At 35.8% G+C, this 72,089-nt stretch overlaps 3 protein-coding genes, 1 long non-coding RNA gene and 1 pseudogene across 4 annotated transcripts; 3 read left to right on the top strand and 2 right to left on the bottom strand.

Moving 5' to 3' along the window:
* LOC120173342 overlaps positions 1-341 on the top strand; it is a 591-nt pseudogene extending 250 nt beyond the window's left edge.
* Positions 342-3,330: 2,989 nt separating this feature from the next.
* Positions 3,331-6,439, bottom strand: LOC120173343. Its single transcript, XM_039180537.1, has 3 exons — positions 5,787-6,439; positions 4,276-5,198; positions 3,331-4,169 (listed from the first exon to the last, which is right to left on the bottom strand). The coding sequence occupies exons 2-3, from the start codon at positions 4,403-4,405 to the stop codon at positions 3,331-3,333; spliced, it is 969 nt and encodes a 322-aa protein (XP_039036468.1). The 5' UTR covers positions 4,406-5,198; positions 5,787-6,439.
* A 4,352-nt stretch (positions 6,440-10,791) lies between these two features.
* LOC120173400 (FCS-Like Zinc finger 5-like) lies at positions 10,792-11,760 on the top strand. The gene is made up of 2 exons (XM_039180584.1): positions 10,792-11,306; positions 11,384-11,760. Exons 1-2 carry the CDS (start codon positions 10,969-10,971, stop codon positions 11,499-11,501), a joined length of 456 nt encoding a protein of 151 aa, XP_039036515.1. The 5' UTR covers positions 10,792-10,968; the 3' UTR covers positions 11,502-11,760.
* Positions 11,761-29,591: 17,831 nt separating this feature from the next.
* LOC120173344 (chaperone protein DnaJ-like) lies at positions 29,592-32,704 on the top strand. Its single transcript, XM_039180538.1, has 3 exons — positions 29,592-30,034; positions 32,356-32,460; positions 32,521-32,704. Exons 1-3 carry the CDS (start codon positions 29,592-29,594, stop codon positions 32,702-32,704), a joined length of 732 nt encoding a protein of 243 aa, XP_039036469.1.
* A 3,452-nt stretch (positions 32,705-36,156) lies between these two features.
* Positions 36,157-37,148, bottom strand: LOC120173369. The gene is made up of 3 exons (XR_005521050.1): positions 36,975-37,148; positions 36,344-36,398; positions 36,157-36,243 (listed from the first exon to the last, which is right to left on the bottom strand). It is a non-coding gene; the product is annotated as an uncharacterized LOC120173369 (long non-coding RNA).
* Between the last annotated feature and the right edge of the window lie 34,941 nt (positions 37,149-72,089).

Raw genomic sequence — 72,089 nt, forward strand, 5'->3', positions numbered from 1 at the left:
TTCACTGCTCTTCAAATGTACCCGACACCACTGAAAATGACACCCCCCATCGAAACAAGTAAGCTTTTTTTCCATCCATTTTAGACCCAAGTTTAACTTTTTCAAAATCATTATGTTATAGTGAAATCTGGGTTTGTTCATTTATTTCTTGATTGTTTCAGGGTACCCAGCTTTTCCTGCTGTGATGGACATCGGTATGGTAAGAGAGAGATTACCCCACTGGTTTAACTATACTCTCCAGTTTTGATTTCTTATTTTTTTTAGCTTTCTTTTGCTTGCTTCTCTAATTGTATTTAGTGGATTTACTTTGCTTGTAGGTTTCCATTTTTACTGGTGGATAGAGTGATAGAATAAAATCCGGGGGTGTCGGCTGTTGGTATAAAGAATGCGAGTATAAATGATAACTTTTTCCCTGGACACTTCCCTGAGAGGCCTATAATGCCTGGTGTTCTCGTGGTTGAGGTAATTAATCTTCCTTTCACTTTTCCCCCCTGAATGACTGTAGATTTAACCGCTTTGTTTATCATTTAACTCTTGTTGGGTTCAGTTTTATGAATGCTTTATAGCATGCATAGTTTCCTTGTCGAATAGGATTATATCAGGATGTATGCAATTGTGTAGTTATTTGATAACTTTTCAGTTAGGAATCTACTTAAAAGGAGGTGTAAGACTGGTCTTGCTTTATGGCTATACTTGTATGTAACAGAAACCTATGTTATATGGACTCCTGGTGCGTGTCGGATAAGGTATGTGTCCAGCATGGATATATGATCAGTTTTTCTAAGTTCTTCCATATATTGAGGGATTGTATCTTCATACACGTCCAGATATTCATCAGACATGGGCTTTAGATGCGAGTAATTCAAGAAAAATAAAGAGTTGGAGTAACATAGACAGAAACCCCACATAGCATAGCCGAAGTCTTATTTGCTGAAATGCACTTGCAGTAATATGGGGAAAGAAATAAGAAAATAAATGGCAGTCTAAACTGGAGATTGAATTAGTTTTTTTAATGTCACGCCTTATTATTCAATCACATAAATTAAATACGCATTGCATAGGTAAAACACGATTGCACAAGTTTCTATTTATGCCATTTGGAGGAAATTGATAGAAGTAACAACGAAAAAAAGTTGGGCATATCATAGGTGTTTCTGCGCGTAGTGCCTATGGAGCTTGCATCCAATGGTTCTTCAGTTTATATTTTACCTGATTAAATAATCCGTATTGAACTGTGGCTAAGAAAAAAACTTGGGGAACCAAAGGCCATGAATGCTACCATGTAAGGACACGTCATGGTGGAACAAGCAAGTAAAGACCGTTATTAAGAACAAACAAATTTGCTATAGATTACTGGTGATACGAAGAATTTTGAGAAATACAAGCTGGCAAAGAACGGACAAGACATTTCTAAGGAGGCCATTTGCTATATACTACCAGTGATACAAGGAGTTTTGAGAAATATAAGCTAGAAAAGAACGATCAAAACATTTGTAAGGAGGCTATGCACAATAGACTACTGGTGATATAAGGAGTTTTGAGAAACATAATCTAGCTAAGAATTGCCAGGACATTTGTAAGGAGGCTTGAGTGAGCCTATAAAACAATTATGATATATTGGACTCAAAAGATGGAGAGAATGATATCTATAGCCTTGTTTGTATAAGGGAGAAGAGGGCTAAATAGTTGGGAATTGTTATATGCATTAAAGATAACAGTTATATGGTCCTGTTGAAGGATGAGGAGATTAAAGATAGATTGATGTAATAATTTGATAAGCTGTTCAATGGTAGTTACTCTCAAGATGCAGGTTATTAGACTTTTCCATCAGAGGACCTAAGTTATGATTTTATGCATCTGACAAGGCCTTGCATAAAATGAAGACTAGAAAGACGGTAGTCCCAAATGCAACTCCTATCATGTGTTATTGACTCGATGAGTTTGTTGGATGTTTGGAAAACTTGTAATAGCATATCAAATGAGTAGAAGAAGATTATCTTGGCACCTTCAATTTTAAAAGACTAAAACCTATGAATCATACTATGAAACCTTTGGGCAAACTTATTGAGCAATGTTTATGAAAGCAGAATAAGAATGCTAATAATTAGTTTGCTCTCATGCTAAGACAACCCACTGTGGGTACTAATAATCTCTTGCAGCAACTTTTTGAGAAGTTTGGGGGTGTCATAGTGAGATTTGCACAAGATTTTTATTGATTTACTGTAAACTTTTGACAGAGTACCTAAAGATGTTCTTTGGTAAAGGGGACGGTTGTTTCTTCCAAATATGTTGGTGTAATACAAGATATACATGAGAGAGTAGTTAGAAATGTAAGGACTTGTAGTGTATTGAAGCATGAGTTTTGATGCAATAAGGGTGCACCAAGACCCAGATTTCTTTCCAGCTCTCTTTACCCCTGTAATGGTTAAGATAACTAAAGACATTCAAGATGAAATACCTTGGTGTGTGCTATTTGCAGATGAAAATGTATTGGTTAGTTGAGACTAAAGAATGATTAATACCAAGTTACAGACGTGGAGGCAAACATTAGAAACTCAGCGGTTTAGATTGAGCAGATTGAAGACTTAGTATATGGAATATACATTTAGTAAAAGAACGAATAATGATCAAAACGTTTCAATGGCTAGTGATCCCATCAGCTAGTATTTTCTGTATCTATCTTATTCTGCATCATTCCTTCTTTATTATGATTTATGTGTATAGCAGATGCTTTAGTTGCCATCCTTCAAACCTTCTGTTATCGCTCTTCTATTTTATTTTTCAACACTACCCTGCTATGTTACTCTGCATAAAATTGAAAGTTTTGTTCTGAGTATTTGTACAAGATGTTGTCATATATATGTGGCTACTTTGGCTACTGTAACCTACTCAGCTCATTAATCTCGTGTATACCTAACTAGTACATCAATACTTAAATTTATCTGTTTCATCCATTTAAATTGGTTTCAGAATGCCCCCTCTCCCCTTGATTGCTTTTCTATACATGCTTACATTTGTAGGGATTGATATGTCATCTGCCCTGTATTTAACATACTCAATGAAACATGGCTCTTGTAGCTTCCATGTATCATTTTGGTTTAGAGCAATCTTTGCGTAAAAGTCATACCCCATGTTGCCGTATTTTTTTTTCTTATTCTAAAATAGATTGTCTGCTGGCAGTTTTGTGTGTTATTTTTTGGCTAGACATCACTTGTTTTTTCTGTTATTTAAACTTCTTGACTATTTAATTGGACAAACAGGTCAAACATCATTCATATAAACTAATCCGCTGTTAAAACATAAGTCAAACATCATTCATATAATCTAATATTATAACTTACTATAACATTTAAATTTAATACCTGGAGATTTTGTCTTCCTCATCCTAATGGCCATTGCTATGCCAAAAAGACCACGAGCATTTTTATATATCTCTAGTTCGTCAAGGATCTTGTCTTGCATTTGAAGATTCGAAGTTAACCTTCCAATGCAATCGATTAACCCCGTCATAACTTCTTCATTTGATGTCTTGAGATTATCATAATAAAGACCCGGATTTAAAAAATAACCATCAGCATGCAAAGGCCGGTGAAGTTGGCAATCCCATCTTCTATCGATAAACTCAAAAGCTTCTTTGTAGTGCTCATCATTCATTCCAAAACTCTTCGAAATAGCCTCCTTAGCTCTATCCATAGCTTCATAAATGTATCCCATAGGAGGTTTGTTCTCTCCATCAACCATTCGAAGAACCTTAACAAGTGGCCCCGATAACTTTAGAGCATACACCACATTCCTCCAAAAAAAAACTTGTAAAACATAGGATGCCAATTTCTTTCCAGATGTTTCCTTTGACGACTTCGATTCAATCCATTCTTGAGAAGCAACCATCTTTCTCAAATTGTTTCTTTGCTCGTGGAATTGTGCAAGAGTGATGAAAGATGTTGCAAATCTCGTTATTGTCGACCTATGTAAATTCCTTTGATTTGTGAACTTCCTCATCATGTTCACACGGGAAATGTGGCCATATATATAGCCATTCATAAATATGCACTTCTTTAGTGCATTCCTCACTTTAGAAAGCTTTCCAATATCCTCCAACATGAGATCGATACAATGTGTCACACAAGGAGTCCAATAAAGATTCGGTCTCTTTGCTTCTAGCATTTTTCCTACAAGTAACAAAATAACAAATTGCTTAAAAATCCAATATTCAAGTAACTTGAATAATAAAAAAATAAAGAAAAGAAAATAATTAAATGAACTTATTTTTCGTACCGCCTTTAACGTAGTTAGATGCATTGTCCGTCACCACTTGGACTACATTTTCCTCCCCCACTTCCTCAACCATCTTATCAAGCATATGAAACAACAAATTTGCATCTTTGACAATTTCTGAGGCGTCCATGAATTTAATGAATACAAGTTGACAAGAAAATTCACAATATCCTTTTGGACAACAGAATCACACCATCCATCTGACATAATTGAGCAACCCTTTTGTGGCCACTCTTTTTTGTGATTCTCTAATGCCTTTTAAGTGTCATCTACTTCATTCTTCAAGAGAGGAACTCTAATCTCGTGCATGCTTGTAGGTTTCAAACCGAGACCATATTGCCCGATAGCTTTACACATTTCTTTGAAGCTAGATTGATTTGCCGCATTGAATGCTAATCCGGAATCGTAAAAAAATCTTGCAATTGCCCTACAAGATTTCTCCCTTAATTCTTTCTGACAAGCTGCATGCACACCTCCCTCTTTGCTTGGATTAACTTTGGGAGTGACAAATAAGTCCATTGGACCCTTGACTCTTGGTTTTTTGGGTAAGGGTCTTTCACGCTTCTGACTTGAGTTACCCCCACTTGAGTCTAATACATCAAGTTCTTCCTCATCATCATACTCATCAATGCCATGAGTCAACTCTTAGTGTAACATTAAATTTGCAACCTTTACTTCCTGTTTCTTAACCATGAAGATCTTCACTTCCTCCCTTACATGCTCACGACAATTAGGACATTTGGTCGCATTCCTAAATCCTCCAACCAAGTGTTGTTTTAGCCGAAATACTCCTCCTTTAAAATCATTTTTACAAAAATTGCATTCCCAATTGTTCTTTTTCGTCGGCTCTGGCGTTCCATATTTTCTTCCCGGATCTATGATGATCTGGTTGAAGCTTCCGACTCCATAATTTAATTTCTAACCTGAAATTCATATATGAAACATTTTATTAGAAATCAAACCAAACATTCTATTAAAAATCAAAATTCAAATCAAACTAACTGTTACTGGTTAACAACTAACAAGCATTTGAATTTTGAATTTTTAAGTTTTAACAAGCTGCCGACTCCATAATTTACTTTTTTTTATAACGTTTATTTTTCATAAAAGATATTATAACATTGCTAAAACAATGTCCTCAAAGGGAATACTTTCCCCAAATATAAGTGTGAATCTGCTGCACCGCCCATGCAGCTTATTTAAAACCCATTCCATAGCTGTTTAAGAACAAATACACATGGTCTATAGCAACCCCACAAATCAATTCATGATTTTGACTCAAAAACCTTTAAGGCTTTTTATCAAACAAGTAATTTACAATTTCAACCATTCATGCTCAGCTCTGTATATAGATACGAAAGAAGAAAAAAGCAACCCATGTTTTTCATCCTCTATTAAGTGCAAACTTACAATTTAATCAAAAAAAAGTAACGAGTCGGTGGTGGTGAAGAAAGAGGAGAAGGGGTGAGACGGTGGTGATAAAGCCAAGGAGCGGAGGAGAAGGGGATTACCTGGTCGGCGCCCGGCGGTGGTGACTACTGTGACTGCCGGCGAAGAAGAGGCGAAGAAGAAATCGTGCGTGCGTCGTGCGATGGAGAGAATAACTTAGGGATTTTGGATTTGGGAACAGGTAGGTTTTTTTTAGTTTTAAAATTATAATTATTTATTAATAATAAAGGGTGAAAACATATACCATAAGCGCATAGGCGTTGCGCCTGGCGCCCGACTCGGAGGCGCGTGCCTTTCGTCGCCTATCGTATGTGAGCTCGCACAGACCCAGGCGGGTGCAATTTTCGGCGCAAAGGTGCGCCTTTTAAAACCAGGCACTGATCAATGCATCTTTAATGTTAGTAGAAACTAAGAGAAGTATTTACTTGGTCCAGGCAATGGCACAAGAAGTGGGAGGTTCTCAAGAACATTTCTATTTTGCTGGAATTGACAGAGTGAGGTTTAGGAAACCTGTCGTTCCAGGAGATACTTTGGTTATGAAGATACACTTGCCAAACTCCATAAGCGGTTCGGAATAGCAAAATTGGAAGGGAAAGCATAAGTTGGAGGTCACTTGGCATGTGAGGGTGAGTTCCTGAAGGCTACTGGTAGTAATTGATAAGACTTGATATTTATCCATATGTTTCCTTCAATTTCCCGTAAATTAATGAAACATGGTCTGCTCGAGGCTTTTATTCTATATCAAAGGAGTTTGTTAATTATCAAAATTTATATCCTATGCTCTGTTCGTTGAAATTCAATTAAGTTAGAGCAGCAGTTCCTCCTCATGAATGAGATCTTCAGTAGAAAACAAATGTACTCATAAAATCTCCTAACCAGCTTTAACTGATTGAATAGCCTTCCAGGTTTGCACTCACAAGAATATCTCAACAGATGAGCATTTTCAATATTTGAGTGCAGACCTTGGGAACAAAGAGAGTTGTATGAATGCGGGTTCAGCCTAATTAGTTAATGCAACCATCCTTAAGATGTAACATCCAATAAGTCTATAGTTTTTACCAGAATATCTGCAACCATTTATTTTGTACCGAAAAAAGAGCAAGATGTATTGAAGTTGAAAGGAAGGACTATTGATGTCTGAGTGTTGTTTTCTGGCTCCCAATGATGTGGCTGATGAGTGCCATTTACCTTTAGTTTTCTGCACACAATCTGTAGTGGGACTCGATGGTAGGAAGGACTGTGTCCTTTATGCAAGCCATGGAGGCCCATTGCTCTTTCTTTTGCTTTTAAGTTGGTAGGGAGCATCAATTGTTCCACCTCTCTTATTTAATGGAATCTCTTGTCCTACAGCCATACAGTTGTTTGCATGTGTGGGTGAGCCCATCTTTGCAGACGCAACTGCTAAAACAATTGCTCACTACTGCTGATATTTGTGTAGGCAAAACCCCATAATCTTTTTTATTTAAAGGGAGATGCTGGTTATAGTATCTGCAATGAATTTAGTTGCCTAAAGCTCCATATAACTTTTTTTTAATAATATGTGGTGATTATAAGATAATATCTGTTCAGAATCTTTCTTAGCTATTGACAACACACCCCTTCAGACATAGCTGCTCGAACCCGGGATCTTTAGGGAGAACAATATTATTTTTTTATTAGATTATGATTTATGCTGCCTGTTAAAGCAAATTCAGCTGAGCATGATATTCATAGGTTCATCTCGAGTCTTCAATAGCATACTAATTTTTACTGGAAAATTGTCTTGTGATGTCATATTAGAAAGTTTTTAACCTCAGTTACATATCATTTTCCGTCATTGTTTATAGTCATAGAATGAGTTTCACACTCAAACAAAGGAAAATGACATGCAATATTGAACCAAAACACACACAGACAAAGAAATTGACAGGCAATGTGCCATTACAAACAACCATGAAACAAAGATGGGACAATACAAATAAAAAATTTCTCCATCATGTTGTTGCTTTGTCATCTCAATTTTTCACTTTCATGCTGAATTATTGGACTCCCCCCCACCCCACCCCAACCCAACCTGCTTGGTAACAAGTATCTGCTCAACTATGTAGCTTTCCAGTTTTCAGTTCAACTCGAGAGGCTGCAATATATAAACCAATTAATTAATCAAATTATATGATTGAACTTATTTTATTAACAAATTATATCACTTACCGGTAATTACATTATATAATTTGATTGTAGAAGTTGCCTAACATGCATATATGACTTATTTTACGAACATAATGAACTTTGGGATGTCATGCTTGTCACAGGATGGTGAATCAAACTTTTGTTTCGAAATTGGATATGCAAGAGACCTAATTTTCTAATATCAGTTCATTAATATAGTTTGATAAAGTCAAAGTCTTATCATGATGTATATGAAACTGACTTTTAATGTAAATTGTAAGAGTTAATAATTATATAGTTATGATCACTTATTTGAATACATAATTTTTTTAGTATAATGTATATTTAGACATATTTCTTTCAACCCATAAGTTGATGAGGTTGAACGTTCAAGTATATTCAATTTATATCTTTTATATAATATATCGACGATGATATCAATCAAATTAAAATTGGTATTAAAAATGGAACTTTTATAAACAAATTGAATTATTTTGAGAAATATATTAATAATATTTTTCTCTTAAATGTTATTTTAGAAAATGAAAAATGACAAGTGTGATGGAGATTAGATGAAGCAACACTTGGTGACGTTTCATTGGAGCAATAATTGTTGGTAGGACCATTTCATATGACGACAGTATAGTGTTGTCATATTCCAATTGGTTGTTACGGATTTAATGACTTTTTTATACTTTATTCATTTTTTATATTATTATATGTTAGGCTTTTGTCATAAGAAAACTAGGGACGACCCTTTTGGAGGACCCCAATAATTGGCACATAATAACTGCTAATATTAACATATTTTGAAAGGTAAAAATATATTAATATATATATTATATATTTGGTATAGTCATGAATCATCGCTTACACAGAGGAAATAACAGGTGACCACCTTATTCTCTTTCATTTATGATTGTTGAAGTTTCTATATTTTTTAATTGAAATGCTGAATCCATTATAAGTTTGGATTGGGGAATAGATAACATAAGACTTGAATTATGTTTTCCGTGTTAATGTCCAATGATTTTATGGGTAATGTACACAAATGGTCTCTCGATTATAATGTATTACTTTATTAAGTCATTCGATTATTATAAGTTACAAAATTGTCATCTAACTATAGAGTATTATTTTTGTTGAGTCCCTCGACTATTAAAACTTACAAAATGGTCCTCTAACTATGTAGTATTGTTTTGTTGAGTCCCCCGACTATTAAAAGTTACAAAATGGTCACTCGACTATTCATTATGTTCCAAACTCTTATTTTTCTGTTTAAAAATTGACGGCATTCTAAACTGAATGTTAACTTGTTGATTGTGATATGATAAAATATGATCCATAACCTCACACGACTATCATATCTCAGTCACCATATTAACGTCTAGCTTAGGCAACAACCAATTTTTTAACGGAAAAGAACGTGTTTGGCACATAATAGATGGTCGGATGACTATTTTGTAACTTTTAATAGTCGAGGGACTTAATAAAGCAATATCCTATAGTCAGAGGACCATTTGTGTGATTTACCCTAATTTTATTCTTTCAACTATGATAATATTTGAAAAAAACATGATAGCTAATAAATTTAAATTTAGCAATTTAATATATTTATTACAAGCTCTTCTTGTACTTTAAAAGCAAGATTTATTTTTTAAATTTGATGACTTGAGAGATTGAAGAATGATTAGGTCCTAACGGAGGGGAGTTAAGGAGTCATTCACTTGTTGCATGCATGTTTCAATTTAGATGACAGCTAACTTTAATGACATCTTAAACAAAAAGGAATGGTTAAATTTTTTGACTTGTCTTTTAGCATTATTTTTTACGAAATAATTTTCCTATTGTTCAATTGCTTGATTTGTTCTTGCACTAAATAAATCATCAACGGGAGAAGATTCGAATAATTATACCGCAAGAAATCTCTAAATTCACTCTCTTATTTACTTGTGCATTTTAACCTTTGTTATTAGATCAATATTATTGTTTATTTTAGGTCGAGTCTTACAATCCATTAATGATCTAATTAATTAATATGTTGAATTATTAATTAGTTCATATATATAATATGATTTTTTTATAAATTAAATCTTGGAAAATTTTATGTCGAAACTATTCAATAACGATGGTACACTTTTGCAGTTATTTAAAAAAAAAAACCTCTTATTTAACGGAGTTGATTCGAGTAAAGCTCTTAAGACAAAGGAATTTAAAGTGGTATTTTTATTTAACAAAACAGATAGCATCCAAGTAATCTCACTTGGATCCACCAAATGTACTAAAAACAGGTGGTTGGTCCGTCTCTAGGCTTATATTTAAGACGATCATATATTATTATGTAATAATTTTACTTATATTTAAGAATGGAAAATTGAAAGCTGACAATCTGATCCCATGAGTCCCCACTGATCATTTGTAAGAATGAGACCGCCACAATTCTGGAACTTCTCCAACTGGCAAACTATGTAGTTCCATTCCCTATTAAATTCATATTTTCCTTTTTTAAGATAATATATATTATTGAAATAATAATGTATAGTTAGTTGAATAATTAATTTTTTTTTCATCTTTAGAGGTCGTGGAATAAATTTGATCAAAGATAGCGTAGAAGATGAAGGTGAAAAGAGGAGTCGAAGGAGAGAGGTTTGGATATTTTTTTTTTTAATTTTAATTAAAACAAATTTTAGGTTTATTAGTTTGGAGTGCGACTTAAGGGTATAAATGAGATATATTATTTGAGTTATTGATTATCATAATTCATGATTTAGATGGATCATAAATTTAATCTATCTTTTCAATTTTAATATATATATAATTTTAAAATTTGTATAAACTAGTACTCGTTGTAGCAATAAGATGAAAACACTGTAGAATGACTATTTGAAATACTGGAATGGTTAGTTTAAGTGAGGTGGACATCATTGAAACCCGTGCCCGTAACGAACGGCCCAGATTCTCTCTCCACTCTCTTTATCATCTTCTCTATCGTCTCTCCCTCCCATTTCCAGTTCCATTTCTCTCTCACTCTCTTCTGTGAATAAACCAGTGGAGAGAAAAGAGAGAATAAAAAAACACCCACATAAACAAAAGAGCATGCTGCTAGGTAAACGCATACGCCATCCTATCAAAAGGACGGCAAGCATGACGGGGATCACGGTGGATGTCGTCTCCAACGTCGACGACGGTGTTATTGTCCAAGAACCTAACATATCCGATGATCCTCAAAACCACCCTTTCCATGAACTCCCTAACGCCAACTCCGGTTACGATCAGCGTTTACTATACATGGTGTCGCCCAGAAACCCCGGCGGCAGTGGTAGAAGATCAGCTTTTACTAGTAACCATGATCTCGACGGCATCACTCCTTTTTTACGCTCCTGTTGCCTCTGTAAACGCCGCTTAGCTCCTGGCCGTGACATATATATGTATAGGTAATTCCCTCTCTCTCTCTCTTTCTTCCAAGGAAACCTTTGTTTAAGTCCAGTTTGAATTTTTATAACAATTGCAGGGGGGATACAGCGTTTTGTAGTCTAGAGTGCAGAGAACAGCAGATGAAGCAAGACGAAAGAAAGCAAAAAGATCCCAAAGTAGCCTGCCCATCCCAGAATAATAAACGGGGAAACTAGATCCTCTTTCGTCATCGACTAATCTGCTCCCCTCCAGTATCGAACCCCTTCATGTTTCACAGTACTATTAAAAGATTGATGACGACGACGATGATGAAAACAATATCATGGGTGTGCTGTATAATATTTTATGAAATTGAAAACAAGTATTAATGGGTGCTGTTTTACGAGTATGTGGATGCTGACGCAAATGGGCAAATCTTGTAGCTTGATATCAGCATTTACGATTCCATATTTCAAAATTCTCTCCAAGCCTTTTCGTTTTTCCTTCTTTTATGGCCTTTTTTTCTTTTAATGGCAAACTAAATTGTTCATAATATGAAGGAATTGATTATAGTAATTTAATTAGTTAATATTATAAAATAAATATATTTTTTATAAATATTATAATATAAAGTTGATCACATGCTAGAGTATATATACAAATTTGTTGCAAACCTATAACAGTGATATTTATAACAATTTGTCATTTAAAAATATCGTAGTAAACCCGATTATGGAGTGTTTTGGGTTTGCTGAATCAATAATTTCAATTAATTAGATGAGAATTAAACTTATTTTAGTATAAAAGAGGATTTTTTAAACTTCAGCTCATAGTAGGAGATTAAAGAGTAATTATCCTATTTTATGAGAACAAAGCGAAACCAATGTTAATAATTTTTCTCTCTAGAACCCGATCTCAATGGTAAAAATAAGTTGATGAATCCTCCAAAACTAAGGGAAAGGAAAAAGTTGTTGAATTATAGATAACAAGGTTTTTCTTACTTAAAATAGAGGTATCACTTCTAATCTTAAAGTGTTTCATGGATAAGTGTAATGTGATCACTTGGTGACTTAATATGGTGTTTATGTGTTATGATAGTTTAGCATACTTTATGTTGCTCCTTTAATGATTTGTTTTCTGTATTTAAATCTTATTGAAGATGCTAACATGCTCATTTGATGTGTATGCTCACTTTGAAGGGTTTTGGGTCAATATTAGGGTCATTTTAGAGTGATATTGAACTTAAATGATTTTATGAGGAGTTTTGAAAACTCGGTCCTTAATAACACAACATCAACTTTTATTGAGATTGGTGATAATGTATATGTTGGAAGCTCCATGAGACCAACTCGGTCACCATAGAGGACGTAGGATATATCAATAACACAACATCAACTTTTTTTTTTATGTTGGTTAGCGTTTTATCTTATAAATTCATAGTGCTTAATAATACTTAAATGGTAGAGTTGATCATATATCATTCAGGCGGTAAAACCGGTCATCTATCAATCAGGCGGTATAATCGACCATATATTATTTAGGCGACAGAGCCAACCATATACAAACACAAGTGCACTAAAAATTTATCATTAGATTATTGACACATCAACATCTTAGCCATTTAGTATTACAAATATCTAGATTATTTTATCAATATTTTCATACATCTATTTTTTCTATATTAATCTAGAATGTTCTCAAAATATATCTCTTATTATATATTTATCTATAAATTGCATTGGATTTCAACAATATATGATAACGAGTTTAAAAGATTTTGATTACTAATGAAATGAGCATTTAATGGCAATGCTTGTTAGTGTGCCTTAGTGGCAATGCTTGATGAGTTTTAGTGGTAATATGGTATGGATCAATTAACTTACCGGATATTAAACTACCATGGTAGGAATATTATATTGTCTTAGTGGCATTCGTAATATATGCAGTTTCTTGGTTTGAGTTCATAATCATATTTCAAATGTGATTTTTTTGGTTGAAAATGAGTTGTTTAGGAATGTTTTTATATTTCAAACAGAATTTTGGACCAAAAACACTTCCATAAGTATTATTAAACGGTTCCTTCATCTAGATTAGCAAAAGATTCGAGCCATGATAGTCCTTCCTTTTCTCTGGAATTTGTAATGATTAACTCCAAAGCTATTGTATTTGTAATTAATCGATAAAAAATTTAAAAAAATAACCTTAATATTTAAATTAATTTAGAAAACAAAACAATAAAAGAAAGAAAAATTATTGGTAAGGTATGTATGGACTATGGTAGAGGCTTAAGATATTTGGGTGCTGAAACAATAAAATATGTCAATTCTCATTTTTGTCAAATATGTATGGTGGCCTTCTCCTATTAATTAATACTTTTTTGACATTCGTCCATGAATGGTGCAATCAATCGCCTTACAATTTATATGATTTTCTTTTTCTTCATCTCACACTATCTATATTTAAATGTTGATATGCAAAACATCAAAATAATAATAATAATTTTGATATACAACAAATAACATAGTAATTTACGATGGTTTAAACGGTAAAAAAAAAAGATGGTTAAGCCAATAATTTATGGTTAAACCCTCTTACGTGGACGAAAAAGAGATTTGGTTATTTTGTAGAAATATATGGTAGGATCTATCTTCTCTCTTTATTTCAGCGGGATGATTTATTATATGTATCGAGTGTTTGATGGTAACGTAATTAGATTAATATACAACTACAAGGAATTAAACTTAATTCATTATAAATCTAATATATTTACTTTATAATTCAATGTGTGAGTCTATTAAGTAATATGAAAGATAGCATACGTCTATATCACAGTGTCATGCCCCTCAGAAGTGAGAGATGGAGGGGGTATGACACCCATGAAGCTGAAGATCTTAAATTTATTAAAACTAAATTTTAATTTTAATTTATTTATAATATTATAATTTAAAATTTTAGTATTATTTAAGAGATAGAATTTCACATTATGTTAAATTAACTTATAGTTATATTATAAAGTGAATTTTATGTAGAAAAGAATCAATTAAAATTTACAATACCTTTCAACTGGAATATTCCTTCATCTTCAACAGCAAACTACCACAAGAAGAACTAAACGTTTTCACATGAACTTCTATGGATATACATTTTAATAATTCAAATGTTATGTTAGACAAATGAAAATTGTTATTCTATAATATATTCAATTGACTTTATGCATTAAATATTAGGGTAAATTACGCATTCAATACCTAAACTATTAATTTTTATCCTTTTTAGAACCTAATATGTATTTTTTTTATAAAAACATACCTAAAGTTTAGTTTTTGTTTCATTTTAGTATCATGTTCAAAATTTAACATTAAGTTCTGAAGAAAAAAAAAGTTTAGATATTAAAATAAATCAAAATTAATAGTTTAAGTACTAAACGCATTAAGTTTTTAACGGTGGGGTACTAAAATGAAACAAAATTTAAATATTAAATACGATTTTGAAAATAAAAGTTTACATACTAAAACAGACTGATAATAATAATTTAAGTACTAAATGTTTAATATTGAGTATACATCACCAGGGATACTTTTTCGATAACTATGAATAAATAATTGTAAAATATTATTATAACGCTCTCCCCTTTTTCTTTTTCTTTTTCTTTGAGTTTGTATCGTTTTTTATAGATTAGATTAATTATTCTTCTTTTGATTTTGTTTAGCCGATGATGATATCGATTTTGATATTAATTGTCGACCGTCGATTGTCTTTTCTTTATTTTTTATTTTTTAATAAGAATAATTTTGTATGTGCTGCACGTTTATCTCTGTCTTTGTGTCATGTTTATCTCTGTTTTTGTGGCACGCTTTTCCTTTTTTTCTCGGTTGTTTGTTCGTTATTTTATTTATATTTTATCAGAGTTGGATTTGACGACGTCACGACTGATCAAGATGGCACTTATTTGAAATCTTGTTGATCTTACCTACTATGGACCTTTGGATTGAATTTGGATACATGATGTTGTGTTTGTGGATATTTTCTCACGGCGCTCGACTCTGATTTACAGTTCTTGGTGGACTTTCAATAGTTTAATTCACTTTTATAGTTTGTTTGTCGATTCAATCAGATTTATTCATATTTATTTTTGTTTTAGTCTTTTGGTTGTATTTTTAACTTTTTTCATATATGGTCCTTATATGATCTAAAATGGCTAATTTTAATATTATATGAAAAATTCTAAATTATGTATTTAGTTTAATATGATAATTGTAAATTCTTAATGTAATTTCAGATATTTTTACTTTTTAATAATACTAGCTGATTATACTAAAAAATAATCAAAAAAATATCACTGTTTCATAAATCATAATATATTATAAATAGCGTTCAGAGAATATAATTTTTATAAGCACCGGAAGCAAACGCTTAGGCCTACATGTAAGCTCTTTTTTAGTCCTATAATTGTCCAATCTGTAAAAAACATCCCTTGTCACATTCAAACTAAATTTAATCATTTTTTATATTTTTAATGTATTTAATTATTTGTAAAACTATAGCTTATTTCCTAATATTAATAGGACTCTTAAGCTAGAGGACACAAATTTATTAGATAATTTATTTGTGACCTTTAATAATAGATAATGAAACAAAATCTTGAATATCAAATTTTGTGGGATTAATATATGGAGTCAATCAACCCTCTGATTGGGCAAGTAGCTGCCCAATAATTATAGTTTTTGAAGTCTCTTTCTTTGCAAGATAAAGAGAAACTAATTACGTTGTTAATGTTTTCATTTAAGTAATTACTAAAGTTAGCCATGGTTGAAAAAAATGAAGCTTATGAGAATTTTTTTTATTAATCTAAAATAATTATAATTTGTGGTATATGTTCAAAAGATAACTCTCAGTCATTTAATGTTGAACATTTATATATCTTGCGGTCATTTATGTTTAAACCCGAAATCTCTAAAGATAATAATTTATTTAACTATTAAGATAGTTTGATTCGTACAATAGGATAATGTTATAATAGTAGATTAAGTTGGGAGTTGATGACAATATTAGTAAGTTTGTCGACATGTGTCAATAACTTTATTTTAATATATATATATATATGCATTTTGGTGTCATCTTGTAGAAAAAAAATAACGTAAAGAGATTGAAATGAAGTTTTTTTTAAAAAAAATATTCTTTTAAGGTGAGAAGGTGAGTTTAAATGATTCAAATTTTAGTTTATAAATTATAATTATAGTATCTCTATAGTTTTAATGGTCTTTCAAATTTTTGCAATATAATTATTGTTTATTTGTTTAATTGTCTAAGAAATAATATCAGTAATTTTTTAAGCTTATTACTTTCTCTGCTCCATTAAATATGTTTATTATTGATTTTTTTTTAATTTTGACTCATTATTATTTAAAATTTATAGTGATGTAGTGATAAAAATAATAAAAAATAGATTTTAAAAACTTTCAATCAAGTAGTTTTTAAATATATATATTATAAAATTTAATTGTTTGAAATATTTAAAATAATTATGGTCAAAATTTACAAATTTTGATTTTTAAAAATCAATAAATGGCAGATTTTATGGAATAGAAGATGTATTTCACTTGAAGGAATAATTTTAAAAAAAATTCATCTTAGTCTTATATTTTGGTCTTGAAACTAAGAGAGCAAAATCATTTTTAAATACAGTTGATTTTATTAAAATTACTCTCAATTATTGATAATTTTATCCATTCTTTAAATAATTTTTTCCCGTAATTATCGTTTCCTTTGTTTATTTTTTTCAACAACATAATTTTCCTAACTCTGCCTTCCTTAATGGCCTTGAAGATCTGGAGGATAAAATTGTTGGGGCTTTGGTTATTAAGCCACCTCCATGCTTCCTGGCGGGGACTACTGACCGCCTTCCTTTTTTTAATACATAATAAAATTATAAAATAAACGTCTGTTTCATAGGTATTTATACACACTGAATACACTATTTATATTAATCATGTAGTTAAACCTTTTAAAAACTAAAACTGCTCAATAAATTTCTCGGAAAGAACACAATTTATGAAGCTATTTGAGTTTTGACCTCCTTAGTTTGGAAGTATTTTGAATATTTATTAAAAAAATGACTAAATATGTTACAAGTATTTGTACTTTTCGTACTTGAAAATTCTAATCTTATTCTTATTTATAAGTATTTATTTTCTTTAGTTTTAAAATTTCAAATTTTAAGTTCAGTTATTGAAATTATTCTATTAAATTCAAGTCTATTGAAACATTTTCTCTAGTTACGTTACCACTTTTTTATTTGAAAATTACATATCAATCAATTTAATTTAAGAATTTTAATTATATTAATGATTAAGTTAATTTGAAGTAAAAGATAATAAATTGTAAAAAAGAAAAGGAGGAATAAATTCTAAATATGAAAAGAGTACACAAATTTTGAGCATATTAAAAAAAACAGCATATTTCTTGATTTGGATTCTAACCAAAATCATTTGCACATAACCCCCAAAATATATTATATTATGTCAACTTGCACAAGTGACTATATATACACTAAAAGATTAAAGTAATAAACATGTCTATAATTAAAGGTGACCATTGAAACTCGTTTCAGTAATTAAAAGAAATATTATTATTTTTAGAGATATTGAGTTCGAGTAGTTATGTTTATAGGACCTATGTATTATCAATTATTTAAAAAAATTAAACATATATTATATTATGAGCATGATAGACTATTAAAAAAGTATTCATGGAATAATATTTCTATTTTATAAAAATATTTTTCAAAGCAATACACTTGTGGTTTTCCAGCAAATTGGAGAACGTCTAATACATTAATAATTATAATATATTTTTTTTTGTTGGCCTTCCGGTTCGCACATCTAATTTTAGTGGGTGAGTCTCCTAACAGAGAGTTTTTACATACACAAGAACTCGAACTTACCTACTTAATCAATATCAAGCTACTTACCACTTCAATCATATGATATTAAGCGATATCTTGCAAAATATTCATTTGAACCATATGATACGAGAGTTCCAAATAGATATAATTTGGGTTCCAAATCCTGAAGAAGTTGGCTTGGTTTTGTTTGGAAAAGGTGAAAGATGAAAGAACTGATGGGCCAGTTTAGATAAAGAAATGATGGCCCACTCTTAATTGGCCAATAAAGAAGGATAGGTCAGGCTTTTCCCACTTCTTTCGAAGATCTAATTTGAGCTCAAGCCACACTTCCAAATTGGCCTACGTTCAATACAATTGTAAAGAATTACGTAAAGATACTAATTAATTTATCTTAATGATTAAATAAATTATTGTTGTTTTTAAAGATCACGGATTCGAGCATCAACGATTATTAAAATAAATATATGCACATGGTGAAATGAATCAATAGGTTAAATCAATCGAATTGATTAAATGCATGGCTAAAATTATTTAAAATCACTGTTAGGCGGAGAAGAGATGAAGATGAAGTGGCCGGCACAAAAAGGCAGAGGGCTTTTTCTTAACAGTGTGATAACCCGACATGCAAAAAGTCACCCTAGTTTGGTGCCTGCTAATTTGCTGCAATTTCCAATTGTCTTTACTTGAACAATTACTACTATATAATACAATTAAATTATAACAGTTAAACTCGTCAAGTGAAATTAATGATTAAATGGATTTTATTCTCTCCAGAGCTTTTGAGTTTAAATAGACGTGTTTATGAGTATATATCGTTAATGACTAAAAAATTATAAATAGATACCATGTATTTTATAATTATCCTAAACTATTAAAAAAATTAAATTATAATAGTTAAAATTGATCTAATTAAAAAATAAAAATTACATTTATAATTATAATTTAAATATAAATCAATAATAAAAATCAATTTAATAAATCTACTTACTATTATTTTATTCATGATCGATTTTTTAGAATTTATAAAATATAATATAGTGTGGGCGTAGATCTATTCAGGAATCGAGTCTCAATTTAATTTTAAATAATAAAAGTATTTTTCCAACAATCATCAGTTGTTCTAGTGGGACGATGTACTAAATTTTTTAAACATGATCAGAAGTTTATATTATGATGTTTGTGTATAGAGTAAATTGGATTGGAATGGTCGCTCCCATAATAAACCTTTATAAAATCTGGTCTAAATTAATCGATCAATTAATCGAATAGCAATGACTAATTCAAAAATAATAAAAATATTTTATATTTAATTTAAATTATAAAAGTATATTAATATTAATGTAAAAATATATTTTAGCATATTATATAAAATAGTAAAATAAACCATTGATTTAGACCAAATTAAATTAGAGCTCAAACTTAAAAGTTTCCGAAAGCCCAATCATAATTCGAACTGAAAACATGATTTCGGGAATCATTATTGAAACTTAATATTAAGTATGATTTTAAAATTTTAATTGGATAACTAAATCAGAGCCATATAAAATAGGGGAGTATCTAAATACGTGATGTGCCCTTAATTGTTTTTAGAGTCATATCCATAAAGGTGAAACTTGAAGAAATTATTTGATGGACTCGGTTCACCACGCCATTCGTGGTCTTGACCAATTAGGTCAATTCATCTCAAGGTAACTTCTAAATAATTACCCATTTTTTACATGTAGGAAATATGTGAAAATTCACCTTGAAGAAATGACGTGGATGAACCTTATTAGTTAGGATCACAGATGATGTGGTAAGCCGGATCTATCTAATAATTTTTCCTAAACTTGGGTTCAAAGAAACGAAACAGAACACCAGCCTATACGCAACGCAACTAGGATCTAGTTGTTGGGAAATAAAACGAGTACGAGTAATTTTTCTATAACCAGATTAGTGAGAATGCGAAATAAAAGCGAAAAAAATACCCGAAATTGATAACGGAGTTCAGCCAATTATGCCTACGTCTCCGGACTGCTGCAGATCTTTTACTAAAGAGAGAAAATTTACAGGTGTTGTAACCCCCCAGACCGATACGGGTAACCCGATCCGATATGGGTTGTCACATTAGGGCCACTGGAGCGATTCACTGTAAAAATAGCGAAAATTTTAAAACTTTTCTTAAAACTTGTAAACTCATAAAATCATTTATGAGCACAAAATAAAAGTTATCAATATTCGAAATAAAACAGAATTTTTAGACTCATATATAAAACAAAATACAATTACATGCCCCCTAATCACAGGTACCATACTCTACAAGCAACACCGGAAGATCTTCCTTACTGATGTCGATAGATGCACTGGTACGATTCTTTTAACCTGAAAAGGTGAGTAACAGAGTGAGCTTTGGAAAGCTCAATAATACAGAACTACCAGATGATGCTGAAGAACGTGCATATACAAATAAACATATATTCCCTTATTGGTTTAGATATCTACAGATTTCTTTAGCTGAGCTGAGGTCCCATTGATATTTCAAGTATTAACAGATAGTATTCAGTTCTGATGGAAAATATTTGGGATGTTTAGGTTCAGGAGATTAGAATAGGTTTTCTAGTGTGTTCCAAAAAATCATGTAACTTTTCAAATCTTTTTAAAACACACACACACACACACACACACACACACACACACACACACACACACACACACACACACACACACACACACACACACACACACACACACACACACATATATATATACCCCCATCCGTCAAGTCCAAAATGTGTAGGTTCCCCAGAACCATACACCCATCGTCAAGTCCAGTAAGGCCCTGAGCACACAGCCGAGGAGCCGATAAGTAAGGCCCTGAGCACACAACCGAGGAGCCTCCAGGTATACTTCCTCCAACATTACCCCCAAGTAAAATATGTCCGTCCATAAACGGATATATAAAAAATCAAAACATAAATCAAGTCAAGTATCATATCAAAATCCAGATCAAGTATCATATCAGAATCCAAGTTAAGTATCATATCAGAATCCATGTCAGATATCAGATCAGAATCCATGTCAAGTATCAGATCATAATTCAAATCGAAAATCAGATAAAATATTCATGTGAGTAGGGAACACACCAGAGTTTATGGATATTATTTAGAGATACTGGATAATCTTATCGGGTAGAGAAATACGAATCTTCAGTTTACCGATAGAATGTCGGAAGTTAGAATCACTATTTGAAAAGTTCATTAACTGACAGAATCATCAGTTATTCATGATTTATCGGGATCATCTTATTCGGACACTTTTCTGAAGCTCTACAAAATTTGAAGGTATTCAAAATCTCTACAATCTATGACGATTAATCCGATTATCGAACAACTCCAGATGAATAGCTCCCATAACCAATACTTATCAACTTGTTAATTCATTAACCTTCCATGGTATTTACTCTTTAATACAAATATTCTTATCCACAGATCATCTTCTGAGTCATCACTGAATAGATCTTAAAGAGACAAACAAATATTCTAATGGTCTTTATTTCATTTCTATGTTTCAAGTATACCAGTAAATGCTGACGTACTTGATTTGTGGTTCATAATTCATAGGGACGATACATCATATAAGTTCATCCGACTTTCCAAACTTATTCCAATCTCTTACTTAATCCTCAGTCTTTGAGTTACTTAGTTCATTTAGCAGTCAAGTCCTTTACAGTTACTTCAGGGTTTTCCATAGTAATTCAGACTTCTGAATTTTAGATACATATTGCACTTCTTAATATTGCACTTCCGTTCAATTCAATTTGGTAGTCGTAGTTGATTTGTCTAATGAATATCCACTTCTTAATATTGAATGCGATCTAGAGTTTAGCTGAGTTGAATACTTTCAAAATTATCATCAAGTCATACTTGAGAACATGAACACACATTCAAGTAATATCTATGTCGTCTAGGTACTGACATATCATTACGATTGATCAACTCACTTAAGCTATGTTCCATAACTTTTAAAGGTAGTCCAACACCTATGCTTATTTGGATTACTAAATTAATCCAAGACATTTACTTATTCTAGGTCATAAGGGTATTTTGGTCATTTTGATGCTCAGTCCTATTCCATTCATTTCAGAGCTCGAGGATATCCAATCATTCCTAAGCTTGGTGATATTCTTGGGTTATTTTTATTACAGGGGTATTTTTGTCATTTTATAGATCTACGGTATTTCAATCTTTTCCCACCATCCGGTCTTATTATTTAATTCCAATTTATCATCTATTCCAGTCTCTTCGAATAATTCTGATAAAAGAGCACCCTCCGATAAATTGTTCTTCAGGTATTTACTCATATCTTGGATATTTTCGGGTCAAGTGCTTTCTCAGATTTTTACCAACGGAATATCAAGAAATTTTCTGCACTAAGTCATGATCTTAACAATCAAATTCGTACTTAATCGAGTTAAGTACAAGTCCTCAAAGTACTTTCTCATTCAGGGTTAACTTGGATTATTTTACCTCTCAAGGGCATTTTCGTAATTTCTTAACTAGATAATTTCGATATTAGATCTTAACAAAAATAATTATAATTTAAAGATCCTATGGTCAATTGTTTTCCCGAACATTCTCTGATCTTGAAATTATTCCTTAACACACTTCTAGCATCTTGCGCAAACCCTTTTTGGCGTTAAAAACCAATTATCCAAATTTTCTAAACAAAACTATTATTTCTTATGCACATCTGTAATTATATCGGATCAATATGTCTTTTCAGAGTTATTAACCATCTTCCAGGGATAATTCTTATCATCTTACAATATAAGGGTATTTTCGTAATTTTACCCTACCGGAGTATTCTCATAATTTCCCATCCAAGTACCTTTAACATTTAACCTTTGATGATATAAAATATAATTTACAAGTCCATGGCTGATTTCTTTATCACTAATCACAAACTTGTAATTTAATTCTAATAATCTTTCAATCTCTTATATTAAACATTCGTTCTGTATTCAATTACAGAATTTCTACCACATTCATATCGAGTGAATAAATTATTCAACTCCACAAAAGTGACCGACATTATCTTATTCATGCATTTACCAATATCAACATGTTCCATAAAGCATAAAGAGATAGTAAAGTATTACCTCGATTTTCGTGCAATACTGATCGACCATATAAATTCCATTCGAACGCCCTTGATCTTGGAATCATCTTCCAATAATTACTCAAATACATATCAACATAAATTATATAAAAAACTGAGCTTAATTCTGAAAAACAAATCGAATCGGATGATAAATCAGTTAAAAAAAGCTTACCGGGTTCGAATTTGACGAAACGGACTTCGGATTCGGATTTAGGACGTCGAAAGCATAAAATATTACTTTTCGAAAATTTGGAATTTTTGGTCAAAATCAAAGTCAACGGGTTTGACTGGCAATTTCGAGGCCTTCGGATCCGAATTTCGAAAAACGAACTGCGGAATCGAATTTGGAATGTTGAAAAATGTCACGATAGGTATACTCGGTCAAAGTCAAAGGTCGTTTAATGCCCAGTCAAATCCCATAAAAGTTATGGTCAACGCTGGTCAAGGGTCAACGAGTCGGGTCGGGTAAACGGGTCGGGTCGGGTTGGAACAGATCAAACCGGTCAAAACAGTTTCAAAACCGGTCAAATCAGTCATTTTTCTCTTCTCCAAGCGTAGTGGTGGCGCGTGGGGGCTCGTGGGCCCACTTCCGGCAGCCTATAAATCACGGAAAATTTTCTAAAAATTATTTTGAGTGATTTCAAGGTACTTACAAAGCTCGGTTCAAATTTTTGAATGGCGGAGAGCTCAATTTTAGCAAATTGGAAACTTTGACCGCTTTAACTCCTCACGCGCCGTCGTCGACGGAGACCAAGGATAACACTGGCAGACTCGGAACGATGCAAGGAACACGATGGTGCGGGAGGTGTTGTAAACGGATGATCGGATCGTCGTGAATCGACGAAAAACTAATTAAAATCGAGTTATTACCGATGATACTTCCGACTGAAATTAACGACGAACGACGACGATTCATGACGAAAGGTTTGAGGGGTTTTGTTCCTCGGTCGACAATGAACACAATGGTGGTTTCGGTTCATCGATCGGAGGTCGAACGACGAGTAGATCGAAGTTGAAAGTTGGGTCAACGAGAGAGAAAAACTGGGAAAAATAAATTCTGCAGCACGGGGGAGGGGGCTATAAATTCTCTCATAAAAGAAAATGGCTAAATTATGAGTTTAGTCACTGAACTTCATGCACTTCTTAAAATGGGGTGTTACAAGTATTTACAAAACACTCACTACTCATAAGAAAACTCTCTAGTATTGGGAAAAAGAAATGATTTGGGATGATTTTGAAGCTAAATGGGTTAGGGTATTTATAGTTGAAGCTTAGGGACTAATCTTGTAAATACCCTAAAGTGTGTAAGGACTAAAATATAATTAACCCTATTACATTTTTAATAAAAAATTGGTGTTGAAAAATCTCTCCCTTTTGTTGAATTAAGCAGTTTCCCCCACCTTTTGACTTTACAATCTCCCACTTGAAGACTGATTTTAATTTGTCTTCACACATCGATCAATGCAACAATATTTCTGGTCTTGTTACTCTAGCATGTCAACTGAAGCTGAACACAACTTCAGTTTTTCCGTAGTCACCGTCTTTGTCAACATGTCTGCCGGATTTTGAGCTCCAATAATCTTTTCAAGTTTCAAAATCTCATCTTCCAGAAGAGACCGGATAAAATGATATCGCAATTGTAAGTGCTTCCTTCTGAAATGAAAAGATTGATTCTTCGCTAGATGGATAACACTTTGACTATCGCAATACAAGACATTGTTTTCTTGTTTCTTGCCTAACTCTTCCAAGAAACTTTAGAGCCAAACCATCTCCTTGCTGGCTTCCATAACAGCGATATATTCTGCTTCAGTTATAGAGAAAACAACTATCTTCTGTAGTTGAGAAACCCAACTCACTGCGGTACCTCCTAGAGTATAAACATACCCTCTAGTACTTCTTTTGATGTCAACATTTCCGGCTAAGTCAGCATCTACGTAGCCTATTAGTATCGTATCTCCACCTTTGAAACAAAGTGCTTTGTTTATGGTACCCCGCAAATATCTGAGGATCCATTTGACTGCTTCCCAGTGTACCTTGCCCGGATTATTCATGTACCTGCTAACAACTTCCACTGCATGAGCAATATCTGGTCTAGTACAAACCATGTCATACATCATACTTCCAATTGCTGAGGCATATGACACCTTCACCATGTGTGTTCTTCCTCCGTCTTTGGTGACTGTTCTTTGGAGAGTCTAAAATGAACACCTAAAGGTGTACTTACTGGTTTAGCATCTTGCATATTGAACCTGGAGAGTACTTTGTTGATGTACTCAACCTATGATAACATCAAAGTCCCCGACTTTGTGTATCTCTTAATCCTCATCCCAAGAATTTGCTTTGTAGTGCCCGGATCTTTCATTGTAAACTGCTTCGACAATTTTTGCTTCAAGTTTATAATCTCTTGCATGTCTGAGCCTACAACGAGCATGTCATCAACGTACAACAATAAAATAATAAAGCTGCTGTCGAACTTCTTGATGTAGCAACAATGATCTGCTTGGCATCTGGTAAAAACACTACTACTCATGAAGCTATCGAACTTCTTGTACCACTGTCTAGGAGCTTGTTTTAAACCATACAAGCTCTTCTTCAACCTGCATACCAGGTTTTTCTTTCCTGCCTCTATGAAACCTTCTGGCTGCCTCATATAGATTTATTTTTCCAAATCACCACGAGGGAAATCTATCTTTACATCTAACTGCTCAAGATGTAGATTCTCTGCAGCTACAATTTTCAACACCAGTATGATTGTAGACAGTTTCACGATTGAAGAGAAAATTTCATTGTAGTCAATACCTTCTTTTTGCTGAAAACCTTTGACAACCAATCTTGCTTTGTAGCGTTTGCTCCCATTGTGCTCTTCTTTGATCCTGTAAATCCACTTGTTATGAAGCGCTTTCTTGTCTAGTGATAATTCAGCTAATTCCCACGTTTGATTTGACATAAGCGAGTTCATCTTATCTTTCATGGAAGACTCCCACTTGATCGAATCGTCTACCTGCATTGCTTCATCATAGCACTCTGGTTCACCATTGTCAGTCAGCAACAAGTAGTGCAAAGAAGGCGAATAACGCTGGGTCGATTTAGGAATTCTGGAAGAACGTCTTAGTTCTGGTGTGCCTGGTTCTTCTTGAACTGCTTCAGGACTGATTTGAACATCATTTCATAAATCTCCTCAAACTCAGCAAATTTCTTTGTTTTAGCTTCGGTATTGGAGCTACTTGATTCTATGGTTGACATGTCTTTGTACATCACATTCTCATTGAAAATGAAATCTCTACTTCTGATGATCTTTCGATTTTCGTAGTCCCAAAACCAGTAACCGAACTCATCACCACCATAACCAACAAAAACACATTTGTTGGACTTGGCATCAAGTTTACTTCTTTTAGCAGAATTTATGTGTACATAAGAAATACAACCAAACACTATTAAGTATGAAATGTTTGTTTCTTTTCTCCTCCAAACTTCCTTTGGTATTCCACCATCCAAGGGAACTGAGGGCCCACAGTTGATCAGGTAAGTTGCAGTGTTGATAGCTTCAGGCCATAGAAATTTGGGCAAGTCAGCATGTATCCTCATACTTCTGGCACATTCATTCAAAGTTTTGTTCATGCGCTCCGCTATGCCATTATGTTACGGTGTCATCGGAACTGTTGTCTCCATCTTGATCCCATTATTTGCGTAAAAATCTCTGAATCTACTATTTTTATACTCTCCTCCATTGTCAGACCTCAACCGCTTGACTTTCAAACCAGTCTCATTTTCCACCATGGTCTTCCATTTTCTGAAGGTATCAAAGACTTCTGATTTCTTCTTCAGAAAATAAACCCACACCTTCATTGTAGAATCATCGATGAAGGTGACATAATATAGTGAGCCTGCAAGAGATGGAACTAGAGATGATCCCATACATCAGTATGAACAAACTCTAACTTTTCAGACTTGGGTGTCTTGCCAATCTTTGCAAAACTGACTTTCTTTTGTTTGCCAAAGATGCAATCCTCACATAGTCCGAAATCTATATTCTTTAGATCCGGCAGCTTCCCTTTTGATAAAAGTGTCTTTATCTATTTCTCCCTCATTGGCCAAGCCTTTGGTGTCATCGGTTTGATTTTCCATCAGCATCTGCTACTGTAATGATATTCTCTAAATTTGAGGTTACATAGAGAGTATCAGTCTTCTTACCACGAGCAATGACGAGTGCTCTTTTGGTAATCTTCCATTCACAGCCTGAAAAGGTTGTACTATATCCTTCTCCATCAAGCTGTCCTACAGAAATTAAATTTCTTTTGTGGCCAGTAATATGTCTCACTCCTTTCAACGTTCAGGTGGTCTGGTTTGGCAACTTTAATCAAATGTCTCTTTTTCTGACGTTCTTCAAGGTTTCATCATCAACTAGATGAACCTTCTCAAAATAACCACTGACATAGTTATCCATGATTTCTTGGCATGGGGTGGAGTGGAAATATGCCCCTGAATCCAAGATCCATGATTCAATTAGACTATTGATGCTTAGAATCATGGCATCACATGTCTCTTCTGTCATATTTACAGATTCCTGTATGCCGGTATCTTTCTTCGGTGCTCGGCAATCTCTTTTAAAGTGACCATTATTGCCACAATTATAACAATTATAATCTTTCTTTCCCGTTCTTGATTTTCCCATTCTGGATTTGGATCTGCCACGATTTGAATTTTTTTATGAAGTTCTCACTCTAGACTCCGTGTGCAAGGCTGAGAAGGTTGATGCTTCACCCGATTCTCTCCATCAAATTTCTTCGCTCAATACCAGATCTTGAACATCCTCGAATTTCAATTTACTGTTTCCCGATGAGCTGCTAACTGTTGTAACAGTAGCATTCCAACTATCTGGTAGAGATAATAAGAGAATTAAAGCTTGAACTTCATCATCGAATTCAATTTCCACGGAACTCAACTGGGTTGTGATTGTGTTGAATTCATTCAGGTGTTGAGTCACTGATGTACTTTCCGCCATCCGCAATTTGAATAATCGCCTCATCAAGTGAACTTTGTATGAGGCCGATAGCTTCTCATACATACTATAGAGAGATGCCATAAGACCCGCTGTGGTATTTTCCTTTGCTATGTTAAAAGAAACATCGCGGGATAACGTCAATCGGATAACTTCGAGGGCTTGTCTGTCGAGAAGAGTCGAGTCTTCATTCTTCATACCATCTGGTTGTTTTCCTGAGAGAGGTTGATATAGATTTTTCTGGTACATAAAATCTTCAATTTACATCTTCCAAAATCCAAAGTCCGCACCATCGAACTTTTCAATTTTCACATTCCCTTCGTCTGCAACCATCGCTCCCACTCGAATCTGGCTTCGTTTAGATCGTTTCTGACAATTCTTGCGAACCACCGCGTATTAGAACACCTCCGTCGACAAATTCGTATCGCCGACAAAATTTTACTATTTACGAAATTCATTATTCACGTGATTAGTAATGAATAGTAACCTTGCAAAAAAATTGATAAAATTCACAACCAAAAGCTCTGATGACAGTTGTTGGGAAAAAAAACGAGTATGAGTAATTTCCCTATAACCAGATTAGTGAGAATGCAGAATAAAAGAGAAAAATAATACCCGAAATTGATAACGGAGTTCAGCCAATTATACCTACGTCTCCGGACTGCTGCAGATCTTTTACTAAAAAGAGAAAAATTACAAGTATTTACAAAACACTCACTACTCACAAGAAAACTCTCTAGTATTGGGAGAAAGAAATGATTTGGGATGATTTTGAAACTAAATGAGTTAGGATATTTACAGTTGAAGCTTATGGACTAATCTTGTAAATATCCTAAAGTATATAAGGACTAAAATGTAATTAACCCTATTATATTTTTAATAAAAAATCGGTGCCCCTTGTTGAAAAACCTCTCCCTTTTGTTGAATTAGGCGGTGCCCCCACCTTTTGACTTTACACTAATAGCAATTCCTTATCGTTATGAATTTTTTTATAATGAAAATTTGACGACTATTAGAAAACCATATTTGGCGTGCATGCTCAATAAAATAGGCTTGAAATTTGGATGCAGCCGCCGTAGAAAACAGCCATCAAAGTAGCAGCAGAGTCGAATTAACAAAGCCAAGGACGGCTAACTACTGCCAATACTGCATCCAACCCCGTTTTCTCATCTATTTCACCACACCGTAAACCAAACGTGTTTCTATATAAATAAATCGCCTCCTCCTCCCTCAATCAACCCTTAAACTCTTCCTTTGAAGCATCTTCTCCAACGCACATTTGGTATGGACATCACTTCCATGCAAATGGTTTCAACAGCAACAAAGCCGGGGTTCAACCAAAAGCCTTACAATCATAATACCAAGAATAATTACAGGGCCGGTATATCATGCAGGGCCGGTAATTTAGCCATGCAGAGAGGAAAGGCCAATTTTTATGAAGTTCTGTCTCTTGCTTATGCCGAGAACGTGTGCTTATCTGACATAAAAAAAGCTTACCGGAGAATGGTGCTTCGGTATCACCCAGATGTTTGCCCTCCCTCTGCCAAAGAGGAATCCACGAAGCGATTTCTTGAGCTCCAGATGGCTTACGAGACACTTTCGGATCCGGTTTCTCGTGAAATGTATGACTGTGAGCTGGGTTTAGGGTTTATGGAGGAGGAGGAGGATAGAGAATCGAGATTTCCCAGAAATGTTTGGGAAAAACAACTCGACGGATTAAAGAAACGGTCTCTGTTTAGAATGCAGAGGATGAAACAATAGGACCGGCAGAAATCATCCTTGTTTTTATTCAAATCTAAATACATTTGGCATGTTTTATTATTATTATTTATCAATATAATTTTTTTTTAAAGAATCCAACCCTTCTACATTGCACTCACATTTTGTTCAACTACCGTAACTGATGCTCCTATGGTTCAGCTTGAATCACAAAGCCAATAAACCAAATTAAAAAGGCGTAAACTCTCACTTACCCCCCCCCCCAAACCCACTTTGACACATTCTTGTAAGTTGTCACTTTTTTTAATATTAATTTGATATTTGATTTTTCATTAACAAAAATAGATTCCAAATTTTAGATTGATTTATAGATTCAGATTCATTTAAAAATAAATTTTATTTTGTTTTATGTAAAATTAAATAGAGCGATTGATAAAATTCAAATCTTAGTTTTCGTTAAGATAATAACGAGTACTCAACCAATTGAGCTAACATATATTAACAAATTAAGTTTTATTTGATTATATGTATTTATAAATTACATTTCATAACAATGTAGTAATTATATTTTAATTTTTGAATTAATATGAAATCTTTAATAATAATAATAATAATTTATAATAATAATAATAATAATATTTTATAATAATAATAATACATTAAAATAACGATTGAAAAATGATACTACAGGTTAATTCGGTTAACCGATGGAAATAATCAAACATTATTCGGTTCGGTTAATATTTTTTTTAAAAATTCAGTACGATAAACGATTAAAGAAAAAAATTCAGTTAATTCGATCAATGGTAATTCAGTTCGGTCGGCAGCCGTTTTAACCTTTCAAACACCCCTACACATGTTTGATCAAACAAGGATGGAACGATAAACATGGTTAAACATTAGTTATTGAATATTTTAATTGGACCCTTAATCTTTTGTCATTTAATGTTTGATTATGTTAGTACGGACTAATTAACATTGGTGATAAAAAAATTTTTATTTTTTGAAATCTCGAGTTCAAACACTATGATTTTTAAGGGAATGAATGTTGAATATTAAATAATTTAGAGTTTTTTTTTTTTTTGGTAGAAAAGTAAAAGCAAACTTAAGTTATGTCTGGTTCTGGTTCACTGTGTCGTGTTCGATATCATTGCCTTGTTGTAATGCCATTTGTATTTCTGGAGTTGGCCAGTGAAACACTTGTAACCCTAAGGGTTTCTGTTCACATGATTTGGCAATGCCATGTGCAACTTTATTGATCTTGAGAGTTGTATTTTAAACAGAAAGTACCTTATTTTATAAATTTATTTTTAATAATAAGATAAAATAAATTACACATAAAATAAGGGTCAATTTCAAATTCAATAGTTGAAGTTCACTTTCTCTCCTATTTCACTCATTATACTTTAAATCTTTTCAATTTCTTCATTAAACTTAATACATTGCATTTTTTGTCACTCAATCGTTTTCTCACTAATGACGTTATAAATGAGTTTTATATAGATGTAAAATAACGTCGTTTTGGTGAAAATTTTGTTTATTAAAACGGCATCATTTTAACGCCGTTAACTATTTAACGATGGAGTGACAAAAAATCCAATGTATTAAGTTCAGTGAGCAAATTGGAAACTTTTGAAGTTCATTGAGTAAAATAAGAGAGAGTATAAAGTTAAGTGATGAAATTTGTAATTTACCCATAAAATAAAAATTAGATGGAAAGTACTAGGAATTTGCATGGAATGTAGCATTAGGAATAAGATTACCAGGAATGTAACATTACCTGATACATTCCGGGAATGTTACTGTGTTTGATTTGTTTGACATGAATGTAAGATTACAGTGTTTGGTTGAAGGAATATGAGATTACTGAAACGTATATTTTACCAAATTGTCCTTGTTCTATAAGTGTTAACAAGTGGAATTCTAAATATTTAAATGAAAATATTTATATAAAAAATCATCGAAAATATATTACTTTATTATTTTAAAATTATATGTTTTTTAATAAAATTTATATATAAATTTTTTATAAAATTTAAAAGATAAATGGGTAGAATAAAAGAATAAATATATCATGTATTATTGTAATTATAAATAATATTAATTTTTACATTATTTATCTAAAAATATATTAAAATTTTACAACATTTAACTAAATAAGTATATGAAAATTTTAATAGATAAACCATTTTACTCCTACCAAAATGTAAGATGATACTAACTTTTTGACTTTGTGCTTTGCTAGTAGGAAGCCCCATGTCTACTGTGTGATGCATTGCTTATTCCCTATTAAGCTTTCTGTTACTCCTTTCTATGTCAACATCTGCAGGGGTCAAATGGGGGCTTCTACCGAAGGAGGCGAACCGAAGCTTCCGAATGGGACCGAAGCGAAGAAAAACGAGAAGCACGAAGAAACGACTGCTCAGAACACAACGTAAAATTCGGGTGGTTGTTGTCAGGGTGCTAATGGATTCACCTGTTGCATGACTGCTAGCTCAGAACCAAGTGACAAAAAGAGAAATAAAGAACCGAGAGACTTGCCCGAAAAGACCGTGACGTGCGAACTGACAAGCTGGATAGAATCATGGGAGCAGTGTGACGTTCTTACGGCAGCCGCTGTGATCGGAACTGTTCCAACCGTTGCCGTGGCTTATAGCTATTATAGAAGGTCAGGCTGAAGGAATCCTTGTAATCAAACGTTAAATTGTTTGCTTGTGTGTTCTATACCCTCGTTTTCTCATCGCCGAGGCTGTAGTTAATAAAACAATCCTACAAAACACAAACTTCTCTAGGGGATTCATACAAATAGCTGAATAAGAACTCATTGGCAAGCTACAGAGTCTCCTTGCGAAGTTCATATCTTATCTAGTAAAAAGTTAATTCCGTTCAGGTAAGAAATTGACAAAATGATGAAATACAAAGTAAAAGAAAACACGGTTTTCTCATCGCATGCATGTTATAGTTCGAATAAATGGTTCTAAAACATAGCTAAAGTGCAACCCCATCATGATACCAACAAGGAACAACAAATATAAGACGGAGCAAGGCCCTAGTTAGCGGAGATCCATGTACCGATCAAAAAACACGATAAACAAATGAAACAAGGGGAACCTTAAAGATCAGGCAAATGGAATTTAACAGGCTAAAAACTATATGTTTTTTTATAGAAGTTGGAGGTCTCATTAAAAACTCCCTTCGTATTCATTCACATACTAAAAGTATGTTAACGAATAAAACATCGCAACATAACATGATACAAATTAAAAGCAACACCTACAACCGTAAAGACTAAAACAAAACCACAATTGAAGAGACAAGATCAATGAGACTCGTCTTCTTCAGGAGCCCAAGTGTTTGGTTTGAATGAAGGCTCTATCTCATGCACCATGACCTTGAAGAAGTTGTCACCAACCTTCAATTCCACCAACGCATCAATTCTCGAATCAACCTTTGTGAGGACTTGAATTTTTGCCCTATCAAAGGTTGATGGAGAATGACAACTTTTGTCGATAGCTAGTAGTAAACCCCACTTCTTAGCAATGTTCTTGAAAGTATCCCAATTCCATGCGTGAAAAGGAACACCCTCGCAAATTAACCATACTCGACGACACTCCATTACCAAACTTTCTGACCAAGCTTCGACTATGGAGAACCACTCTGCGAGAATCTTTGATTTATCATTCTCCACACTTCTTAATGAAGCATTGTCTTCAAAAATCATTAAAATCACATTACCAGCAGCTCTCATTAAGGTGAAGCCAGTGAGGCCCTTCACTTGCATTTGTCTAGCGAGATGACCAATTTTGACAAAGTCCTTGCACCACCCCACTAGACAATTACTCAACACCTGAAGTTTTTCTTTATCTATAACACCTTCAACTTTATAAAGATTCTTCCTCGAATCATCTTCCAACCCGGACTTGCGAAGAACACTTGTCGAGGACTTCCTCCAATAGGAATGTCGAGGTTTGAATTTAACGAAAGAAACACCAATTTTGCTACCGTCTATACGAGAGCCATTCATATTTGAGATCGCTCTCCTTGCTTCTTCAATTGTAGCATAGCGAACAAACCAAAGCGAACCCCATTCAAATTCCTTTTTTTAGGAATGAAGGCATCCATAACTCGACCGTGTGTACCAAATATATATTCAAGTCTCTTCCAATGGATCTTCTTCGGAAGGTTCTCAATGAATAACGAGACGCATCCATTACTATACCCATTCCTACCGTTTATATGACCTTCATTCTGCCTGTTATGAAATCCGCTTCTTCTCCGTCTCGCTACTTCAGAAGATTTTTTGTTGGAATACCCCTTCTTGATTCCATGGTGATCCACTTCAGCAGCAGAAAGAACGGGTGTTGCCTCCACTAAAGAAAGCTTCTCCATCCTATAATTCCCATCTTGCGAAGGAGACATACCATTGTCATCAATCCTAACCACAGGAGGTTGACAGTGTAATGTTTCTTTAACAACGCATTTTTCCAAGGAATTGGTTGATAGAGGACGTTCACCCGACCTCGCAGAAATTTCTCTTAAGTTTTGCTGATTATGGCGGGAAGGACAGTGCCTGTAGGTAGTGTCGTCGGACTCAACTGTCCAACCAGCCTCCCGGGCCAAGGCTGCCAGAACAGCGTTCATATCAGAACGCACGGGAAGAGAGAAATCACCATATTGCCTCAAACCGGCCAACAAACGTCTGGTGAAAGCACGCCTGTTCCGTTTCAGAAGCTTAGTCCTCTCCTTTTCAATTTCCCTCCCACGATTTTCCTTACCGTAGTAGGAGAAACCATTTCTGCTGTTGCTCCCAGAAGTTTCACCTGCCACTCCTGATGCATCTCTAGTTCGCCTGGGCTGAGACGGGGGTTGGGGCTCCATGGAGAAATCTGGAAATGAACAGAAAGTTTGAGGAAAGGGTTTTTCCTTGCCGAACCAGATTTCTGGAAAATAAAGGATAATATAAAACGATTCTCGACACAGGGTAGGAGGGTTCTGGACGCAAGACGACGCTGATTCTGGTGGAGAAACGATGGTGTGCACAGGCGGCGGAAAGCGGCTAAAAATGGCAGTGGGCTTCTTAAAGATCTGCGTTGATTGAAAGTCTCAAATGCAAATCTAAGGCCAGATTTGATATCACAGATAACCGGCGATCTTCACAGGAAAAAATCGGCGTCAAACGGTGGTCGGAGTGTGGCTGCGGACGGCTGACAGCGGCGGCGTGCGGCGGCTGACAACTGGTACCGGAGAAGAGAATAATAATCAAAAGCGTCTGGGCTCGTGGAAATTTGAAATTTGAAACACCTAGGTTAGAGAGAAGCTGGAGCTTCTCTCACTATCACGTGATTTTGGCCAGTAGATTTCACATCTAAAAACTATATGTTTGATCGCTAATTATGTTTAAACATTAGACTATCCCCCGAGACCAATATAACCACGATATCCTCTTCGGCTCAGTGTTACGAGTTAAGTATTCCTTTATTGTTTTAAACAAGAATGTAATACACTAAATTCTGAAACATCAAAACTTTATCAAACCCTATTTCCTCACCAGTATGCACATGCGGGCTACCGATAATGGCTTATCTTCATAACCAATATTCAGACACATGAAATGATATCAACAGCACATCAAAAATAGCAATATCAATTAACAATCTGAATAGGCAGTATCCTAAACATTTCGATATTAACAGACAACCAATCTCACCAAATTCACTGGTTATTCAATACCTCTTGTTATGCTATGGCATAAAACCCAAACCATCAGAATCTTTGAGACCAGAGAACAAAACAAGAACATACCACATGGTGCAACAGGAAAAACAAGATGGAAATTCATTACTTTGAAAGAGACCGAATAAATCAAGGCGATTTTTATACTTATATTGTTCTGAATTTTAACATGGTCAACTGATTGTAAGAACTGATTGTATGCGTCATTATCAGACAAAAGCTTCCATAACTTATCAACACTAAGAAAATAGGAAAGTAATTAGGATTCGAGAAACATTCTTAGGAGGCGTTTGGTTCACGGATTTTTGCATTCCTGGGGGAATATTTTTTTTCCTGGTTAAGATACCAGCACCCTAAAAACATTTCTAGAGAGAAATGAAAGGTGCATACCGCAAATACTCCATAAGGTAACATCTTAGGATTAGCCACTTTAGAGAAAAGCCATTGTGGTGACAGAGGTATGCTGCTTTTGGAAGTTGGTTTACTATTGAGCACAAACAAAAAATGAGTAAAACATTTGCAAGAAAGGAGTTGCATATGATTTTAAAAAATGCAAAATTTCGACCTAAGGCAAAATTTATTACATCTGGTGTCATCCAAACCCCGTGAGTCCTTTCTCCTCTAAGTTCCCATCCCAACCTTCACTTAACAATAACAGAAACTAAGATAACACGGAGATGAAAATGGTAGAAACTGTCTATCCTCATGTTTCAAGTGTGTTTTCATGGAGTCCCTACAATATCAAATGCTTTGCGACTGAACTATGAATAATCTTACCACATAATTAAAGGAAAGCATATCTTACTAAAATTTGCCAATAACTATGAGAAGCAACTAAAGTGATTCTTTTCCATGAAGAATGCCAACTTTTCTCCAACCTCTAGTGCATTTGAAATGAAAGATTCTAACCGATACAATTCTACATAGAAGCAATCATGAAATTCTTTCCCCTTCTTTTACTGAGAAAATCATTTAGTTAATTAATTATAAAAAATAGATCTTAGGTGACTCATTAACGAAATCAGAAATCTACAATTAATAAATTAAACTACCAAAATTCAAATGAAGAAAAATTTTGGAAAAATAAAATAAAATTTCACATAGATGTGCTATTGAATTGAAATGGTACACCAATACGATCTGAATACGCATATTGTAAAATTGAGAGGATAAATAATGGAAAAATGAAAACTTAAATGGAAAAAATAAAAATACCTGTGGAGGAGTGGTCAGGGCCGATTTTAGAGGGTAAGAGATCATCAGGTAGATCAAATTTTCCGTCAGCCATTAAAGATATTGAAAATTGGTATAAATCTAAAGGGCGGAGATTGCAGCGGGTAATCGGCGGTGTTTAAGGTTGTGTAAAACGACGACGCACAGAGAGATCAGACGGCTCAATAGCTCGAGACAGTGTGAGAGTGATAGTGAGAGTGAGAGAGGGAGAAATGTTCTGCTGTTAAGGGAAAATGGAGATTGCTTTAATAGAAACGCATGAACCAGACCCCCACCTTTTGTCCTTTTAAAAGAGTGATGACTCCAGCAGCTTCAGCAGGTGAAACAGGTGAGGGTGAATGCGACCACTCTGCAGGCCTCTGTTAGTTGAAGCTATTAGAAGCATTGTTAATCAAAGTCACGAGCTGGGAAGAATTAGGGGAGCCAACTACCGAAGGAGGATACCAAGAGTGTGAAGAACCGTCTCGCGGATGCGGTTGAGTTTGTTGCTCATGTGAATTCTTGCAACACAGTGAGACCAATATATGCATATCAGAAAATGGAAACCAAGTAACATTACTGGGAAAATAAAAGAAAGGGAGTGGAGAAGAAATCTTATTAGGAGAAATCGGTATGAGAAAATAAAAAAAATTCTTCATAGAGGCAAGCTCACGGGGAGAAGAAGATAGGAAAGGATATTTTAGCCGTTAAACACGGGAATAAAAAAATACCTAAGTCAAACATAACAATAATATTTCCAGTAATACATACTCAAACAAATATTGTTGGTATTAAGCTTTTACCCTCATTTGGGAATGTAATTCATCTAAAATTGGGTATCTTAACTAGGAAAAAATATTCCCCCCAAGAATGCAAAAATTCGTGAACCAAACGCCCCTAAGGCCCCTTTTGGTTCAAGGAATGTTATATTACCGGGGGAATAGAATCATCATTCCCACGTTTGGTTGGCCGGTAATCTCATTCCCGGTAATCTTTTATTATCAACAGTGAATTTTTTGGGGTATATTACCTGGAATGTGATTACCCATTCCCTTAGGTATTGTTGGATTAACGGCGTTTTGGACTAAAATACCCTTAAATTTTTTTTCAAAAATATCATTATTATGTCGTTAAATAATAAAAATTCTACGAAAGTTAAATTATAAATTTATCCTTAAACTATTTTAGACTTACAAAAAATATATAATTGAAATTTTATATGAAGTTCAGGGGTTAAAATAAAATTTTACCATTTCATTAAACTTATTTATCTTTTCAATTTTACAAAAAAATATATAAATTTTATGAATTTAAATTTTTTAAAGAAAATATATAAATTAATTATAGTAATATTAAATTAGAATTCAAATTGTTAAAAACAAATATATAATAAGGATAATTTGGTCAAATATACATTCTAATAATTTTTTATTCCTTTAATCAGGCACGGTAATCTTACATTCCTGTTAAATCAACCAAACACAAAATATAATATTCCCAGTAATATTATTCTCTGATAATCTTTTATTCTCACTGGTAATCTTACATTCTGTGAACCACGAGAGTTGAGAATTTAAAATGATTTAAGATTAATACGTGGTGGACTGGTGGTTGTGGGGATAAGAGAGAGTGGCCGGCAAAAATGAAAAGAAAGGCTCCTCTCTCCTTAAGCGAAAAGTCATCTTTGTTTGGTGCTGCAGCTTTCCGTTGTTTCTAAACAAATAAATTGCAGCACTACCACTTCTTTGTTGTTTTGGTGGGTGAGCCTTTGATCTCAAAGGAACAAAAATCTAACTCTAAAATTTAATATTTTTTATGTCTCCCTTTGATTTGGATTACAAAAGTACTGATTTAAATATGGATCCAGCAATTTGGTGTTAGCAATATATTACAATAATGACTTATTTGATATGCAAATAGATTTATTAATTCAATCTTCCAATATTTTTATCTCAAAATAAAATAAAAGACGTCTTTCGGGTTAAAGTATTTGTATCTCAAAATATTAGTGGAACAAAATTAACACACTGATACATGCACAACTTATCCAATCTAATTTGATGTGATAATTTCTAGATTTTTCAAGTCACAAAAATGGTCATTATCATAATCTTTCAACAAAAAGCTCCATCTGATGCTATTAAAGATCCAAAGTTCAACGTGAAAGTTGCAAAATCTTAAATAAAAAAAAAAAGTGAATCACTTGATAAATCATTATTATGTATTCTCCTCTCTATAAAAACAAAAGGAAACCATGGAGGAGGTAGTAAACATGACGATGAATTCTACAAGTTCGGTCTTCCGTGAAGGCAAAGAATCAAGAGTGCAATGCATCTTTACTCGTCGAACTCTGCTAAAATTCAGATTCATGAGACCATAAAGATACCAACATGGTGTTTTGCTTTTGGTGAAAAGGCAGGTAAAGATTCTTGAAATGAGAATAAGGGACCCAAAAGAATGAAATAGACCATAAAAGGGCAACAACGGAGTTCGCTTGCATCAGATGCTCATTGCTGGAATACCAAACATGACATAAAGCTAATTAGAGCTCAATTGAGATGAGATCAACTTCATCGATAACCACCAAGGATAACAAGAAATGCCGACCATAAGAGCATGTTATATTTCGTACTTAAATAAAATAACATTTTTCTTAGAAATCTCAGAATTAGAAGGAAGTGGATAGTTGAGAAGTTTTCAGAATTGCTAAAGAATATGCATACCAAACTTTCTACTTCTAAACCCCTTTATTTTAGTACTTGTAGATCCACCGGGTACAAATGTTCTTCACCATGTCTAGCAGCTACCAACTACTTGTTTTGTGGACATGTATGTGTTACATCCATGTGGTTCGCATGTCACAGAAATTTTGTTAGATCATGGCTGCAGGTATAGAGTTAGTAAAGGAATTCTTTCCTTAGCCTTTCCCTAGAGTTCACAGGTACATCTCATCAGGACCGGCCCTGGGCATAGGCCAGGGGGCGATCGCCTAGGGCCCCAAATTTGGAGGGGCCCATTTTTAAAATTATTTTTAAATTTAATAATTAAAAATATTTTTAAATATATTGTTTATTTTAAATACTTAAAAATATGGTAATTTAGTGGGCTCCAATAATTAAAAAATATTTTTAAACATCATTTTTTATTTAAAAAACTCGAAAATATAGTAATTTAGTGGGACCCTATTTTAATTATGGAGAAATCTAGGTATGGACCCCACTTGTCTTCTTGTCATCACCTTCTGGCCTAGGACCCTTAAAATGTCAGGACCGGGCCTGCACTTGACCAGAGATGCTTTTGCATCTCATGTGTCATTTTCCTCAACTCACGTACCCCCAAATTCTATTAAAAACTTATAGCGGCACAAAACCTACTACCATATGTTATTTTATTTTTTCAATTTTATTTAGAATTTAGATGTATAGAAAGATGGCAAGGATTATAAGTTATCTTTTAAGTTACTTTAGGCTAGTATTATAAGTCATTAAAGCTTTGCTTGTTAACCTAATATAAATAAGCTGAAAATTAATGCCAGCTTATTCTTTTAATTAATAGATTTCACACACAAGGGGATGGTATAACCCTATGATCTTCAAAGGTTCCTTCTTTCTTACCTGTTTTGAGCTCTAATTTTATTTACTTGCTGTTGTTTTATCCCCAAACCACATTTATCATGATTGTCTTTTAACACAGGGTGTGCTAAAGCTGTCTCATTGATAGCATTCATGCTGTTAGTAGGTATATGTATGGCAACTGTGCTCAATCTGCAATGAGAAACCTCCCATGCAAGTTTTTTTTTTCCCTCACACCTTTTTACAAGATTTGATTCCCGTTCCTACTTCTCACTCTTTGCTCTCTACTCCCCACTTTTATTGTCCTACTTTCTCACTCAACATTTACAATTCTAGGGTAATTGGATTTGGACAATTAGAAACCTTATAGTTGATGGTTAACCAGTTATATTTAATGCTAAAGAAATTCACTTATAGGTTGGATGTTTATAGAAATCAACATAGGTATGCAGTCTACTTAGCAACCATGAAACTAAATGAACAGAGTCAAATCAGATGTTGCAGTTCATCCAGCGAATTAGTACAATTTGGTTCTATCCACATAGACATTAGAAGTCTGTTTCAATAGAATTCGTTTGAAATCTAATGATTTTCTAGTTTGCATCTAACAAACTGCAATTTCAAAAAATACTTTGGGTAAAGAACACCACTAAATAAACCACCTCAACCAGCATAACACCATAATCCATTTGAAATATAATAATTTGCATCTAACAAACCACAATTCCAGAGTACTTTACCAAAGAACGCCACTAAATAAACAACCTCCACCAGCATAACATCGTAGGACACGCAAGAAAACACAAAATCTGCATAAATGATGAGCTAGAAATACTAAAATAGAAGAAATACCTAGAAACAAATTTAAAAAGCCAAACGGAGCATGGAATTTGTTAATAATAAGTAACCAATTATCCAAAAGAAATGCCTAGAAAATTCAAAATTACATATTTCTCATCTTTTATATTTTTCTTCCTTTTGATGCTAAGAATTTTCAATAATCATAAATCATGCTACGTAAAGTTTGAAAAATGAGTTATGACCTAACAAGGTTTATAAAAAAAAAAAAAAGTAAGCTACATAAATGATCATAATATTTTATTCAGAACATTGAAGTATGAGTAATTTTTTATTCAGCCTTGAAAATTTTAAAGTAACGAAACGATCACTAATAGTATCATTTATATTAAATCGGTCACTTGCTTGTTAACCGTGGTTATCCAAATAAACAAAAATTGATGTGGCGCATTAAGTTGGTTTACTTAACATTGTTTAGCCTCGTGGGACAAGAGTTGACCAACCCTTGACTCCAATAAAAAAGAAACCTCTTTAAAGAAGAGACGCAATCCGTAAATAAACGATGCTTGGTACTATTTTCATCTAATTATTTCAGTCAATCGGAACGTGGCCTGAGATTCTATTATCTGCAATACTAGAATTACAAAATTTTATCTACCCCTTAAGTAGTAATACGCCCTCAACGGAACCACTCTTTCATTAATAATTTATCCAAAATTTCCATATGTATTTTAAACTCCTTTTTTCTTAACCCCACATCCTTCAATCTTTTAAAGATCATCGTTGTTCCTTACTTCAACATCACCCTGTACGATGTTCCGACGCTGTTTTCCCCCAACACTTCAATTGCAGCCCTTTAAGTCCTCCGAATAGAAACGACAAATCCTACTTTTGAAAAACACCAGCTTGTTCCTTTCTTATTGCCTCGACCTTCTAGTTACGTGAAGACGACAATCGCGCATCCACGAGTTAAACCGCTCTTCTGTGACCAACTTTTGTCGCTTTTCGAACTGACGTTTCTGTTTGTGGAGGCAAAGAAAATAAGGTACGTACCCAAGACAATAGCAACAATGGGCGAGTGGAGATCCTGAACCAAAGTTCAAATCCTCTTCCTAGCACTCAAAGCAATATAAATTTTCTTTGACAAGTGTCATCATTGTATTGGTCAATATAAAATATTAAATTTTTAACGATTGATGATCAAAATAATAATAATAAAAAGATAATATGAGCGATGTTTTTACTCAAAAAAAAAAGATAATAGCAGTGGTGTTTTTACTTAAAAAATTAATTTAGTGACCAAAATGAAGAAGAGAAAAAGATAGATAATTTACAATGTAATTTGTCCTATTATATATATCACGTGCTATATATGATATATGTATATTTAATAAGAAGATATATGATATGCTACATAATCATTAATCGAAATTTATACATTATTTTCCATATTAAACAAATGCCCTATGGGATTGAACCTAGGGATGGCAAAAAAACCTGAACTCGATGGAGAAAATCGAAAATCAAATTAAACGGGGACGGAAAAAAATCGTTTATGCTAAACGGGGACGGAGAAAAACCATTTATGTTAAAAGGGGACGGGGACAAGTACAGGTTTAGTAATCCCTGCCCCAATTACCAGGCATGATAAATATTAAAAATAATTATTATTATTATATATATATATATATATAATATTAATAAATTTAAATTAAATTAAAAAATATATATAATATTTATATATTTAATTTAAATATATATACATGGTCCGATACCCGTTTAAATAACTGTTTATGTTAAACGGAGATACATGTTTCCCCGTAGACCCGATGAAGATCCCCGTTTAAATATCCGCGATTTTTAAGTGGGGACGAATTTTTTAAATGAGGACGGAAACGGAGACCAATATCTGACCCGAACCCGACCCGTTGCCATCCTAATTGAACCATTCCATCATTATCAATTTGGAAGGAAACGATACTTCATTTGGACCATTCCAAAAGTATCTGACCTTTGACTTTTTAATCATTTTACTCAAACGCTTCCAATTAAACGCGGTTTTGAGCACAAATACATTCATCTAATTCTCTACTCTATCCTTCTTTTGAACAGCACGCAATTGCATTATAATTTCCTTTAATATATTATGATCTCAAAAGGTCAAACAAAAAACACAACACCAAAAAGTCAAGGAAGACAAACTCGGGCACTTTCTACAATATTTTTTGTTTAATTGCAAGTTGGGTACTACTCGGTTCCTTCGTTTAAACTTCACTTCGAAAATGTCAGATCTCAAATGTTGAATCCCTCCTTTCGCTGCATTTTCTGTATGTTTTTTTAATACATTAAAAGAACACATGCACAGTCAACAGGATTCATATATAAAAAGGCACACACACCATCGCTGTAAGGCAGTAAGCAAGCTTGATTTTAGAAACTAACCACCACCCAATTTTCCATAGGACTCGGTTGATTCAATTCTTTTCTTTCCCCTTCAGTTCTTGATTATTCAAATCAAAGTTACTTAGCGACATGGTTTCTGCTTCAAAATGCAGAAGCCAAGCAATCGTGCTTCTGTTTTTAACAGTGATTATAGCTGTGTTAAATAGCTGCAGTGTGGAGGCCAGAATTCGACGGTATAAATGGGAAGTGAAGAACGAATACAAGGCCCCTGATTGCTTCAGGAAAACGGTGATAACCATCAATGCTCAAACCCCAGGTCCTACAATCAGGGCGCAGCAACATGATACCATCATCGTTGAAGTCACTAACAATTTGTTTACAGAGAATCTTGCTATTCACTGGCATGGAATTCGACAGGTTTGTTTATTTACTATAATCTTCATATTACCCAATTCACCTCGACATTTCTAAAACCTCTGTTTCTTGATTGTTTACAGATTGGAACACCCTGGTTTGATGGTGTCAACACATATTTTCGTCCTACTAAGATTCAAACTCCTAAAAATAGGATAAAATTTTACTAGGATTCAAACTCCTAAAAATAGGATAGAGTTCTACTAAGATTTAAATTCCTAAAGATAGGATCCACAATCATTATAAATAACCATTGTAACTCACCATTGTAACACAGGATTTACACACAAAACATAGAGGAAAGCAGGAGAATATATAAAGGCAAAACTATTGTAAAGGATTCGAAAAGGAAATAAAAGGTAGTATTTTCTTTTTTCTTTCTTTTGCATGTGCACGTTATTTTTCTCTTGAGATTTGGTTCGAATAACCCAAAACGTGGGTTGCGCCGATGACCAAAATGGGTGGGGTTTCGAAGTTTCGAACCTAAACCTATCCCGAAGCTTATTTTTAAAAAACCGGTTTGATTTTCGGTTAAAGGAGGGGGAGAATTTTTTAAAAATCTATATTAGTCCCTTTATTTATTATATGGATATTTTATTCATTTATTTTATTATTCATGTTATTATTATTATATATATATATATATTAAATTATTTTCATTATTTTTTACTATATTTTATTATTATTAATATATATTTCTTTTATTTTACTTATAAGTCTAATATTACTATATATATTGTAATTATCTTTATCTAGTCGTATATTTTTTTATACTTTAATAGTTTATTTATATACCTATTATTAAATATATATATCTTAATTATTTTTATTGATTATTATTTATTTATGTAATATATCTTATAACTTTATAACTTTATATTATTTTTTATTATTTTCGCTTTTTATTCATTATTATTATATTTTTTTAATACTTTGATATATATATATATTTATATTTTTTTCCTTTTTCAAATATTACTATATATATTATTACTTTACTATTTTTTTTCTTATCTTACTTATTTATTTATTTATTTTATTTTTCCCTTGTATCTATGTTTTCTTTACCTTGTTTATCTAACACATTTCTTGATTTTTTTTAAAGGATATTTTTAAATCAATCAAGGGTAAGTAATTAGGATCGAAACTTTACCTTTTAATTTAACTTGTTATTTTTCTTAATTAAGACAACTGGAAATTACGTAGTACCGAAAGGGCGGTTCAAGGGTTAATCCTTCCTTGACCGTAACCGACTCCCGAGCCCGACATATTTCTGGTAAGACGCAGATCAGGTAAGAAATAGGGTATCCGATTAACCCATTTATTTTTAAATAAATGATCGGTGGCGACTTCAATCCACATTTTTCTAAGTCGAAGCCCAATTCCGGGGCCCAACTGAAAGACGGTTGCGACAGCTTGGCGACTCTGCTGGGGACACAGGTAAGTGAGTCAGGCTAAGGTAATTTCCAGTTATCTTTTTAATGAAAAGGGTAAGTTTAAATTTTAAGGTAACATTTCGATCCTTATTACTTACTTTTGATTATATTTTCGAGTAAATAGTTGTACTGACCGTTTTTTAATGATTTCAGCCCTTAAAGATTTTTCATCCAAAGGCTCTATACCTGAGCTCCGAACCCGTTTAAGTGGGGGTGAAAGCGACGCCTTCGTGTGAATTTATTCATCGTATGGGCCTAGCAAGTAACCTTCGGGATTCATATACCTTATGCCTTCGTGTGAATTTATTCTCCGTATGGGCATAAGGGAATGTGTCCTCTCGAGTTTAACTTAGTCCACACAAGCCTGTGATGGGTTTAGGACTAAAGGTCTGGTAGGACCAAGGGGGCACCAGCAAGGAGAACTCGAGTACCGTTTTTAGAACCTAACCCAGGAGACTATGGAGAAATTAAGCCTACCCCGAAACCACATTCCAAAACCTATGACATTTTTTTTAACCTTGTTGTTTTTGTGTATTTTACTTATTTATTTTTATATTATTATTTTACTAACCTTTTTGCCTTTGTGTTTGTTTTATAGCATTTTGCATCATAACAAGAGGTTACTGATCCCTGAAAAGGTGTTTATCACACAAAATAATCTGAATTAATGGGAAAAGGTGTTGTAATACAAGAGACTAAGAACCCCGAGGTATGACTATGGTCCTAGAAGACTCAGAAAGAAAAGGGAGACAACCTTCAAGAAAGCTATGTGTCAGAGCTGGTTAGCTACACATCTATCAGCCTAAAACAGAATAATGTGCAGGAGCTTCGAGATATCTGGGACAGTTGGAAGAATGATCGGAAACAGAAGTTCAGCCAACAGTACGGTGACATTGCACTTTTACTTCACGTTAGGATTGATGAGCCCTTGATTAGAGCCATGGTCCAATTCTGGAACCCGGGATACAGTTGTTTCACTTTTAACTGGGAGGACATGGTGCTTACTATCGAAGAATACACCACACTGCTACACTGTGAAAACATCAAACTAGGGCGAGTCTACGTTAAGCACACCAAAAGTCAGCCTTTCAAGAGTACACTGGCCAGAGTCGCGGGAGTAGACGAGAAATGGGTAATTGATCAGACTCAGCGCAGAGGCAGCGGGGAAGGAATTGAATGGATCCACATAAGGCAACTAATGAAGAACCACCCTGATGAGTGGAAAACTATAGACCTTTTCGCACTAGGTCTGTACGGTTTGATTATTTTTCCGAAGGCTTTGGGGTGCATTGACGCAGCCGTGGTGGAATTATTTGAACAACTACTGAAACAAGTCAACCCAGCACCATCCATCTTAGCAGAAACCTTTCGTTCTCTTAATCATTGCAGAAGAGTTGGTGGAGGAAGATTCATTGGGTGTGTTCAGCTCCTTCAAGTATGGATTCACAGCCACTTCTAGAAGACCAAAGGGGTTTCCTACCGTCGATTTAGCACTACCTATTCACCTTTGGGAGAGTTCATCACCATGAAATGGCATGAGGGTGCTTCAAAAGAGAAGTGGATGAAAGTCTCCACTCATCTTCAGGACTGAGATATTACCTGGAGAGCCCCCTGGTTATTCCTCAGTGATGTTCTTTTCCGGTGTGAGGGCTCTGACACGATGACCTTGCTAGGACTTTGGGGTGCAGTTGGGTATGCTCCATTGTTAGCACTGAGACAGTATGGGGCTCGTCAGTTTGTCCCAGCAACACGCGGGCTATCTGGATCAGAGTTTGGGTATCACGGTAACAGCTATAAAAAGATGATCAAGGAAGCAGCCGATTCTTGGAAGAAAATATTTTGAATGGACATTGTAGCTGCCAAGAACATGCTTACCCCGGATTATGTGGAATGTCGAAGATTGAGGAAAAATGACAATATTCCGGTGCCATACTGTGAGGACACCCGAACTATGGAAGAACATCTCAGGCGTGTCCCTTCTGAACTCGAGATTGCCAAGACAGAGTTTGAAGCTGTGAATAATGAGCTGAGGCAGAGGATAAAAGAACTTGAGGCTGAGCACTATCAGTGGAAGCTGGATGCCGATTCTCAGAAAGATAAAGCAGACAAACTGTAAAAGGAACAGAAAAGAGTCTGTTTCGATCTCGAAGACTTAAGAAAGGGGTATCAAGATGCTATCAAAGATAACTCCAAGTTGAAAATGTCCTCCGAGTACTGGAAAGGCGAAGCTCACAACCTGAAAAGAAAGTTTGAGGGGCCTAATGAGAGAACCTGGAAGGAAAAGATGAAGATTGCTCAGAGGCGCTTAGCAGACAGTCAACATCAAAACCAACGCTTGAGAATCCAGATGACTGATCTGGAGAAACAGTATGAGAGAGATGTCAAAACAATAGGTGAGTTAGAAGCTATTATAGATGGATTCAAAAAGCAAGCAGCTGAGCTTCAGATAGTGCCCTTTGATGGAGGTCTACAGTGGCGTTTTCGTTGGGAGCAAGCACAACAAAGGGTGAATGCCAAAGACGCAGCCATCCGAGACTTCCTAGATCAAGTACAGAAGGCAGCCCGTCATCTTCATGGCCTGGCAAGGGAAGCCGGAGTGGTTCGACAAGGTATTCAACCAGTAACAGATGAAGGTAGAAGACTTGTCAATCTACTAGAAGTTATTCGGGGTTTAGAGGATTTAATCCGAGTGTACCTTTGATTGTTTTTATGTCTCTTACAAGATAAGATATTTTTGTCTGAATAAAGATTATTTATAATAATGAACACTTTTTCTGGATCAGTGCCTCTAAGCTGCATACATCATGCATTGCATATTTTACATTCTATATCTCATGTTTATTTCTATATTTTCCATGTTTTTACATTCGTATTAACAAACAGAACATGTCTCAGAAAGCGAAAGAGAAAACACCAAGTTTACCACTACAGACATTAAATACGCATCATCCGCATAATACCCGAGCAAAGAAAAGACAAATGGAGGCTAGAATGGAAAAACTCGAGGAGAACATGGCAAGACTACAAAAAAAACTGGAAGATAAGATGGCTCAAAACAGTCAGAGCACTCTGGAATCCATCAAGAAAAACCAGGAATCCTTGGTCGACCAAATAGTGGCCAAGTTATCATGTTTACAGAAAGTTAGTGCAGAAGGGGGAAGTCCCTTCGAAGGGGTAACCATGTCACCAACCTCACAGGTGATTATGTCACCCGAGATCTTACCCAGACCACAAGAAAATTCTTCTGCTGTCAAAGGAAAAGCACCATCTGCTGTAAAGGTGCACACTTCCAAAACTAATCCTGATAATCATCCGGATGATTACAGTATCCCGGATTTTAATGAAGATGACAAAGCGAAAAAGATGGAAGAGAAGATCAGGATGATAGAAGATCGAATGAAGATAGTCCAAGGGGACTATGATTATTATGGAGTGGACGCAAGGGAGCTAAGCCTGGTTCCAGATTTGGTGCTTCCACCAAAGTTTAAAGCTCCTGAGTTTGAGAAGTTCGATGGGAACAGCTGCCCATATCACTATGTTCTGTCGGAAGATGATAGGATATGGAGGGAATGATCAACTCCTAATCCACTGCTTTCAAGAGAGCCTATCTGGTTCAGCTATCCGCTGGTATAATCAGCTTAGCCAAACTCACATCAAGACATGGAAAGACTTAGCCAAGTCTTTCCTAGAACAATATAAGCATATCAATGATATGAGACCAGACCGGGTTATGCTGCAAAGCCTGGAAAAGAAGCATAATGAGAGTTTCCGACAATATGCGCAACGATGGAGGGATTTGTCTGTGCAGGTTCATCCACCCCTGGATGAAAAAGAAACTAGAAAGTTGTTCGTATAAACCCTAAAGGCACCCTACTTCAAACACCTAGTGGCAATTACATCGGGAACTTTCTCAGATCTAGTTATGTCTGGTGAGATGATCGAGCTAGCTATAAAACAAGGAAAAATTGAGGGAGATATCAACAATGTCAATACCTACAACGCCAACAAAGGTGTTACGGTCTCAAGTCCAAAAACTATTGCAGTTGTACCGTCTAGTACTTCTAAACAAACTCAGAGAAGACCAATGAAAGAAAAGATTTGCATCAGTCCAATCCCAATGACATATGAGGAGTTACTCCCAACGCTAGTTGAGAAAAATCTTGTGACTCTAGTTCAATCCAAACCTAGAGAGATCCCATATCCTGAAGGTCATGATATTAACGCCGTATGCAGCTATCATATTGGGAGCTCAGGGCACACCACTGAGAATTGTGGGGCATTGAAAGTAAGGTCCAAGATCTGATCGATTCAGGGGCATTCACTTTCAATTTGTAATGGGGCATTCTGATCGAGAGTCATATGGGGCATCCATTAGGAATTTTGTTGCATTATCAAGTATATCATCTTGTTTGAACTTGTTTTTCTTTCATACTTCTTATGCGTGAACATTTTTAAGTCACTTGACGTTTAAACATTTTAAATAAAATGCTTCCTTCTTATGAGATGAGCAAATTTTAATCTTGAATTCCTTGAATATCACCTCAATTAAAAACTGTTTAATAATTGAGGTTGTAAATCTTTGACAAATGATAAGATTGAACCCTGCAAAACAAAGACCCATTGGTCCTAATTTAAAATATACATCAGACTACATATTTTTCTCTTACCGAGCTAAGTTTTCTCTTCTCATGAAGAGTCCATCCAAGGTTTGGTATTCAGACACGTATTAAGAGCGAATAGAATAGGGCAACTAGCACATGAGATTGCAAAACTAATTGGTTTATACCCTTGTTTATGATGTTCAGGGATGATAATGATCTTCACAGATGGAATAGTCGAGTAAGCAAATCTAGTTTAGGTCAGTTGTTTGGAAATTGAACTCTAAAGATGAGATCCCTTGACTTTCAAAACACCTAGACTATAACAGGTTCTTCTTGACAATCTTAAGAAATTAATCCGTAAAGCTGAGCTATTCCACTAAGGCAATTGGTTATAGAGGAAACTCGAAAGCCCTGGCTTATGAATATATTATGTTCAAACTATGACACTGCTCGGACACTTGGCAATTCGGTGTTTGCTCCACTGCTTTTGTCAGGCCAAAGACTTGTGATGAGATGAACCCTTCAGTGATTTGTCCCTCTAAAGCTGAGCTATTCCACTAAGGCAATTGGTTAGAGGAAACTCGAAAGCCCTGGCTTTATGAATAGATTATGTTCAAACTATGACACTGCTCGGACACTTGGCAATTCGGTGTTTGCTCCACTGCTTTTGTCAGGCCAAAGACTTTGTGATGAGACGAACCCTTCAGTGATTTGTCCCTCTAAAGCTGAGCTATTCCACTAAGGCAATTGGTTATAGAGGAAACTCGAAAGCCCTAGCTTTATGAATAGATTACATTCAAATCATGACATTGCTCGGACACTTAGCAATTCGGTGTTTGCTCCACTGCTTTTGTCAGGTCAAAGACTTTGTGATGAGATGAACCCTTCAGTTAAACCTGATAAAAGTGATTATAAGTTGTCCCTCTAAAGCAATTGGTTGAACGCCCCGACTTTATGGATTCGGCTAGCCAGATAATGGCAAAATAAATCAAATTCATCTAAAAAGAAATTTTCGGTAATAATAGACTAAGGGAGTTGAGAAACACCTGTTATAGTCAAATTCACACAAGCACTCAAGAATTTCATTTTTTAGACCGATATTTCTGCACTACCTTTGTTAGAAGAGCTTACGAAACTTGAACAAATGGAAGATTTCAGAGAACTGAAACAGAAGTGTTCTGAAAGGTCTAGTCATTGATTATGCTAGTTGTGTCATTTTATTCGCCTCCGATCAAAATACCAAATCAAGAAAGAGGGGCATACCATGATCTTCACGATAACCAAATCGATGAAACAAACCCACCTCCAGACCAACTTTTCGATCTTGATATTTGTCAAAGATTTGCAGCTATCAAAGATTAAAATAGTGTTTTATTCTTTTGATATCCAATGAACTCATGTTTTATGATTTGCTTCAATTGTGAAACCTAGAAAGAGGTAACTTTTTCAAAAGTTCTTTTTGATATTTTTCAAAATTTTGAAAATTCGAAAGAAGTAAAGCATTTTCAAACAAGATAAGTTCTCTAGAAGCATATCTTGGAATTCAACAAATATCGCTCTGAAGCTCAAGATCGAAACAGAGGCAAAGGAAACCATCTTTGGGGCAAAATTTGATAAGGGAAGGAAAATTGTCTTGAGGTCTGCAAGAGTACACCCTGGTGGAAATGAAGACAAATTAAGTCAGAATGAAGACTGCACATGCATCCATTCCCCTCTCATCTCAACATATACATCAATACGTACATACATGACGCATGAAATTTGCATCTTTGAATTCATCATCATGAGCAATAAAAACCTTGATTTTTCCTCCCTTGAGGGCAAATTCAACAGCAAATAAATTTCATTTGGGCATACATCAAGCATACATCATCAGGATAGTTACATCCATATACATTTTACAGATCTTTCAGGAGAATATGAGATTAAAAGACAACTCGACAGATTGAAAGATCGACATTCATCTCCAGATTCAACATTTCCAATATAAACTTTGTCTCACTTAAGACAGTCTCATTTAATGCAGATGATTATCTCACTCAAATTTGTTTTTCTTAAAACATATTTTGTCTCACTTGAGACTGTTTTTCTCGAAAGAAGATTTATTTCACTCAAGATTGTTTTTCTTAAAACAAGATTTGTCTCGCTTGAGACCGTTTTCACTCGAAAGAAGGCATTTCATTTCACTCAAGGCTGTTTTTTTAAGAAGATTTTATCTTGCTTGAGATAGTTTCCCTCGAAACAGAAAATTTTGTCTCCCTTGAGACAGTTTCTCTTGAAAACATTTCCCTTGAAATTAATTTTTTCTCTCCTGAGATAGTTTCCCTCGAAACAGAAAATTGTGTCTCCCTTGAGACAGTTTCTCTTGAAACATAAACATTGAAAACATTTCCCTTGAAATGATTTTTTTTTCTCTCTTGAGATAGTTTCCCTCGAAACAGAAAATTTTGTCTCCCTTGAGACAGTTTCTCTTGAAACATAAACATTGAAAACATTTCCCTTGAAATGAATTTTATCTCGCTTGAGATAGTTTCCCTTGAAACGAATTTTGTCTCCCTTGAGACAGTTTCTCTCCAAACATAAACTTTGAAAACAATTTAACGAAATCTTTGAATATGTTTTCCTTCAAACAAATTTTGTCTCCATTGAGACAGTTTCTCTTGAAACGACACAATTTGCTCGAGAATAGATTTCAACTTCACGACGAAGGATGTCTAGCTCGAAGCCAAACATCCGCGATTTCAACTCCACGACGGAGGATATCGTGACACTCGAGACAACACAAGTTCAACTTCACAACGAAGGGACGGCTGGTTGTCAACAAACAACTTCTCAATTTCAGAGCCAATTTCAACTTCACAACGAAGGATATTGGACTCCAGACAACGCAAGTTCAACTTCACGACGAAGGGACCGCTGCTTGTCAACAACAACGTCTCAATTTCAGAGCCAATTTCAACTTCACAACGAAGGATATTGGACTTCAGACAACGCAAGTTCAACTTCACGACGAAGGGACCGCTGCTTGTCAACAACAACTTCCCAATCTCATAGCCAATTTCAACTTCACAACGAAGGATATTGGACTCCAGACAACGCAAGTTCAACTCCACGACGAAGGGACCGCTGCTTGTCAACAAAATTTCATTCAGAGTCAATTTCAACTTCACAGCGAAGGATATTGGACTCGAGACAACACAAGTTCAACTTCACAACGAAGGGACGGCTGGTTGTCAACAAACAATTTCCCGGTTCCAGAGCCAATTTCAACTTCACGACGGAGGATATTGGACTCGGAACAATGCTACTTACTTGGATTTCAACTTCACGACGAAGGATATTGTTGAGTTAATCGATCGACGGAATCGGCCAAGAGGGGGGTGAATTGGCAATTAAAAATTTTGTGGAAGCTTTTGCAGAAAATTGAAAGTAATTGCACAGCGATTTACAGTGGTTTGACTTTCTCAAACAAAGTCTACGTCCACTACCTTAGCTATCCACACTAAGGATTTTCCAACAAATTCACTAATTTGTTCTTTCTTTTGAGGCCAAAGAGATAACCTTACAAAATCCCTCAAGAGTATACCCCAACTCTTGAGAACACTCTTTTTCCCAAAGAGAAGATTACAAATTTGCAAACTTACAAGAAAACCTCACAAGGTAAGATGTTTGCACAATTCTAGAACAAAGAAAAGAACACTCAAAGATAAATACAATTGAGTACAAAAGTGTTCTTGAAAGCAAATGAATATTGGATGAAAAATAGGCTTGAAATGCTCAAACTTGAGGTTTGATGCTTTCTCTTTGATTCTCTCTTGATTCTAGTTGCTTGATGTTTCTTGTTATTGATCAATGACTTCAGAACTTGTTTAAATACTCCTTGAATCAATTCTGAACGTTGGTGATAATTAGTGGAGTCAATAGAGCCGTTTAAGTGTGAAAACAATTAATTTTTCTAGGTGGAGCGTCTCATGCATCGATGCATGATCAAGGATGCATCGGTGCATTCGTGTAAAATTCAAATATTTTGACCGTTGGAACACTTGATACATCGGTGCACCAAGTGTGCATCGATGCATGAAATGCATTCGATGTTTGAAAAATAGCCTGGTGCATCGATGCATGGCTTGTGCATCGATGCATCAAATGCATTCGATGTTTTGAAAATATTCAGAGTGCATCGATGCATTGAGAGTGCATCGGTGCATGGAATGCATTCGATGTTCAATTAATTTATCGATGCATCGATGCATGAACTGATGCATCGGTGCATGCCTTTGAATAATTGATTTAAGGCTTGTTTTTTGTTCAAAATACTTTGTGAAAATTGTTTCAAAAATAGTTTAAGTACAAATCACAATTTTACACATTTAGTAAGGTTTAAAATTGATCTTGAAAAACTTGGAGTAATAATTTGATATTCGTTTAATTGAATCGAATATAAAATTATAAAATCATTTGTAAAATCTTAAAATTCATTTAACTTAATTTGTTATATCGAAATATCAAGAATGTTTTCAACAATCTCCCCCTTTTTGATATAACAAAACATTTGAGTAATTTTAAGATTTGTTTAAGAAATTATTTTTGAAATCGATTTTGAAAAACTTACTCCCTTTTACTATAGCACATCTTAAATTTTCTCCCCTTTTTTGTTAAATCAAAAAGACTATATAAAAACGTTTTAAAAAAGAATTTTGAAAAACATTAGCCAATTGATTTATTAATAATAAGCTGCTAAGATCACAATCAAAAGAGAGATTAGCCATTAGTTTTCATAAACAATATTCATAATAAAATGTGAAATGGCATAATTTGATCATAAATTTCTAATGATGCAAAATTAATAAACAGAAAGCGTTAAAATGTCAAACCAAATATATATAAACTTAAGTTCAAACATCTAAGCATCCAAGCACCCAAATATCCAAACAAATATAAACATCCAAATCAAAAAGTTTAACAATCCATGTTTTAAAAACAAGAAAATATGACAAGCAAGTCTACCATCGGAGGATCGGAGAGAATAATGAGCTCGAACTTCAAGAGTCAGAACATCCATACGATCACGCATCTCTCTCTGAAACTCAGAAATCGTAGACTCAATGGAGGCAAAACGTAGATCAAACGACTCTAGAAAAGATCGGAAATAAAGTGGCGTTTGATCATCTTGTCGAGCTGGTACTTCCTCGTCAATATCTCTCATAAGCCTTTGAAGCTCTGGATCATCATCAGCGTCAGGAGCTGGAGGAAGAGGAGGAGCACGAGAAGAACTAGGAGCAGCTCGCGAAGAACTAGCTCCCGGAGTTGGCTTATTGGGTCAAAAAACCCAAAGACCGGTTCGCTCATCCTGAATCCAATCTGCTTCTTCAAAGATGTGAGGTTTTGATTTTGGAGAGGGATAGGAGTGTCGAGAGAAACGTTTAACAAGTTTGATAAACAGGTTACTAAGTAGACAACCGTAGGCTAAGGTTTCAACATGTTTGGAAGGGACAATATTAACGATGTCTACTAATTGGCTGAATATAATTTGTGGAAGATTTATTTTGATTTTATTTTTAAGCAGTACATCCACCATAAATCCCTATTACGAAGAGTGGAGTAACGACCAGCCGATGGTCTAAACCACCAAGAAAAATGAAGTGAAGAAACGGTCGTGATGAGTTCGAAGAGAACTGACACTCGCATGAGGGATATAGGGATAATTCACTTCTCTTTTTCATCAAAAGAACCATTATCATCTAATCCGAAATGAGTAGCAATGGTTGCGGAATCAACCACAATGTATTGTCCTAAAAGGTTGGATCTAATACCGATGGTTCCACATTGGGTTTCATTTTGAATGCATACCGCATTTGAATAAAAAATACAGACAAGTTGATGAAAAACGATGGGTTGAAGAGAAAAGAGTTTATCAAACTTCCACTTTCTAAGAGTCGGGAGGTATTCAAATTCAATTTTGTTCATGGCTTGAAGCGAGGGAATACATTCTTCCCGAATTCGATAGGATTGGAAAGACTCAATGTATCTATTAAAGTTCGTTTCTACGACACTCTGGCATATTGAAACAAACACTCAATAAGCCATTAGGAGCTTGAGGATCAGGATTAGGTTGAGGAGGAACGGGATTAGGATGTTGAGGAACGGGAGGACTATTTTGGTGAGACCGACTAGAGGATGACCTAGGGCGTTTAGGATTTGACATGGTAAGGGAAATTTGAAAAGGAACATCACCTGCAATTTTAAAACACATGTATGCACAACAATTAATCCCAAAACTCAAATGAGTCCTCAATAATTCAAGGTTCTTTAACAAAGTCCTAATGGGCAAAGTTTTGAAAAACTATTTAAATTTAATATCATAATACGCATAGTTTCATGAAACTAACATAATTGAATCAAAAGTATCATAACTTTCGAATAATAATAATAATTTTTTTAATTCGAAATTTCCAAATAATTTTGAAAAATTATGCGTTTTTGATGAAATTCGTTGTAGAAACTAGTTTAGAATCATCATATAACCAATGCCCGATAATTATTTTAAACTATAACTAATCTAAACTAGTCCTAAGTTCAAAAATTAATAAAATAGAGTTTTTTGTAAAAAATACCTTGAAAAATTCGGATTGAGGGGAATGTGGAGATGTTTTGTGCGATTTAATGATTGTAGCAGGTTTGTAGGATGAAAATCTTGAAGAATCCGATGTTTTCTCGAAGATTATGAGCAAAAATAGAGATTTTGGAGAGAGAGGGGTCGAATGGCCGTATGTTTTAGTGTTTAGGGTTTGAGAAAAATGAAGAAGATGAGGATTTTAAACCTAAAACCCGACGGATGCATCGATGCATAGTCTTATGCATCGATGCATATTCAATGATGCATCGATGCATTGTTAAATACATCGGTACATGAAGCACAAAAATGTCAAAAATCCGTTTTAAACACTTAAAATGCTAAATAATTTGGCTCTAATGGTAATGGCAACTCATATATCAAAATTAATTATGTTCAATCAATCAAATTAATCTTCAAACTTTATTTGAACATAAAATTAATTTTCATTAAGAATCATAAACTCCCCTAACTAATAGCAAGAATGCAATCAAAAATTATTATAAGCATTTTCAGTATTTATTAAAAGTGCTAAATTATTTTAAACACTAGTGAAGATAGGTCAGTTAAACCTAATTCTCTTCTAAGTGTCCAAAACCTTTCCTTGTCTAAGGGTTTGTAAAGATATCTGCTAATTGATGCAAGTATCAACATATTCTAAAACTACATCTTCCTTAGTGACATGGTCTCTAATGAAGTGATGTCTTATTTCAATGTGCTTAGTTCTAGAGTGTTGGATGGGATTTTTAGTGAGACAAATAGCACTAGTATTGTCACACTTGATAGGAATGGTACCTACTTCAATTCCATAATCAAAAAGTTGTTGTTTCATCCATAAAACTTGTGCACAACAACTACCGGCTGAAATGTATTCTGCTTCAGTGGTAGATAATGCAACACAATTTTTGCTTCTTTGAAAACCAAGAAATCAGCATATTTCCAAGGAATTGACAAGTACCGGAGGTGCTTTTCCTATCTAATTTGCATCCTCCATAATCCGTATCAGAAAAGGCATGCAAGCTAAAGCTAGAGTCTCTAGGATACCAAAGTCCTAAACTAGGAGTGTCCTTAAGGTATCTAAAGATTCTCTTAACAGCTAGTAAATGTGATTCCTTAGGACATGATTGAAATCTAGCACATAAGCAAACACTAAACATAATATCCGGTCTACTTGCAGTTAGATAAAGCAATGAGCCAATCATGGATCTATATAATTTAACATCAACACATTTACCTCCTTCATCTAAGTCAAGCTTTGTAGAAGAGCTCATTGGAGTGGCATAAGGCTTCCCATTTTCCAATCCAAATTTCTTGAGCATATCTTTGACGTACTTAGTGTAGACACCCGTTTTGTCTGGGATATTATTATTATTATATTATTATATTATTATCGTTAATAATATTAATATTATTTATGTTATCATTTTGCAGGCCCAAGTACAATACAGGCCCAAACCGGGCTTAATTACAAGTAACCCGATACAGCAACTCAAGACAAGCCCAAGACCCGAGTACCCCACGTAAAGGCCCTGTTCTGCTCCACAACACCCGGTCACTAGCTGTGCAAATCTCTCTCACGTGATGCACCACAATTGATCAGCATCCATGGCTCTCACGTGGATCATTCCAACAGCAACCCCTAGTAGCCCATGCTGCTCACACGTGGAGACAAGGCTCGACTCCCCAACTGCTGCCCGTGCTCCACTACGGCATCATCCAACCTCGACGTGGAACAGCACGCCTTACTCCATTCACCACAACCGAGCAGCTCAGTTCCCCATTCACGCTAGAACCACAGTCGAGCAACCCGTGCCCATACTGCCTGTCACCCACAACCAAGCACTTCACGTGAAACTCCATAACAGTCACCGGTGCCCTGAAAACAAACATTTTTTTAGCAAAATCCAAGGTTTGGGGCAGTGGGAGGAATCGATAAAGTTATCAGTCATCATCCAAGCAAAAGGGCTGAACCCATCAGTGATTATAGGATATAGACCAGGAAGTAAGAAAAGAAAAAAGAAAAGAAAAGAAGAAAAATTGTCAACAGCAAAACCAGAAAAAACGGAGAGCAAGATCCATCAGCAACCAAAAAAGAAGAGAGTGAAAATCATAGACGAAGATCCATTAGCAGACCACAACCGTGTAGTCTATTACCCACCGGAAGAAACCAGAGAGTAAAAACAAAAAGGGAGGAAACCCCTTTTCCTTCCCTGTCAGTGGAAACTCACCATGGTCGCCTGAAACCAAAAGCCATCCAGAGTCACCTAAGGTAACTCCCTTTAACCTTGGATATGTGGTCTGTTTCAGGGATTTAGGAGGGGGTCTCGGTAGAGTTTAGGTTCGGGCTTGTGAGACTTTGGTTCTGTAGAGAGGGAAGAGTGAGATTGTGAGGTTGCGGTCTCCCATCGGGGCTCTGACAGAGGCGAACACACGGTGGTTGCGCGGTTCGGCGGTGAGGGTTGGGGGTTTGTTTTAGCCCCTTTGGTTTTGGGTTCTGTCATGAGAGACTCAAGGTTTTGGGGTTCAAGGTTTACGGGGTAGGTTTCACGCCTGCGTGGCTCCTCATCGGAGCGTTAGGCGGTGGAGGCCACGGTGGCTGTGGAGGCTAGGGCTTTGTTTGGTTTCACTCGAGAGAGAATAGGGGAGAGGTTGAGAGAAAACGGCTGAAGGGGGAGGGTTTGGCCTGGTTAGGGTGATGAGAGAATGAAATTTGGGCTCAAGGTTCACTCTAATATGTCATATATCACCATGCCAAAACGACTGCGTCTTGAGACTGGGGGAGGTGAACCGGGTTTTAAGATAATGGGCTAACAGCAATTTAGGTCCTTCCTCCTTTGTTTTGTTCCGTTTTGGTCCCTGAACCGAGGTTTAGCGTAACTTTAATTTCGTCTCTTAATTCACAGAATGTTCATTTTAGTCCAGAATTATGCCATGGCCATTTGTTGCACTGTTTTTTTTACTTTGGATGCATAATTAGGGAAATGTTCGATTTGATCCTATGTAGGACTTTGTTTGTATTATGCTTGGAGTATATGAAAAAGAAATGTTTATGAAAATGGCATGTTGTTTATTGTTTTTATATTTTAGTCCCTTTAATATTCATGTATGTTTGTTAGGTTAATTTAGAATTATTTTAAGTGTATGCATACATATTATTTTGAGCATGTTGTTAGTACATATTTGTTTAGTTGTATTTTTTAAGCGTGTTAATCTCGTGTGCATAACTCGATCTAATCACATAATAGGAATTAAGGGTAATGCCCTTTTAATCTAAAATTATCAGAATGGCTTTCCTTAACTTACAGGAAAGTTGTTTTGACGATTTTAAATTAAAATGGTATCCCGTCAGTAACGCCTAATTAAATTTGGATATATCATTGTAAAATTTGGGAGTGAAAGAAAAGGAAATATTCGACTATTTAAACTTTTCGAGAAAAGGTCGTTAGAACTGAACTAAAGATCTGGTCTCGATATTTTTAAATAATCGAATATTCTTTATCTTTCTAATGACTTGGTAATTTTAAATTAAATCTATTTTGTTGCTTTGAATGTTGCAAATTTGCATGTTTGTCGTTTAAAGGGATCATTAATCAAATCAAATTTGAACTTGTGAAATTCGTTGCAAAGAAATTAATTAATCGACTAGGTACCGATTTAGGGCGTTGTGGGGGGGCTAATCCTTCCCCACGCGTAACCGACTCCCGAACTTGGATTTTGGTAACGTAGACCGTAAATTTGTCGTTTTAATTAAAATTAATTTTTATTTAAAATGACAATGTTTTTGGGTGCCCAATCACACCCTAATCAAAGATTGGTGGCGACTCCTCGAACCTTATATTTTTATCGTAAAGGAATTTCCAATTTTTCGAAACGAGAGGTTTTCTAAAATCGCACTGTTTTTAATTAAAAATCCAATTGAAAAGATAATAATTAAAAATGACGCGGTTTCCAAAATCACCCCGCCGTTTAAAAATCGTTTCGACAGCTTGGCGACTCCGCTGGGGACACTTTAGAGAGTCAGGCCTATAGTCGATTAATTAATTGTCTTTGCAAACGAAAGTTATAAGTTCGCTTTGATTTGGTTTTTGATCCCTTAGTTGTTTGAATTGTTTTGTGTGCATCTTAATTTGTAATTTGGGTTAATGAGTAAATAGTTGTACTAATGTGTGATCTACATGTTTTCAGTTCTCTGACTTTCACTTTAGTATATTGTTTCTCTTGGATCGAGGCAAAGGATTATGAGTTTCCCCACTGTTGCTGTAAACCTTTAATATTTAGAGCACTCTAACTGTGCTCTGTCCCGTTAGGTAGGGGTGAAAGCTACGCTTACGTGAGAAAAATTATTTTTCTCCGCATGGGCTTTAGCTAGTAACCTCTGGGGTACATGCCTTATGTTTACGAGTGAAACATTGAGTTTCCTCGCATGGACATAGGGAAATGTATCCTCTCGAAATTGAACTTGATCCGTTTTAAGCCTATAATGGGCGAGGATCGAGGGTCTGGCAAGCCCAAGGGGGCACCAGCAAAGGAAAATTCGAGGACCCTTTTAGAAATACTGAAACTCTGCCCATCTTATGTCGAATCTCTGTTCGCAGACACAAAGGGGAAACTCATTCTAACTTTTCCCTCGGATTTATTTTTTGCAAAAAAGTATGCGAACTAGAGATCATGTGGTTAGGTTTATTTTTCGAACAGGCATGTGAATTAGATACCATGCGGTTAGGATTTTTTATGAATAACGAAACCTGAGAGTAGATACCATGTTGGGTAGGATCTACTAAAGCATGATTGGGTAGATATCATGTTGGGTAGATATCATGTGAATAAGGTTTAAGATATATATATTTTCTATCTCCATGTTGTTTATGTATTCTTCGACTATTCATTGTATATACTAACACAGTTTTATTTTTGTTTGTGTTTTGTGTTTTATTTATTACTGCTGCATTGCATCATCATTCATGAAGAAAGGTGTTGATTCACAAGGTGGTCATAAAAGTAGAAGGCGGTCATAAAATGGACAAGAGCTTTCATAACAAGGAAGTGGATAACGCAGAAGTGAGGTCGTGGTCCGAGGAAAATCAGAGGAAGAAAGGTGATAGTTTGACTGAAGATTACATATCAGTACTACCAGAGGTTGCTCCGGTCAGTCTAAAGCAAAACGATTTGCAAGAGTTACGCGAAATTTGGGAAAGTTGGAATTCTGGTGTGAAATACTCTTTCTGGCAAAAGTATGGTGACATCGCCCTTCTGTTGTACGTGAAAGTAAACGAACCCCTAATCAAAGCTCTCGTCCAGTTTTGGAATCCTGCATATAGCTGCTTCACTTTCAACAAGGAAGACATGACTCCCACGTTAGAAGAATACACCTCCTTGTTTCATTTCGAGACGATACACTTGGACCGAATCTACTCAAAAGCCTCAAGGACACAATCCTTTAAGAGCAAGCTCGCAAGGATTACTGGGATGGGAGAAAAGTGGGTTGCTGATCGAATCCAAAAGAAGGGAGAGTCCGATTGTTTCCCTTGGTCATGCCTCAAGGAGCTCATTGTCAAGCATAGCGATATCGAGAAGAGCATGGAGATGTTCGCCTTGGGAATTTATGGTTTGATGATTTTCCCGAAAGTTCTTTATCACGTGGAAGCCGCAGTGGTCGATTTATTCGAGCGTTTGGAAAGGAAGGTAAACCCTGTTCCTGCGGTTTTGGCTGAAACATTCAGAGCACTTAGCAGTTGCAGAAGAGCTGATAGTAGCCGCTTCACCGGGTGTGTCCAGTTGCTTACTGTTTGGATACGCAGTCACTTCTGGAAAATTGACCGAGAGTATAGTCGACGGTTTTCTACGGCCTATTCACCCTTAAAAGATTTCCTCACTAAAGAGTGGCCAGAGCATCTCACCAGGAAGGATTGGGTCTCACTCTTCAGAAATTTACAGGAGCATGATATAGTGTGGCGTGTCCCCTGGTTAGCTTTTGTGGATGTGTTGTACAAATGTGGGGATTCCGATTGGGTAACCCTATTAGGGTTATGGGGTGGAGTAGGTTATGCGCCACTGATGGTACTGAGGCAATTTGGGGCACGCCAATTCATCCCAGCTACATCCGGTCTGAAGGCATCTGAATTTGTGTACTGTGGAGATCACTACAAGAAGACTGCTCGTGCAATGTCAGAGGCGTGGAAGTCAACCTTTAGAATTGATTTCATAGCAGCTGAGGTCATGCTGACACCAGATTACGTGGCATGGAGGGCGGTGCGAAAGAATGATATCCTTCCGTTGGCGGATCGTGACCAAACAATTCCTTTGGAAGTACAGTTTAAATACGTACCATCTAAGTTGGAGATACTGAAGAGTGAATTCGAAGCGGAAATCGCCAGGAAGGAAGCAAAGTGTGAGGCCCTTAGACAAAAGAATTTCATGTTGGACATCGATAGGGGGTTCTATAATACACAGTTTGAGCTTATGCGCAAGAGAAAGGATGAAGTGGAGGCCAATCTCACTAGTTTACAGAGCAATTACCTAAAGATGAGTCGAGCACGGGCAATTGCTGGCCTCGGGAGAACTCCAGAGCAGTGGCGGTTAGAGCTCCGGGCTTAGAGGGATCGTCGAGTTAGAGACGTCAGAGCCGAGAGATAGCACCGAGTCAGAGAAGTAGAGACAGAGAAGAAGAAAAGAAATCAAGAACTTGAGTCCGAGAGAAGGTCCTGGGTTAGGGCACTGAAGAGCGAAAGGACAGAGGCTAAAGAGTTAAGACAAAGGTACACCTTGAGCAAGAAGCGAGAAGAAGAATTGCATGCTAATATTGAAGAACTCAGAATGAAGGCAAATAACATGCAACTTGAACTTGAGGTTAGAAAGCAAAGAATCGACGAGCTCGAAACTGAAAAGAGGCAAAGCAAAGAATAGCTAAAATTAGAAAGGCAACATCGGGAGAGTGTGCTCCAAGGCAAACAGGATGAAGTATTCCTCTGGATACAGAGGTGCGGAGCAAAGAACGAACGAATAGAGGTACTCAATCAAGAGATGCATGGAATGGAATCAAGGCATGAGGAAGAGTTAGCTCGAGCCAAGGCAAAGAAGGAAGAGTACAGTGCCTACGTTATGCAGCTTGAAAGTTCCTTATCTGCAGAAAACAGTCAGCGTTGCCCAGTGGATCAAAGGGTTAGCCTCGAGGAGAACGCTGCTTTGCAAAAGAAGATTCATGGTTTAGAGGCTGCCTTACGAAGCTTCCAGACACAAATCGCTGGTATCGAGCGCACCGTCCAAGGCACCAGACTGCAATGGCAAAACTCAAACGATCACTTTAGAGACTGGAAGACAAACGTGAATCACGTGATCCGAGAGACCATGAATTAGTTAAGCGGCGTTGCGAGGCAGTTGGGAGAGATGGACCTCCAAGAAAAAGTCATCCAGAGCTATACCAATCCAGCATCAGGTGTAGGAAAGAGGGTCGATTGGCTTGTCAATCAGATAGTAGAGCTGAACATGAGAGCTAGGCCATTTCTGTAATGGACTTTTCTTGTAAAGATGATGCTTTTGTCCTAAATGAAAGTTGTTCTAAGACTGATCGCGTCTTATGAATCAATGCCTTTCTGCATGCATTTGCATTTTATTTGCAATTTAAGTTTTGTGTTGCATTTTTATCACACTTTACATAATTTGCATTCATCCTCAAAGCATTAAAATTAACAATAAGGGATACATTACAGAATACTGGGAAATTTCAAGCATCACTATAACACAAGGAAGGCCATGGATGATAAGATTGCTCAAATAGAAAGAACTCAATTGCAGTTGCAAGATGATCTGAGAAAAATGCAAGAAGATATGCTTAAGGCTCAAGAGGATATGTTGTCTAAGTTGGCAAATATGCTGGGAGGGAGAAATCCAGAGCACGGAAAGGCCCATGAGCAAACAAGTGAAGAACCACTTTACCCTCCAGGGTTCACCCCGGTACAGTCTCCGAATATCCAAGGAACATCTGTCCATACCAAAGTACACATAAATCATGACGGCATTGCAGTTAATCCGCAACCTGGATCTTGTTCGCATCCCGAAGAAAGCCCATATCACCAGGTTCCGGACCTTGATGAAGAAGCAAAGAAGAGCGAAAACAAGTTGTTGCAGGAGCAATATAAGCAGCTAGCAAATGAAGTACAAGCTATGAAATAAGATACCAGCTTGTATGGTCTCGACGCTAAGGAACTGAGTTTAGTTCCTGATCTGGTCCTACCTCCCAAGTTCAAAACCCCTGACTTCGAGAAATACGACGGTACCCAATGCCCTTCTGCCCATATCACAATGTTCTGCAGGAAAATGACTGGTTACGCAGGGGACGACCAGCTGTTGATCCACTGTTTCCAGGAAAGCTTAGTAGGCTCAGCATTGCGATGGTATAATCAACTAAGGAGAGTTGATGTCAGGACATGGAAAGACCTGGCCAAATCTTTTCTCGACCAGTATAAGCATGTGAAGGACGTCAGGCCTAACAGAATGGTGCTGCAAGCAATGGAGAAGAAGCATAATGAAAGTTTCAGACAATATGCTCAGAGGTGGAGAGAGGTAGCAGTACAAGTCCACCCACCGTTGGTAGAGGAGGAAACGAACCTACTTTTTGTTAATACCTTGAAGGCTCCATTTTTCTCACATTTTGTTGGTAATCCTTATCAAAGTTTTGCTGATATAGTTACGGCGGGAGAAATGATTGAAATGGCGATTAAAAGCGGGAAGCTTGAGGGAGGAGATTCCAGCAAGAAACAACCGATGAGGAAGAAGGAAACGAAGTCAACAAATAAGGCAGTATGATTCCCATAATATCACAGTGTCCCGACCACAGGGAACGGTAGCATCACCCCAAATTGACAATAGGCAAGGGGCAAGAGATCCAAGGAGAGAGAGGCCTCAATTTGATCTGATTCCCATGACTTATAAGGAGTTATTCCACGAATTATATGATCGACATGTAGTCTCACCTTATCATGTGGACCCTATACAACCCCCGTATCCCAAGTGGTATGATGCTAGTGCTAAGTGCGAATACCATGCAGGGGTTTCCGGACATTCTATTGAAAATTGTCCCGCTTTTAAAAAGGTCGTCCAAGCTCTGAGAAGAAGAAACGTCATCAATTTTGGTGACAGTGAACATCCAAACATAACCCAGAATCCATTGCCAAACCATGCAGGAGCCGGGATTAATGCAGTCGCTGAAGAGAAAGGAAGAACGACTGTAAAAAATGTTAGGGAGGTGATGTCACCCATGTCTTGGGTGTGGTGCCAAATGGTCAAGGTAGGACTATTAAAGACTAATCTGCCATGTGAAAATTTCAACAATGAAGAGATGTGCCACTACCATAACTGCACAAAACACAGTATACAACAGTGTTCTGATTTCTTAGGGCTGGTACAAGAGATGATGGATAGTAAGGAAATCGAGTTCTTCAAAGAAGGGGCTGAGAAAGAAGAAGCGGAAGTTTACGCCTCTGAGGGATCATCCAAAGGGGTCTATAGTGCTAGTTGTCCCCTCTTCATTACTCCCAAGAATCGAGTGGCTGAGAAGGTAGCTCCAAAGGTGATTATTACACCTCCCTCTCCGTTCCCGTACAACAGGAAGAGGTAGATGAAGTGGGACACATGACCAGGAGTGGTAGATGTTATCACAAAGAACTTGAGAAGAAGATTGATGTCGGGAAAGGAAAAAGTATCGATGTGCAGATAAAAGAAGATGAACCCATCGTCAATGAGCCAGTAACGGAGAATGAAGCGATGGAATTTTTAAGATTTTTGAAACATAGTGAATACAGTATTGTTGAGCAACTGTACAAGCTGCCTGCCCGTATTTCTGTCCTATCACTTCTTCTGAGTTCAGAGGCTCATCGCAACGCCCTGTTAAAAGTTTTAAACCAAACCTTTATCCCGAAGGAGATACCCACAGAAAAGCTGGACCGACTAGTTGCCAACATCCAGGCCGATAATTTTTTATCTTTTTCTGAGGACGAGATCCCTTCTGGGATGATTGGCAATCATAAGGCTCTACACATCACAGTTACGTGCAAAGGGCATGTTCTATCCAGAGTACTGATAGATAACGGTTCGGCGTTAAATGTGATGCCCTTGGTGACCCTGAAAAAACTGCCAGTGGACAGCACCTTGATGAGAAGCTGTCAAAGTGTGGTTCGAGCTTTTGATGGAACGAAGAGAGAAGTTCTAGGCAAGATTGATATCCCTTTGACTATTGGCCCGGCGATATACGAAGTGGAGTTTCTTGTGATGGACATCATGCATACATACAACTGTTTATTGGGAAGGCCCTGGATTCATCAGGCCGGTGCGGTTCCGTCAACGTTGCACCAAAGGATAAAATTTGCAATTGATGGGAGGCTTATATGCATTCATGCTGAGGAAGACATTATTGCTTCGGTTTCTACTACTGCTCCATACGTTGAAGTGGAAGAGCAAGCTGTTGAATGTTCTTTCAGATCGTTGGAATACGTCAATGCCATGTTTGTGGCAGAAGGAAAGAAGATCCCGAAGCCTAGATTGTCAAACTGCACCAAAATGGGGCTTAAGCTGACTCTTGGAAGAGGAGCAAAAACTGGCAAAGGGTTTGGACGTCGGTTGCAAGGACTGATGGGCCCAATCTACCCTGTAACTAAAAGAGACAGGTTTGGTTTAGGGTATCAGCCGACTTTAAAAGAAAAATTGAGAAGCATCAAGAAGATTCAGGAATTGAGAAAGGCAAGATTGACTGGTGAGGACCCAAGCTGGGAGCCCATGACATTCCCTCCATTGAGCAGCATTTTCGTATCAGGAGGATATATGTTTCAAGGGACTTTGGAAAGCAGTAAAGTGATAGTTGAGAATGCCTTGGAGGACTTGGGCATTAATGTCATAACCGATGAGGAGTTCAAAGAAATGAGAGCTACGGGCATTTACCCTGCGCCACTGGGATTTGTGTTGAACAACTGGACTGCGGAGGAATTGCCTGTAGTTTACAAATCTTTTGCAGAGTAATACACTAGAACTCTTCCCTATTGTTCATACCCTGGGACAGTAGGTGATTTGATGTAAAGGGTTAAGTTGTGTGTCTTTACTTGCTTTCAATAAAAGATGTGTTTTGTTAATTCCCAAATGGCAAACATTCCTCATGCATTTTTGTTTGAATATACGCATATATTATTTCTTTCTATTTGTTTATATGGGAAAGATTCTCCCATATGTATATATGTATATATATCTTCTTTTTCGTTATCTTTTCAGGAACTCAGATATCAATAATACGAATGCTAATGACTCTGACCCGGAGATTGATTTCGAGATGCCCATATGTCAAGGGGAAATCGAAGGTTGTGATGATGATGAGGGATGTGAACCACCCTCAGAATTACTAAAGATGGTGGAACAGGAATATGAGCAGATCCTGCCTCACGAAGAGCTTACAGAGATCTTGAACCTGGGTACAGATGAGGATAGAAAGGAAATAAAGATTGGTACCACCCTGTCTGCTGAAGGAAGGCAAAGCTTGATAGAATTACTTCAAGAATTCAAGGATGTATTTGCTTGGTCATACGAGGACATGCCAGGGCTGGATACAGAATTGGTTGTCCATAAATTACCAATAAAGCCTGATTGCAAGCCCGTACAACAGAAACTGAGAAGAATGAGACCGAGATGCTACTCAAGATTAAAGAAGAAGTGAAGAAACAATTTGATGCTGGGTTTCTCACAGTGGCCAAATATCCTGAGTGGTAGCAAATATTGTCCCAGTACCAAAGAAGGATGGGAAGGTACGAATGTGTGTCGACTATAGAGATCTGAATAGCTAGTCCAAAGGATAATTTTCCTTTGCCACATATAGATACGTTAGTGGACAATACTGCTGGAAATTCCTTATTCTCATTTATGGATGGTTTCTCCGGCTATAATCAAATTAAAATGTACCCTGAAGATATGGAGAAAACAACGTTTGTCACTATGTGGGGGACGTTTTGCTATAAAGTCATGCCGTTTGGATTAAAGAATGCAGGGGCAACCTATCAGAGGGCCATGGTGACGTTGTTTCATGACATGATGCATAAAGAAATTGAAGTCTATGTCGATGATATGATTGTCAAAGCCAAGACGGAGGAGGAACATGTCGAGAATTTGAGGAAGCTCTTTCAAAGATTAAAGAAGTGCCAACTAAAACTTAACCCAAATAAGTGTACTTTTGGGGTGACACCGGGAAAACTGTTGGGATTCGTAGTGAGCCGAAAGGGAATCGAAATAGATCCTGATAAAGTAAAAGCCATTCAAGATTTTCCAGCCCCAAGAACACAGAAAGAGGTTCGAGGATTTTTGGGGAGATTAAATTACATCGCTCGGTTTATCTCGCAGCTGACCGAAAGTGTGATCCCATATTCCGCCTTCTTCGTAAGAATGATTCAGGAGAATGGAGTGAAGATTGCCGAGAGGCTTTTGAGGCAGTAAAGAGATATCTTTCGAATACTCCGATCCTAACGCCACCTATCCCAGGAAAGCCTTTAATTCTTTACTTGTCCGTTTATGACAATTCAATGGGATGTGTGTTGGGGAAACATAATCAAACTGAGAAGAGGGAGAGGGCTATCTACTATCTCAGTAAGAAGTTCACTGAGTGTGAGGCCAGATACTCACCAATTGAAAAATTGTGTTGCGCTTTAGTGTGGGCTACCAGAAGACTTAGACAGTATATGTTGTATCATACTACCTGGCTCATATCTAAGCTGGACCCTTTAAAGTATCTAATGGGGGTACCTGCATTGTCTGAAAGGTTAGCCCGTTGGCAAATCCTGTTGTCCGAATTTGATATCCAGTATGTAAGCCAGAAGGCAGTTAAAGGGAGCGCCATAGCAGAATTCATTGCGAGTAGGGCTTCAGAAGAATATGAACAGTTGAACTTCGATTTCCCGGATGAGGATTTAATGGCTATCTCGGAGGAAGAAACAATTGCTCTTGCCGGTAAATACTGGAAGATGAACTTTGATGGTGCTTCAAACGCCTTGGGGCATGGGATTGGGGCAATCTTGGTCTCACCAAGTGAAGAGCATTATCCTTTTACCAGTCGGCTCAATTTTGATTGTACAAACAATATGGCTGAATATGAGGCTTGTGTTATGGGTCTTAGAGCAGCTATTGAACTCAAAGCAAAATGCTGAGGGTATATGGGGATTCAGCTTTGGTAATTTACCAGCTCAGAGGTGAATAGGAAACCAAAGATCCCAAACTTGTGGAATATCGTAAATTAGTTCTGGGACTTATTGAAGAATTTGAAGAAGTGACTTTCAATTACCTCCCCAGAGAAGAAAATCAAATGGCGGACGCCTTGGCTACTTTGGCAGCAGCCTTTAAGATGAACGAGCATTCAAATATGATGCCTATTGAGATGAAGGCTTATGAGTATCCAGCCCACTGCTTTAACATTGAAGAAGAAGATGATGAAGGACCTTGGTACTATGATATCTTCCAGTATATAAGATATCAAAGTTACCCCGAACAGGCAACTGAGAATGACAAAAGGACCATTAGAAGAATGGCAGCAGGGTATGTGCTTAATGGTGAGATCTTATATAAGAAAAGCATGGATCAGGTCTTATTAAGGTGTGTGGACACTAAAGAAGCGAAAATGATTCTTGAAGAAGTACATGAAGGAATATGTGGCACCCATGCTAATGGGCATGTAATGGCCAGACAGATTATGAGATTTGGGTATTATTGGTCAACTATGGAAACTGATTGCATCAATTATGCCCGAAAGTGTCACAAGTGTCAGATTTATGGGGATAGAATGCACACCCCTCCTCATCCGTTGCATGTGATGACAGCTCCGTGGCTGTTTTCTATGTGGGGCATGGATGTTATTGGGCAAATTTTTCCAAAAGCGTCAAATGGTCATCGCTTCATTCTGGTAGCAATAGATTACTTCACCAAGTGGGTAGAAGCAGCTTCCTATGCAAGTGTTACACAGTCAACGATATGTAGGTTCTTGAAGAAAGAAATCATCTGCAGATATGGCTTACCAGAGAGAATTATCTCTGATAATGCGTTGAACTTAAACAACAAGATGATGAAATCTGTATGTGAGCAATTCAAAATAAAGCATCATAATTCCACGGTTTATCGCCCAAAGATGAATGGGGCAGTGGAGGCGGCTAATAAGAACATTAAAAGGCTTATAGAGAAGATGACTGAAACTTATAAAGATTGGCATGAGAAGTTGCCATTTGCTCTGTTTGCCTATCGGACTTCTGTACGGACGTCTACTGGGGCAACTCCGTTTTCTCTAGTTTATGGGATGGAAGCTGTCCTCCCTATTGAAGTGGAAATTCCCTCGCTCCGGGTTTTATCAGATGTGAAGCTAAATGAGGCAGAATGGGTACAGGCCAGATATGACCAATTGAATCTGATTGAAGAAAAGAGATTGAAGGCTATTTGTCACGGTCAGATATACCAGAAGCGGATGATACGAGTACATGATAAGAAAGTTCACCCTCGAGAAATCCACGAAGGAGATTTGGTTCTCAGGAGGATATTGCCCATTCAAAAAGATTTCCGAGGGAAATGGATGCCCAAGTGGGAAGGACCCTATGTTGTCAAGAAAGCTTCTCTGGGGGAGCTCTGGTCTTAACTGAGATGGATGGGTCTGAATTACCTCATCCAGTGAATTCTGACGCAGTTAAGAAGTATTTTGCTTGAAGAAAAAAAGAAAGAAAAAAATGAGTGAAAATAAAAAATAAAAAAATAAAAAAATAAAAAATGAATAAAAAATGAAAAATGAGGGTTCAAGATGAAAACTCGAAAAGGGCGTCTTGAAACCAAAGGAGGTAGAGTCGAAAACCCGCAAAGGGAGATTTGAGTTTTAAATTCAGAGTTCGGGTATGGTGGAGGATCTGAATTGTTTTTGGGGAGTAGCAAGATCTCCTGACATGGGTAACGACAATGGCCATTGGGGTTGAGACCAAAGATCAATGAGTCTCGATGAGGACAACCAGAGGAGGAATTGAATGCACGTGAGATTCAATATTGGTTTATGGCATCCAATAATGGGAGATTTTGGGGTCCAGAAAGGGTTTCGCACTCTTAGGTGTCATCACCATTTTGGGGGTCCTTTTGACAGAAGCTACACTCGAGTCATTCTGACGGCGTGCCAGTTCAAAAGCATTTGTGTTATTGATATTTGAAGACACCTATCCTTTTGTTCTTTTCCGATTAAAAGTTTGTCATGTAGTTGCCTAAAAATTCTTCGCCATTTATAAAATAAAGAGATATTT

The sequence above is a fragment of the Hibiscus syriacus genome, unplaced genomic scaffold, assembly GCF_006381635.1.
Source record: "Hibiscus syriacus cultivar Baekdansim isolate YM2019G1 unplaced genomic scaffold, ASM638163v2 tig00111947_pilon, whole genome shotgun sequence".
Taxonomy (NCBI): Eukaryota; Viridiplantae; Streptophyta; class Magnoliopsida; order Malvales; family Malvaceae; genus Hibiscus; species Hibiscus syriacus.

Coding starts and splice junctions, on each gene's coding strand:
- LOC120173400 (XM_039180584.1), top strand. CDS start 10,969: ATGCTGCTAGGTAAACGCATACGCCATCCTATCAAAAGGACGGCAAGC. Junction 11,307..11,383: donor CGTGACATATATATGTATAG/GTAATTCCCTCT, acceptor TAACAATTGCAG/GGGGGATACAGCGTTTTGTA.
- LOC120173343 (XM_039180537.1), bottom strand. CDS start 4,405: ATGGACGCCTCAGAAATTGTCAAAGATGCAAATTTGTTGTTTCATATG. Junction 4,170..4,275: donor ATCTAACTACGTTAAAGGCG/GTACGAAAAATA, acceptor TGTTACTTGTAG/GAAAAATGCTAGAAGCAAAG.
- LOC120173344 (XM_039180538.1), top strand. CDS start 29,592: ATGGACATCACTTCCATGCAAATGGTTTCAACAGCAACAAAGCCGGGG. Junction 30,035..32,355: donor CTCGACGGATTAAAGAAACG/GTCTCTGTTTAG, acceptor CAACATCTGCAG/GGGTCAAATGGGGGCTTCTA. Junction 32,461..32,520: donor ACGACTGCTCAGAACACAAC/GTAAAATTCGGG, acceptor CATGACTGCTAG/CTCAGAACCAAGTGACAAAA.